The 72,089-nt window shown below is 40.0% G+C and overlaps 4 protein-coding genes across 4 annotated transcripts; 2 read left to right on the top strand and 2 right to left on the bottom strand.

Annotated features, from left to right (window-relative positions):
• Positions 1–16,368: 16,368 nt before the first annotated feature.
• kcnf1b (potassium voltage-gated channel, subfamily F, member 1b) lies at positions 16,369–19,510 on the bottom strand. Its single transcript, XM_079694534.1, has one exon. The coding sequence runs from the start codon at positions 19,406–19,408 to the stop codon at positions 18,089–18,091; it is 1,320 nt and encodes a 439-aa protein (XP_079550660.1). The 5' UTR covers positions 19,409–19,510; the 3' UTR covers positions 16,369–18,088.
• A 1,009-nt stretch (positions 19,511–20,519) lies between these two features.
• atp6v1c2 (ATPase H+ transporting V1 subunit C2) lies at positions 20,520–45,777 on the bottom strand. Its single transcript, XM_079640615.1, has 13 exons — positions 45,720–45,777; positions 45,287–45,486; positions 43,082–43,149; positions 42,459–42,544; positions 41,216–41,310; positions 40,629–40,720; positions 40,448–40,537; positions 39,905–39,973; positions 38,832–38,924; positions 38,653–38,740; positions 23,440–23,537; positions 23,205–23,334; positions 20,520–21,505 (listed from the first exon to the last, which is right to left on the bottom strand). The coding sequence occupies exons 2-13, from the start codon at positions 45,413–45,415 to the stop codon at positions 21,416–21,418; spliced, it is 1,128 nt and encodes a 375-aa protein (XP_079496741.1). The 5' UTR covers positions 45,416–45,486; positions 45,720–45,777; the 3' UTR covers positions 20,520–21,415.
• Positions 32,449–38,470, top strand: LOC307013449 (uncharacterized protein; the record flags this gene model as incomplete). The annotated part of the gene is made up of 5 exons (XM_079640848.1): positions 32,449–33,075; positions 33,792–33,894; positions 34,154–34,296; positions 34,695–34,794; positions 38,397–38,470. The coding sequence occupies exons 1-5, from the start codon at positions 32,989–32,991 to the stop codon at positions 38,468–38,470; spliced, it is 507 nt and encodes a 168-aa protein (XP_079496974.1). The 5' UTR covers positions 32,449–32,988.
• Positions 45,778–46,625: 848 nt separating the features above from the next.
• On the top strand, positions 46,626–68,808 carry nol10 (nucleolar protein 10). The gene is made up of 21 exons (XM_079694751.1): positions 46,626–46,840; positions 47,322–47,367; positions 47,450–47,548; positions 47,652–47,729; positions 47,816–47,853; positions 48,842–48,978; positions 49,147–49,212; positions 49,847–49,907; positions 50,466–50,551; positions 51,057–51,135; positions 52,053–52,202; positions 53,434–53,500; positions 56,098–56,150; positions 61,037–61,163; positions 63,583–63,662; positions 63,870–63,968; positions 65,105–65,197; positions 65,340–65,516; positions 66,487–66,800; positions 67,072–67,174; positions 68,123–68,808. Exons 1-21 carry the CDS (start codon positions 46,775–46,777, stop codon positions 68,342–68,344), a joined length of 2,241 nt encoding a protein of 746 aa, XP_079550877.1. The 5' UTR covers positions 46,626–46,774; the 3' UTR covers positions 68,345–68,808.
• The last annotated feature ends 3,281 nt before the right edge of the window (positions 68,809–72,089 follow it).

Below are 72,089 nucleotides of genomic sequence, written 5' to 3'. Positions count from 1 at the left end.
TAGAGGGAGAGAGAGAGAGGAAAAGAGATGCCTCGTTTATTTCCCCTGTGTTATTATCAGAAGTTACTGTAAACTTTTAAATAATGTAGTTCATCTACTTTTAGTAGTTTGTTTAAATGTTTTAATTATGTTGTTTTTGTTTGTAGAAGTGCATCATTCCTTGATTTATTGTAAAATGAATCTGAACCTTTTGATCTGTTATGATGATAAACTGAAGCAATTTCTAATTTAAACCAATTAAGTGAGTTTTGAATCGTCCTACTTTTTTTTATCAATATGTTTATTGATTTTCAGCTTACTAAACATAGGACGAAGACATAGAGCCAAAAGCAATACATATATACACAGGACAACTACTTTACTTTACATTAAAGAAAAATAACAACACTAAATTAAATTGGTACATACAACAAGGGCACTCTAATACATCGGCAACCATCCAGTTTTCCAGCAATAGGACCGTATTTCTACAAAGGATATCACAGTAATTTACATTTTAACATATTATAGCATATTGTAGCATTATCGCATTATCCTGCCCCAGGTTCGTTCAGAAATTGAGATAGGTCGTTGTTCTTGGTATACTCTATAAAACGTCCCCAGACCTTCTAGAACAGTTCTTGTTTGTCTTTGAGAATGTAAGTGATTTTTTCTAAAGGCAGACATAAAGAAAGTTCCCAAAACCACTGTGCAATACTAGCTTTGTCCAACTTTTTCCATGTTAAGGCAATCACTCTTTTTGCTTTTAATAAACATATATCTATAAAAACTTGTTTATAACGTTGTATGTTATGTCCCTCCAGATATAGGCCAAGTAGGAACATTTTTGGTTCCAGCTTTAAGCTGATCACTAAAATATTCTGTACTGTTACCCTAACCTCTTCCCAGAATTCCTTTATTCTTGGACATAACCATAGACAATGGAACAGTGTGCCTTTTCCTTCCCCACATCTGGTGCACATGTCTGGGATATTAGGGTTAAATTTATTCAGTTTTTCTGGTGTAATATACACTCTCATTAGCCACTTGTATTGCAGAAGCTTTAGACGCGTATTTCCCGTCTGTGTTTGGGCTGTCTTACAAGCTGTGCTCCACTGTTCCAATGTTAGATCTTCCTGTCAGTCATTTTTCCATAATGAGGATTCTGAGGAGAACGCCAGCAGGAGATCATAGAATTCAGATATGATGCCCTTCCCAAAGGGGTTTTTAATTAAAACTTTCTCCAATATAGACAGAGGAGGGGCCAGCATGAGTCGATCCTGGTTCGCTCCTACAAAGCTCCTGAGTTGCAAATATTTAAAAAAAAAATTACGAGGGATATCGTATTTACTGAAAAGTTCCTCAAATGATAAGAACTTCCCATTATCACTTCCAAACATGTCTTTTAACTGTCCCACCCCCTTTTCAGCCCATAGTCTAAAACCTCCATCGGCATTCCCTGGCGAAAAAGAGTATTTCCCCAGATCGGGCTAAACCAGGAGAGAGAAGAAGGTTCGTTCATATATTTTTTTACTTCCTGCCAGACACCAATCATATTTTTAACTATAGGGTTAGGTGTCGTTTTTTTAAGGTTTTTAGGGTTGTCAGAATATAGATAAGTGGGAAGTGGGAGCTTTAAGGAGCAAGACTCAACATCCCTCCACGCCGGAGGCCTCTCCTCTGTGTAATAAAACATCAATGTTCTCAGCTAAGCTGCCCAGTAGTACCACAACATGTTAGGGAATTGTGATCCTCCTCTATCATAAGGCAGGTACAAACAGAGAGACAAACGGAGCCTGGGGCGTCTGTTATTCCATATAAAATTACTAAATATTTTCTTCATTCTAGGAAAAAAATCTGGTGGGGGTGGCAGGGGGATGTTTTGAAATAAATATAACAGCTTGGGGAGAACATTCATCTTGAGTATATTAATTCTACCCATTAGAGAGATCGGAAGGTTTGACCATCTATCAACTGATTTGGAAATTGACGCTATAGTCGGATTATAGTTAGAGTTCACAATATCTTCCAATATGGGAACAATCTGAATACCCAAGTAAGTGAAAGTATTTATTGTTCTAAAATGGCCAACATGTTTGGGTGGGTTAGACCTTTCCTCCGAGTTAAGGAGCATGATGGAGGATTTTGAATTATTTACTTTGTAACCCGATATATGGTTAAACCCTTTAATCGGATCCATAAGAGCCGGTATAGAATTCTCCAGATTTCTAAGGAAGAGAATCACGTCATCAGCGTAAAGAGCTATTCGATGGTCAAACCCTCTCACATGTATGCCTGAAATCATTGTGTGCTCTCTCACAGCAATAGCAAATGGTTCAATTGCGATTAAGAAAAGAAGGGGGGATAGAGGACAACCTTGTCTACAGCCCCTACCGATCCTTATCGGCTTTGATATGATATTATTGGTAATTATTTCTGCATACGGGTCGTTGTATAAAAGTTTTACCCAATTACAAAAATTCTCCCCAAAGCCAAAGCAGTCAAGAAGTTCAAACAAATAGGACCATTCCACCCTGTCAAAAGCTTTCTCAGCATCTAATGCCAAGAGAGCTGTATCCGGCGCCCCCCTTTGGTCATGTAGAATGTTCAAAACCCGTCTCACATTGTGAAATCCCTGACGGCCAACCATGAACCCATTTTGATCCTCTTTTATAATTTCCGGCAGCAGGCCTTCCAGGCTTCTTGCCAAGATCTTACAAAGTATCTTCAAGTCTGAGTTTAGGAGGCTTATAGAGCGCATATTTTCGCACAGGTTTTGGCAGGAGTGGGATCAGCGCCCCTTTCAGGGTGGGAAGAAGTATGCCATTTTGAATAGATTCAATAAACATTTCCAAAAGGGGTGCCTTTAATTTTGCTTCAAATTTTTTATAGATATCAATGGGCAGGCCATCCGGTCCTGCTGCTTTCCCCGATTTCATGCTCTTCACTGCCTCAGAGATCTCCTCCAAAGACAATACATTCTCTAATTTCAAACTTTCCTCATCCGATAATTTGGGAATCGTGAGGCTATCTAAGAGTGGACTCTGGAGCAGTGTCCCCTCGTCTATTTCAGAGTGTATAATCTTTCATAATAATCCCTGAAAGCCCCATTTATTGCCACAGGGTCTGCAACGGTCTCCCCCTTGTCGTTATTCAGCAGAGTGATAGTTCTTTCAATTTGAAGTTGTTTTATACGCCATGCCAGGATTTTAGCTGACTTTTCCCCTTGATCAAAGATGGATTGTTTAAGCTTCAGTAAATTAGCTGCTGCTTTAGAGGCTGACATTTCATTATATTTAGCTCTTAATAGTAACAATTCTTGGTGTAATTTAGTACAGGTATTTCTAAAATAGGTGTTTTCCATGGCTTTAATTTTGGACTCTAATAATAGTATTTTTTGTTTGGCTTTTTTAGATTTGGAGCCCGTAAAGTTAATAATCTGACCCCTAATATAAGCCTTAAACGCTTCCCACCTGGTACTTGCAGAAGTTTCAGAGGTATTAAGCGTAAAATCTAGATCAATTTGTTTTCCCAGAAAGGCTATTAAGTCTGAGTCCTGTAACCATTTGTGCTGTAATTTCCATTTGGAGGGATCCCTCAACAGCCCTGGGTCTACATACACAATACTATTCGGGGCATGATCCGAAATCAGAATACTGTCATACATACAATCCTTAACTTCGCATACCAAACTTGCAGAAACTAAAAAGTAATCAATTCGGGAGTATGTTTTATGAGTGTTAGAAAAACAGGAATACATTGATAATCCAGGGTATCTATCCCTCCATATGTCCCTCAAATGTAGCTCTTTAATGGACTGGTAAATAATTTTCCTACTTTTGTTGTGAGTCTTGTCTATATGTGAAGCTCTATCTTTACCGGGGTCTAGAGTACAGTTAAAGTCTCCAGCTATAATGTATTGGCCTTCGGGAGATGCCAAGATAAAAAACAAGACATTGAAAAATTGTGTGTCGTCCTTACTTGGTGCATAAATATTAACCAGATTAAGACATTCTGTATAAAGAGTACCCTGAATTATCAAATACCTTCCCATTTTATCTGCGATTACCTTTGTGACATTTAATGGAATGGACCTATGTATAAGAGTCATGACCCCTCTCGCCTGGGTAGTAAAAGGAGCTGAAAATACCTCGCCCCGCCATCTCCTCCTTATTCTGATGTCTTCATTCAAGACCAGGTGTGTTTCTTGGAGAAAAATAATTTTGGATTGTAAATCCGTTAACCTTCCAATAACCTGCTTCACCTTTTTAATCTTTTGCATCCCTCTACAGTTCCAGGATGTAAATTTAAATTCTAGTCCGCTGGTCATAACTATCCACTCCAAATGGACCCTTGATGTAGCAACATATTAGAGTACCCCTAGACAACAATAACACAAATAATAACAACATATACAACATGGATGCTTCTAAGTGCATCAACCCCAAAACACATACCCCGAAGCCCATAACACAGGCTTCTTCCCCCCTCCTTACTGTACACTCCAGTATAGCTTGATACCACTCCACACTTGGTGAGGAGTAGTTAAAAACAACGCCATCCACCCCAACGTGTAATCTTTCCCTCCTGTATTTCAGGTATAACCAAACTCTTTTCTTTTTTTTTTCTTTATTCAAAACAGTGCACAATTGAGCAGAGATGTCAAGGCACATCCGGCTGTAGCTAAGATTGTCCTTAAACTAAATTATAAGTATTCATGTTTGTGCCTTAGAACACAGAGTAACGAGGTTTGTAAACGCCACTCTGAATCACACAACAACACTGTGCCATGATTGGACTATATATAATTGACCCTTCGGTCGTCAGACTGACCCGGAACTTAACAAAGGGATCTAGCGCGGAGTGCTTCATGGGGTACCGGTTTAAAACAAAACAAATAACCGATGTTCAGCTAGAACTTTACTAACGTAATGTTTTTCCCAATCATTCTAGTGATTATACCGTTGCAACGTGTGCATACCCCTTTAAACATAAGAAAATAAAGTTGTCACAATTATATGCCTAACGGCTAGCTGCATTGAGGTGAAGCAAAAACAAAGAGATAGCAAAGAGTAGCTTAGCCTTTAGCTATCTGTAGCGTTAGCCCCCAGCCTGGGAGCTCCGCTGGTGTCCTTTCCCACACGAACCATAGCATATCAATAAGTCCGTGTTATATATATATCAAGGCACAAGTTTGTAAAATAATATAGAAAGTATAGAAATATTCAGTATTTTAGCGATTACCTTGCTCAACTCAAATCAGAACGTAGCAGCAGAGAAAAGGTGGCCGTTTTTAAATGTTCCGTTCCTTATAGCCCGTACGCTAAGGGGAGCTATGCTGGCAAGCTAGCCATTTCTTTGGCCTCATAGCCCATTGTCCTACTTAGTTTATAAGGAAATTATGAAGAGGAACAAATTAAATGATTTGAAAATGATATCTATGTAGGTGCTGACGCTGTTGGCGGTTCTAGTGTTAACAGACATTTAAATTAAATATGTGTAATGGCAAATGCTATATTTGATTTTCTTACCTGGAATTCTGCCTTTTTGAAAATACTTTTTGATTGAGTCCGAGCTATATTGTCTGCAGTTCTAGGGTTAATATGAATCTAATATGATTGTCATCGGTCTAAATTAGATTTCAAATGATTAACTGTGTATGTAATGAAGGTCATAGTATGGGTTGAATCCATTTTCCTAACCACTGTCTTTTAACTGATTTAAATGCGGAAACTGGGCTTATTCATCAGAATTATGACTTGACTTGACTTGCTTGACCTGAGCAATGGCTTGACTTGACTTGACTTGCTTGACCTGAGCAATGACTTGACTTGACTTGCTTGACTCTCACCACAGTGACTTGGGACTTGCTTGATACTTGTACGTCAAGACTTGAGACTTGCTCATGACTTGCACATGTAGGACTTACTCACACCTCTGACAGTATTTACTCACCATTATGTGTACGTCCACTCGTTTCCCTGAAGCTATTCCGCTGCTTAGTATTACTTCCGCCGCTATAGTTAAGGCTTTGACAAAGTTATTTTCCACATTTGGAATCCCGCGTGTAATCCAGAGTGACCAAGGGACAAACTTTAAATCCAAGCTGTTCAAACAGGTCCTTCAAACACTGCAGGTGAAACATGTCATATTCAGTGCGTACCACCCCGAGTCGCAGGGTGCATTAGAACGGTGGCATCAGACACTAAAAAATATGCTGCGAAAGTATTGCATGGAAACGGAAAAAAACTGGGATGAGGGAATCCCCTTTTTTTTTTCGCAGCCCGTGAAGCTATTCAGGAATCGTTAGGATTCAGTCCCGCAGAGCTTGTTTTCGGCCACACGCCCCGCGGTCCCCTTAAATTCCTACACGATGACTTCCTCTCCGTTAATTCTTCGCCAGATGAAAATGTATTGGATTACGTTAGTCAGTTTCGTGAGCGTTTGCACCGGGCAAATTCACTCGCCAGAGAGTCGCTCTCCGCTTCTCAAGCCGTCATGAAGCGTAATTATGAACGTGCCGCTGTCCATAGGCACTTCGAAATAGGTGACAAGGTCCTCGCACTATTGCCTATCCCTGGCGCTGCGCTCTCCTTTAAATTCCTCGGTCCGTATGAAATCCACGATTGTCTCAGTGACACGGATTATGGTATTTGTACTCCAGAGAGACGGCGTTAAACGCGCGTCTGTCACGTCAATATGTTAAAGCGCTATCATTCACGCACCGCCGCTGATAGCCAGCCTGCAGGCTTGGAGAATCAAAGAGTTGCTGTTTCGGAGTTGATAGTTACAGATAGTTCTGGTCTATCTGACGACGGTTTGGTGATGCGTGCACATCACCAGCCGGGTGCCCGGTTATGTAACTCGGAAATGATAGAGACACTGCCGACTACGTTAAGTCATCTGCCGGAGGGGCAGCAGCATGACATAACCAAGTTATTGGCTCGTTTCCGTGCCTTTTCCATGATGTCCCGACCCAAACCAATGTGATAACACATGAAATCGATGTAAATGGTGCGAGGCCAATCAAACAACATCCGTACCGCGCAAATCCCACCAAGAGCGCACTTATGAAACAGGAGGCTGAGTATCTTGTAAATAATGACTTAGCTACAGAGAGCTCTAGCCCGTGGTGCTCTCTGTGCCTTGTAGAGGCTAAATCTGATGGTTCTCCGCGCTTTATCACTGACTACCGTAAAGTGAATGCGGTTACGGTGTCAGATTGCTATCCGTTGCCTCGAATGGAGGATTGCATCGATAACTTAGAGTCCACGAAATACGTTAGCAAGTTGGATCTGCTTAAAGGTTACTGGCAGGTACCTTTAACAGACCGTGCCTCCTGCCACTTTCCAGAGGTTGGTGAATACCGTCCTATCCGGCATAAGTAACTGTAACGCATACTTGGATGACCGCATCGTGTACACGCCCACCTGGGAGATGCACATGAAGATCCTGGGGCAAGTATTCACCCGCCTCGCACAGGCGTCACTTACGCTAAATCTGGCCAAATGTGAGTTTGGTAAAGCTACTGACACTTATTTAGGGAAGCAGGTTGGGCAAGGCCAAGTCCGACCAGTGGAAGCTAAGGTTGCTGCGGTGGCTGAATGTGCTATGACCGTCACCAGGAGTGATCTCCGCCGTTTCCTCGGAATGGCAAGCTATTATCGCAGTTTCTGCCGCAACTTTTCCACTGTCGCCCAACCTTTAACTAATCTGATAAGTCCCAAGGTGGATTACGTTTGGACCCGAGTACCAACATGCATTTGAGTGTGTGAAAACACTCCTAAGTCACGCTCCTGTGCTCGCCGCTCCCAATCTTGCTAAGCCCTTTACTTTCGAGGTGGATGCCAGTGCAGTGCTGTTCTACTGCAGGAGGATGCGGATGGAGTTGATCATCCTGTCTGTTATTTCTCCCGTAAGTTCAACAAACACCAGGTCCGGTACACTACTATTGAAAAGGAGACCCTTGCTTTGTTGTTAGCTCTCCAGCACTTTGAAGTTTATGTCGGATCCAGCTCTTTGCCAGTTGCAGTATTTACCGATCACAACCCCATCGTGTTTCTGCCACGCATGTACAATCACAATCAGCGTCTCATGCTGTGGGCTCTGATCGTCCAAGACTACAACTTGCAAATCCGACACAAAAAGGGTTCAGAGAACGTGTTCGCAGATGCTTTGTCCATACTGTAGTGATGTGTTCTGTGTTTTTTGTGTTGTTGTGTGTTATGGTTCACAAAAAACCTGTGGGGTTTTGTCTTAAGGGAGGGGGTGTTACAGCCGCTGGCTTCCTGGTGCTACTAACTCTGTTTGTGTGTGCATATGTAAATGAGCTGTGCAGTTCCCTCGATGTCATTGGCTGTCCCGCCCTCGTATCCGAAGGGGTGATTGGATCGACGTCCTCCAATCCCTGCCTGCATCCGGCCCATCTTCCGGGGGAGGAGTACAAAGGCCGTGGACTGAGATCATTCGGGAGGCTCTGTGATGTGGGACAGACGCCTCTAGCCTTGTGGTGTATTTGTTTGCTTGGTTTAGTGCTGTGGTGTTATGTGTTAAAGCTATACTGTTTAGCAGGGTGTTAAATCTGACCTTTGATTACTCACAGCTCGCTCCGCTTCTCCATTGCTCTGAGGGAAGTGGGGACTGGATGTCACATGACTGAAGTTCCAGTCCCGGGCAAACTTCCTGAACGGCTCGGATGCAAACTGTGGTCCATTGTCTGAGCGCACTATCTCTGGCACCCCATGTCGTGCAAAGATAGACTTGAAGTGTGTGATAACTGCCTCTGATGTTGTGGAAGTTAATTTTGCCACTTAAAAAAATCTTGAAAAATAGTCAACAATGACCAAATAATGTTTGTTGTCTAATTGAAACAGATCTGCTCCCACTGTAGACCATGGTCTCGATGGGAACTCAATAGGCATCAATGTCTCTCTGAGGTTTGTTCTCTCCCGGCTACATGTGTCACAGTTCTCTATCACCTTTGTTAACTCCTTGCTGAGATCCTGGCCACCCCACAGACTGTTTTGCTCTTTCTCTGCATTTGGTTATGCCAATGTGACCGCATGCAGCTTGGTGAGCATGTCAGCTCTGAGCGATGTAGGGATCACTATCCTGCTACCATAAAGTAGGAGACCATTTTGAACTGTGAGTTCACCAGAGAGTGGCAGATAGGGTTGAAACACTCTCTCAATAGAAAACTTGTCTGGCCATCCCTCTACACCAGAGGTGCCCAGTACGTTGATGCTGGTCGATCGCGAGTCATTCATAAAAAAAAAAAATCCAGCTCCGTTAAAATAAACATGATCCCTCCTCCCTTGGCCTCCCTGCCACTTAATTCAGGAGTTAATAACACGATAAACACGAAAAATCCAGAAGAGATCTCTCTCCCCCGTCTGTGTGCGAGGGGGCGGGGCAGTTTACACACAAGCAGCTGCTAAATGCAGCAACACACAGCGGGGATAACGGAGAGAAGCGCTCCAAGGTCTGGTTAAATGTTACCCGTCTTGAGGTGGACAATGCTCTTTGCCAAGAGTGCAATAAGAGTTTAGCATGTAAGTGCGGTAACACAAGCAATTTGTCTAAACATTTAGCAAAAGTGCACCACATTCAGACGGAGGAACGCACCGGGTTCGACTTTCTTTCTAGTAGCTCTCCCCATCCACGAGTAACGTTTCCACGTCAGGTGTTATGTATGCTAGCAGCAACACACAGAGTTAACTCAATTATACAAACATGGGTTAATGATTAGAGGTAACTGAGTTATTTATTTTGTTAAAGTTTCAGCTATTCTGTTTACAATTCTGTCATCACATTATTTAATACGATTTTTTAAAACATTGTTGTTTCTTTTGATGTGAAACATTATTTATTTAATTTAAATAAAAAGCAATGTTAATTTTGTTCACAATTTGTTAAGTTAATTGAATAATATATGTATTTTTGAATCAAGTATTCATCTTTATTGTCTTCATTGTTAGTTTCCACATGCCTAAAACAACCTCAAGCTAAATCTAAAAGTTGATGGCTAAATAAGAGCGTTTGAGAAATTTAGCAAGGCATACAGTAATAGTCCGAATAGTCGATTAATCGTTTCATTAATCGATAGATTAATCGATTATCAAATTAGTCGTTTGTTGCAGCCCTATTGTAGTTATGCCATGTATAAATAAAACGTGTTATTAAGCAACCCCTGCAATTTGGGATTTTATTTTTGGTTGGTAGACCTCGGTTAGAGCTGGTCATTTCAAAAGTAGCTCACCAGCCAAAAAAGTGTCGGCACCCCTGCTCTACACAGTACCTTTTTAACTGTTGGAGTATGGTGTTGTTGTCTTGGTGTGTCTGTATTTCCCTGAGTCTCTTTTATGTTGCTGACAGGATCCCTGGATAGTACATATAAAGTTGCGATGTGTTTGCTTGCCACATGTGATATGGTGTAGGAGAATCGCATCAGTCGCATGCGAAGACGCTGTATGCGTGGTGGGAGTTCATCCAAGCGCTTTGAGCCTAGCAGAGGAACTAAAGGCTTGTGATCAGTCTCAATGTGGAAACTTTTCCCGATGAGGAACTCTGCAAACCTCTCGCAGGCCCAAGTTGATGCCAGAGCCTCCTTTTCAATCTGGGCGTATCTTTGTTCAGTGCTGCTGAGAGCTCTTGAAGCATATGCTACAGGTCGCCATTCGATGCCTGTTTGTCGGCACCCATCCCGTAGGAAAATGAATCCGCAGAAACAAGAGTTTCAGCATTTGGGTCATACAGTGCTAGTCCCGGGGGTGTCGTCAGATCCTTTTTGCTGTCAAAGGCCTGTTGCTGTTGTGGCCCCCAGGCCGACATGTTTGTTTTCTTTAACAAGTCTCTGAGAGGATGTGTTTTTTCAGCCAGGTGGGGTAGGAATTTCCCAAGGTGATTTGTCATCCCCAGAAAGCGTCCCACCTCACTGACATTACTGGGCTCTGTCATGGCTTTCACAGCGTTAATCTTGTCTGGGTCTGCGCTGACTCCAGATGCCTCTATAACTTGCCCCAGAAACTTTATTCTGCTTTTTGAGAACTCACACTTGTCGTTAAGTGTCACTCCTGCTTCCTGCAGTCGTGATAGCGACCTCTTTAGCCTCTCATCGTGCTCTTTTTGTGTGGCTCCCCAGATGAGCACGTCGTCCATCTGACACACAACACCTTCCAGGCCCTCCAGGATATGTGACATTTGTTTTTGGAAGTTTTCTGGTGCTGATGATATTCCAAAACACAGACGGTTGTAGCAGTATCGCCCAGATGGTGTTATGAAAGTTGTTAGCAGAGATGATTCCTTGGACAGTGGAATCTGCCAAAATCCTGCATTTGCATCAAGCTTTGAAAACACCTTAGCTCCAGCGTTCTTTCCTAGGGTGTGCTCAACTGAGGGGAGGGGATGGTTCTCTCTCAACACTGATTTGTTCAGCTCAGTGAGGTCAGTGCATATTCTCACCCTGTCTGTGCGCTTGGGCACCACGACCATGGGTGCACACCATTCTGTGGGCTTCTCCACCTTTGAGACCCTGCTGCTCCATGCGGTCTAACTCCTCTTTAACCTTAGGAAAGAGTGGGAGAGAAATGCACCTAGGGGTTGCAAGGGAAAACGACTGTGCCCCCAGCTTCAGAACAATGTTGTATTCCCCCTCCATTTTTCCTAACCCTAAAGCTTTGGGTACATTTGTTGTACTGTTTCCTTGGATTCCAGGGAGACATTATCTAGTCTAGCAACCAAGTGTAGTGCTAGAGCAGCCGACCCGCTTAACAGTGCAAGGCCAGCCCTTCAACCACATATACATCTTCATTTATGCTTCTATCATTTTTACTCAGAGTGGCTTTAAACTTTCCTTTTACCTTTAAAAGCTCCTTTCCTGGCCCCTTCAGAACCCTTGTTGGGCTCATCAGCCTGTTGAACTGGCTCTGAGTGTAAAGTGTATGAGGAACTGCAGTAACATCTGCTCCAATGTCGATTTTAAACACTGCATTGTAGCTGTCCACATTGATGTCTGTCATCCAAGGATTGCTCCCTATATCATCTGATATTGAGCCCAGGAATACAACATCATCATCTGTTTCCCCAGTCACTGTTGCAACGTTCCACTCTTGCCTTTTTTTATTCCTGCACACTCTGGCGTAATGGCCTTGTTTTCTGCAGAGGTTGCACATTGCATCCTTTGCTGGACACTGCTGCAAACTGTGCCCTCTTGCATCTCCACATCTTCTGCATTGTGTTTGTTTATCCTGCGGTGCTCTTTTCTCTTTGTGTGTTTTAACGTGCTTCGGACGTGCGCCAAACTGTTGCCGCGCGTGCACGCTGTCGAGCTGTGTGCTGGCGATGTCTGTCCTGAAATTAACTTTGAGCATTTCTTGTTGCCTCTTTACCAGCTCACTTTGTCTAGCTTTATGTATTGCTCTCTCTAGCGTCAGTTCAGGATCCATTTGTAATTGTTCTGGTAGTCTTTTATCTTTAAAACCGACCACAATTCTGTCTCTCACCATTTCGTCATGAAGAGCGCCATATCCACAGTGCTCCGCAGGCAATGCAGCGCTGTATGGGAACTGTCAGCCGACTCGCAGAGCTCCTGCTGTCTCTGATTAAACTTTGCCCTCTCGAAAATGATTTTTCTTCGAGCCAGAAAGTGTCCAGTCTTCCAGTAACTGTTACGTACTCACTCGCTTCCTCTGGGCTTAAGTGCAGAGAAGTCAGTATGTCCTCTGCCTCCTCTCCCATAGTGTAGATGAGGGCATTCACCTGATTCTCGTTCGCTTGTGTCTCTAATCCAGACGCAATGCGGAATCTTTCAAAGCGTTTTATCCACTTAGTCCAGTCATCTGCCTTGAAAGTGAACTTTTCCGGTGGTGAGACTTGAAACTGGTTCATCGTGGCGCGCTAGCTAGCTTTAGCCTCTTCCTCGGCGCTCCACGGAAAAAATAATATTAGACGGCACTAAACCTGACGTACATTTTGGTCCGCTGGACACTAACATTGACTTGTTAATGTCTCGTTTTCACTTCTGACACCATGTTCTATTGTTATAAGTGTTCACTATAACTTGTCTAGAGGATCTTGCTCCTGCTAGCCGTTCAGAATAAGTTATCTAGCCCGCTAAAAAGTGAACAGCTTCGTAGTACCGGAAATCCCAGAAGTTATCTTGCTAAACGAAAATCCTGCTTCGTCTTATACCCCCCTGGTCCCGAGCAGGTTAGCCACACAGACACAGCATAAGTTACCATGGAAATCTAGCCTGCTAAAAAGAGAACCAGCTTCGTAGGACCCGAAAACCCCGAGTTTTCCCTGAAGTTAGCCGGCTAAGCGAAAATCCTGCTTCGTAGTATACCTCCCTGATCAATTCAGTTAACTATTCAAAACAAATCACACACCCTGTAGAAATGCTCAGCTTGACATAAAGTTGACTATTAACCTGACTGCTTCAATTTAAAGGTACCCTTTGAGCTTGTTGACCACTTGAGACCACTATGGCGCTATTGGGCATTGTCATGTTATAATGTTAAGCGGTTTGGAGAGTGGGTCCCTCTCTTATTTGTATCTTGTGCACATGCAAAAAGGACGCATATGCAGACGGAAGGCGCACAGATGGTGTAATTCACATTCCTGCCAATTGTTTCACACTTGGCCACTGATCTGCAGGTGGCCGCAATGTGTTAAGAAGAAAAGCAACGCACTAGAAATCACAAGGGAGAGAAACACGCCACAAACATGGATGTTAATTATTTTCAGAAATTCAGTGAATTTGCAATTGTCCTATCGAAAAGGAAATTCATTTCACACCTTTGTTATACATCAACGATACATGGTGTGTTTTGGTGGAAAAAACAACATGACTTGGTTATTTGAACTGAGGCCAGATAAGGGAATAAAGTTACGCAACCAACGCACAAACCTACAGATTTTAAAACATTTCTTAATAACTTTTCCTACAGGTAAATAAATTGCAAACCATCGAAAAATGCAAATTGGGAAGTACTGAACATTGAGGAGTTTAGAGTGTCTGCCTCGCACAATGAACATCGATTAAATCGAAACAAACAAGTCTTAAAATCTATCAATAATATAGATCATGAGACCACTGAGGACACTTATCAATCATATAGACATTTGTAATCTAATTTGTGTTTTTCAACAGTGGTATCAATTGATCTCTTCAGCACCAGGTGTCAAATATCATGAAAATGCATGTCCTTTCATGTAAAAGGAAGCAGTAAAGAACACACATTTTTGGATATATAGATATATACGTTATGTAAAGCACTTGACACCCAAAGAACAAAGGTGTTAGGGCCACCTAAAAACATATTTAATTATTCATTGTAATGAGGTTCATAAGATTGAAAAGTATTTTTAAATGTGTTACAATGACCCACAAAGTGCATTCTACATGCAAAAGGCTTCGGCGAGGCAGAATAACAAGAGCCAGACTGTTATTTAAAGACTGGAGCCATGACAACAGAAGACAACTGCTGCTGAGGGAAATTAGTTGTGCTTTTTTAAAAGAGAGAAAGAAAAGTGGAAGGAGGATATGTTGCTATACATTTCTGCAAATTGTATAAATGAAAGCTTTAGTTCGGTTTGGGGTGAAATGGGTTTGACTGACTGATGTTTCCCTTTGACATACAGTATATGCTGCCTGCACTGCAATTTGTTGCGAATACAAGAAATGCAGATGGTTATATTTTTAAATCACATTATACCATATGGTTTGGTGTTACAGGTTTGCCAAAGATCGAACACAGTAGGAAAGCAACAGTTGGGAGAAACTGTGCATTAGTAGCACAGATGTCTTTTGGACGAAGGTCAGTTTGTCTCACATTTATAAAGTGCTATGTTTCTGTTAAAGTCAATGTTTGGTGATGTCTACTAAAACTCCCGCTAGCACTCAATGGCTCAGTGCTAGCATGTCCTTTATATCTATCTATATATTAAGTGATAGCAGACTTGGATAATTCTATAGTCCAATCTTTTTATTTCTTTAAAAAAAAAAGTATTTAACACTTTCAATCTCTTTCCTGATAGGGACCCCATCACCTTGTTTTTAATTATCATTATTTATATTATTATTATTGTTATGTTTTAAATGTCTTCAATAAAAAATATTTATATTATTTTATTATTTCAATTTATTGTTATTGGTGTTTTCTTGTTTTTTCTTAATTTTGTTTGGTATGAACTATAAATAGTGTGTTTTGTTCTTCTTTTTAAACATTTTCAATATCTTTCCTGTGTCGGACCACCTCCTTTTCTATTTTGTATTTATTATTATTATTGTTATTATTATCGTTATTATTATTGTGTTTTTAAATTGTTTTCCTATATAATTATTGTTGTTTGCTTTGTTTGATTGTTGTATGTATAAACCTTCAATGCGTATTCACATTTAAATGCAGAAAGTATGGCTGGTTTTTATTTTCAATCCATGTATGCTTTTTATGTTTAAAAAAGGACATTTACTCCATAAACTGACATTGACATAAAAGCCTTGAATGTGTTTTAAATGTAAATTTCCCATCATCCTTGCATAAATGAATCAGTTATTCCTGCTATTTTTACCTTCAGAATTCAAAAGACTTTCCAAAGTGTGAAGTTTGGGATGTGTGCACGCCCTAAAAAGATGACAGCTCATCATCAGAGACGGTGGAAGAGGAGGTGGAGGCAGGACGAAGGAGTGAGATGCAGACACAGCGGGTGGGGTGGAGGAGGAGGAGGAGGAGGAGAGAGGGAGCGGAGTGTTTTTTAGAGTTCAGGGTGTGGGTGTGCATAGCCTTACTTTGAAGTGTTTTCCCGCTGGGAACAGCAGATTCTCACAGACCGCTGCCTTGCATCGTGTCACAGGCAATGCAAAGTAACTCATAGGCAACATGCTGATAAAGACACACTCTGAAAACATCTCCCAGCATCAGCAGTGGCATTCACCCGGACAGAAGACACTGACCCATTCATGCTTACAATACAAACTCTGCCTTTAAACCAGTTTTTAAAGCGACTTCTGTTATCATTCCTGCAAGATGGCTGCAGGAAGAAACAAACACACAATGACTGAATTAGTAGTACTAGAAGAAGCCTATTGAATATTTGAATTAATGTATAAATATGTGTGGTATTTTGTCCTGCACGGTCCTTTTAGTCTCCGAGTAACTCGTAAAATATAACTATGCACACTTACTGTACTTATGTACACATCTGAAATCTTTATGAGTGATTATTGAACTTTTTGTTCCACAAAATGTATTTGATAGTCGAGAGCTTACATTTTTTTATTTTACGATGCACTTACAGTATAGTAGTTACATAATAAATTACAGAGAATCAGATATATTTTTAAATAATTTCTACATAGGTATATAAGAATGTATTAATGGGAGAACCGTATGATGATGTATTTGTAATTGAACATACTTCTTTTTTTTTATTGTATTGCAGTTTTGAAATGTCAAACCGGTTCAAACAAGCATTGCATTACTTTTAATATTATTATAATTATCTTTTTGCAAGTGAATGCAACTTGTGAAAATGTATAAGGGCCTAGTTTTGACAGCCTGAATGAATATCAAATATGGATTGTTTTTTTTTTGTGACGAAACGTTTTCTTATTGCCTGGAATTATTCAAAAGCATAATTTGTTCCCACCAACATTCCCTATCGGTCCCAAGGGAATACAAAATCACACCTTCTTACTGGTCAGTGGGTTCAACCATTAAATAAGAACACCAAATATATCCCTTTAACAACAAACTTCAGCATAATCTGATGGGATTAATCACACGCTTGTTTTCCGGGGGCTGCCAAATATAACTCAGCTTTAGTCATATTTCTGCATAGATCAATCTTTCAACAGGCATTTCTTAAGATGTTATCAGCTATAAATCCACCCACAATGCTCCTTTCCAAGTCCGTGACTGATACATGTGTCACCAATGCACTGAAACCAAATATATAACATGTCAACAAGATCACACTCGATTTGTACTCCCCTCCAAAGAATTCTGTATTTCTTATCATACATTTGTGCAACCTTGCTCATAAGTATATGTTACAGGTGATGCTTGAATGATTGTCTATGCATCAGTGTATGTAAAGAGTTTATTCATGCACAATCTTTAACCCAATAATAACAACAACATTCGCAATAACAAAATTATGGATTGAAAAAGAAACAACAACAGAAACATCATAGGACCATAAAAAGTCTCAATGTCACAGTCTCTGCAAACCAAATACATTATGTCATGTGTGGTTTGAGGTGTTTTAAATGTGTTTTGCCCAATTACATTTGAACATGTGACCTTTGAATGTGAATAAATGTTAGCTTCCATAGAACAAGTGGTACTGCTCTGCATGATTGGGTTAATGACTCGCAGTATGTAAAGCGCTTTGAGGGGTCGAAAAGACCTGATAAAGCGCTATATAAGTAGTCCATTTACCATCTACTATTTATTCCTTCAGAAAGAAAACTTTAAAAGGTCTTGGAAAAGTATTTACTGCCCCCACAGTCTCTCAATCCTCTGGTTCCCAAAGTAAGGGTCCTCATTCCCACTAGGGGTCGCCAAAGCATCCCGGGGGTCACAACAACGCCTTCTTGAGTTTAAGAAGTGTACAGCAACTTGTATAAAACATTTTTCTAAATATATACAGTTGGCTTATAACTCATGATTGCATTGCCTTTTGTTAATGACATTTTATTAAATGGTTACTAAAATGGATAGACATAGACATGATACGGGCAAGTGAAAACCAGAACACAAATTATTCCCTCATGGTAAACAGCCTCGCTGTGAGTTAAAAGGTATACAGTTACAACAAGTTAACAATTTGTCCTAATAGTCATGAAAGTTTCTAAAATTAACAGGAAAACTCATCTCTGGTGCAACATTCACAGGAAATAATCAAACATTCTCAAAATCGCTAATTTTACACAAACTTCCTGCAGTTTTAGTTTCATTATTTGTACTAACTGTACATTCTATCCTTATTCTGCAATGTTGTTAAATATATCATGAAATATCCATTGTATATGTCACTTAGTCAGTGGTCATCAGTTTACCTAACGATGGAGAAAGGGCCCCCTTAGGAGAAAAACGTTTGGGAACCACTAATCACTGCATTTTCTGCGCATGCCCCTGCCATTCTTCAGCTCCATCAGCTCCACTTCGTGCTTTGCTGCAGTCTCCAACACCCTTTGCTTATTGTAAACCACCACAAAGTTATTGATGATTGGGTGGATGGGCAAGGCGATGGCTATAACTCCACATAGAAAGCTCACGGCTGCGTTGCACCTGCCAAGCGTGGTTTTGGGGTAGATGTCTCCGTAGCCCACCGTGGTCATGGTGATGATGGCCCACCAGAAAGACTGCGGGATGCTGCTGAAAAGCGTCTCCGGGTGGCTTTGCTCCATTGTGTAGGCCAGCGCTGAGAACACAAAAATGCCCACCCCCATGTACATGAGGAGCAGCCCCAGCTCCTTCAGGCTACTCTTGAGCGCGTAGGTCAGAGTCTGCAGCCCGGAGGAGTGGCGCGCCAGCTTGAAAATACGCGCGATACGCATGATGCGCAACGCCTGCACCGCCTGTTGGACGTTAGCCACCTCCATCATGGACGCGGTGCCGAGGGAGGTGAGGGTCAGGACCACGTAGAAAGGCATGATGGCCAAAAAGTCTATGACGTTCATGAAGGAGAGCGTGAAGTGCAGCTTGTTCGGAGAGGAGGCGAGACGCAGCAAGTACTCCGCGGTGAACCATAACATGCAGGCGGTGTCAACCCCCTCCAGTGTCGGGTGCTCCACCAGTTTGTCGTCAGCATTCTTCACCTGGAGCTCCGGGATGGTGCCTATGCACATCACAAACGCCGAGACCAGGACAGACAGGAAGGATATGATAGCAATCACGCGCGCCGGCAGAGAGGATCCCGGTTTCTCCATCAGTCTCCATAAAAACCTCTGGCACCGCTGGGTGCGCGTAATGCACCGATCCACCTCCAGGTCCTCCAGGATCACTTTGACTTTGTTTGCGATCTCTGTCAGCTCCTCCTCCTTCTCGCTGAGGTAACTTTTACAACATTCATCCAAAACGTATTGGTCTATTTTCCAGAACTCCATCTCCTTGATGAAGCAGATGGGGCAGATGCCGGGTTTGATGTGGATTTCGTCGAAGTAGTAAACGTCGATGATGCACTTGAAGGCATCGGGATCTCGGTCGAAGTAAAACTCCTTTCTGCCCGGATCAAAGTCATCACAAAGCGACGATATTACTTCGTGATCTTGGGTGGAGCAGTTCAACAACTCCGCCAGTCTGCTCTCCGGGTAGCGGTTTAAAACATCCCCGAAAAGCTCCACCTGGACTCCGCCAATGTTGACAGCAATCTCCCCTTCGTCGCACGAACCTCTTCTATACTTCGGTTTCGGAACTGTCCACATTTTATTATTGTTTTGAATGAACAAGTAGGTGGAATATCATGTTAAAGTAACGCGCAGTAACCAGGATTGATGTCCATTATATCTGCGCATAAAGGTTTCCTCTTCAGAGTGTTTCATGCACTGTGAGCACGGCTTGAGCGGCCAGCTTTCCCTAACACTTCCCACCTCTCTCTCTCTCTCTCTCTCTCTCTCTCTCTCTCTCTCTCATGTCACAGTAGAGGCAATAAACATAAACCTGAAAATGAGGAAAAATAAGGCCCTTTTAATACTGACAAAATGTTATCCCTTCCTTATAGTGGTAAGTATTTTTTTCATTTGAAAGTGCATTACCAATAGTGGAGGATTGGTAATATCCAAAGGACTCCTTCCAATATCGAACATATTAAGTCATCAAATATATTTTATGAGGCCAAACTCAAGCTGTGAACATGCACAGAACACGAACAGTGCTCTCTGGTGATCAGAGACAGTATAGCATTTAGTGGTGAAGTAACCAGTGATGGACAAAGTGCACAGATCGTTTACTGAATCAAAAGTAAAAACCACATTGTAGAAATACTCTGTTACAAGTCCTGCATTCAAAAAGTTAATGTACAAAAGTGTTAGCATTAAAATGTACTTAAAGTACAAAATGTCAAAGTCCTGATTCAACAGCCCATTTGAGAAATGTATATTGTATTATTTAATTAAAATTCAATAGCATAATGTAATGTTGCAGCTGATAAAATATGAGCGGTTTACTGTATTTACAGTAGGCCTACTAGATGTATAGAATATTTTTAGGACATGGAAATAATCAAGTAGCCTACAGTGAGTTGTAAGCCGTCACACCAAAGAGACATTTCTACTCTGACGTGATAACATTTAAAAGAGTTAGACTTCAAACTCTTATTTCATGATAAGATAATCAAAGGTTAGAGAAAAGAAAAACAAATGAAACAATTATGTGCAGCAAATATGTTTGGTTTTTTATGTGTTCCTACCTCAAAAATCATCTCGTGGTCCATAGTTAAAAGAATACTGCACATGTTTAGCTAACAGTGCTAATAATTGTTGAATCATCTTTTTTTTTTAAAGTAAAATCTTAAAAAACAATAGTCAATGCAGCGTAACCAGAGAAATATTATTTTATTTCATACATTCTTCTTTCCGACATAACCCACAATGCAACTCAACAAACGACAATTCCGTTGACAATGTGTTATGCTACTAGCGGCTTATGTAGCTACAAGCAGAGACGAGCAACGGGCTACAGAAGTTAGCTAACTTCTTTCTAACTCCACCTGCAATTGTATTAAATCTCAAGCCAATGCTGACTCAAGTGACATCATTATGAGGCAATTTATCGGACTTCACAGCTCCCTCTGGAGCTGCAAAAGGCTTTACTGTTTTTTCCAATAATGCAATGACAATGACAACTGACAATGAAAACTACCCTTGGGTTATTATATTTTCATTGAGTGACTATTGTGGTACTTAATTAACTGAGTTTTTCTTCCATCATTGAAAGCATTACATTAAAAACATTCAGATTAAATACATGTTAAAATAAAAGTGATATCTACATAGTCGTTGTTCAGTGTTATATAATGTGAAACCTTCATGAAAGAGAAACACTATACCCCACCGTGATGGCTTTTTGAGGTTACTAAGAAGATAAACTCAATTAAAATGCTTTAAGCTGTACATCAACATTCAAATAACAGTGTGTGTCATTGTATTATTAAATTATTCCGCAGTTCCATGTGCACAAAAAGTAGTCCATGTGCAGCTGATTTTGTATTGAAAAGAAACTCAAAATGCATCCACTGTTCAATGAGTATTTACACTTGTAAGCTGGACTGTTATTTCTGCGTCCAAAGAAAGATCTTCTCGTGGATCACTGGATGTGTTTTATTCTATAGTTGAGGGTCTTTGTCTCCCCGGCTCTGATTGGCCCACTCCACCAGATGATCGACAGGACTCTCATTGCTTGGTCTTTGTGTGGCTCATCTTTTTTGATTAATGCTAGCTGAGCTCCAGCAGGTTGGTGTTGATGTGGAAGCAGATGTAGGAGAGGTACTCAGGCTGACAGAGTCCTGGGATGTCAAAGCTCACCTGCTCGGCAGAGAGAGGAGACCTCAGAAAACAGCATGTGACAAACACTTTGACCCAGAGCTGCAGGAGTATGTTCATAGTTCAAATCAGGCAGTTTTTCTTTTCTATATAATTTTTAAATTGTGCAAATATTGGCCTTATTTGAATGTGTACATGTTTTTGCTGTAAATAGACCTTTTTTGCCCAAGTGAATAAAATAAATACATTTGGACAATATTTTACTAAATTCAGAATCTGATTGATTCTTATCCATTACCGTTGAAGAGAAAAAACAACAACATAGAAATACTTTTTTAATGGACTGCTTTTTATCAATAACCTTGGTTTAAAAAAAACAAGGTTAAAAATAAAATAATGTATTGTCCGATCAAAGACTATAGTAGTTTGTATCTGAACATTCATTATTTTCTTGCCCAGAAAACCACCAAAACTACAATACTTTCTAAATGTTACTATTTCTGCCGTTACTGCTCTCTGCCTTTGCCCACATTTCACTGGCAAGACAGATGTCATTTAAAGTCAGTAGATGGTTGACATTCTCATCTCACATCAACATTTAGTCTGATTTGACAAGTACTGTGACTTACTCTTGGGTCTTGGTGAACAATTATCAAAAGTGTGTAATTACTACTCACCACATTTAGCTTCATTCTCACAAAACTAGATTTAACAGTGATAACACACTGTTCTTTTTACTCCACTACATGTATCTGATAACCTGGACATTACGTTGCATGTTCGGATCATTTATACATAATACATTTAACAAACAAATGATGATGTTGTATTGGAGAACAAAATGAACCCCACCTCTACCAGGTGCAACTTTAATGTGACGAGTCCTAAAAGCCAGAAGTGAGTTAGCATTTTACCACTATTGGTTCCCTCGTCTCAGAATCAATGGGATTTCTCCATAGGAATTTGGAAAAAATCTGGAAATAAGGTCTGTGGTTGACACAAATTTAAGAGACGGATCACTTTTTGTTCTACGACATTAAATAGATCAGCAGTGACCCCACTGGAGATTTTTGAAGAGTTTACGTGTCTGAAAAACGATGGTTGTTAACAAGTGGCTGAATAGGACCACAGAAGTTGTCGAGGGCGTTGTACTTCATTACGCCAAACTCCTCTGAGTTTGTTTGCCCCTGTTCTGCTTGAAAGCAAGTACCTGCGCTCTTGCAAACTGTTAAAACAAACGCTTCAACTTGGATCTTAAGTTGGCGTAACGTTGAAGTCGTGCGACCCTGCTTATTCGGCTGTAGTTCGTTTATAGCATAACATTAGCCTTTTGCTTCTGGCGATTAGATTTATGATTCGAAATTATAAAAGTAGGGTAGACATGTGGATATTATCCAGCTGAACAAAACGTGCATTTATCAAACAGGTTTGTTTTCCACAGACCTTATTTCGAGCTATTTTCCAAAATCCTATGGAGAGATCTCATTGCTTTTAAATTATCCCTGCACCACTCTATTTCTGGGGCATAATGAGTCATTATTTTTACATTTTTTCTATTTAAAATCTATTTAAATGCCAATTTATCTGCACTTTTACTAAAGTAAAAATCTGAATGCAGGACTTTTACTCCATACAGGTCTGAATACTTAGTCCACCATGACATTTCAACATTACATGAGCTGAAGGCTACATGAACAAGCTTAAATGAGCTTGGTTTGCGAAGATGTATTTGGCCTCTTACATCAGTCTTGCTGTTAGAGGCAGTGGGGTCCAGATGTTTGAACAGTGATGCGAGATCCTCTCTGAGTTTCTTTGAACGCTTCTTGTCCGTGTGCAGCAGAAGAGCCTGATAGTTCACCGGTAGTCCATACCTAGCAGGAGACATCATCATGAGCGTACTCATAGTAAAATGATTCAAATTAAATGTTTCAAGAAGGTTAAAAGAGAAAATGAAAGTACATCTCATCAGCGCTGACCTGAGGACTGACTCCGCAAACACTCGCAGTGCTTTCAAGTGAATCCAGGCAATAAACACCTGGCTGAAATTCACCTTCAGCCAACGCACAAAGATTCCCTATAGACAGGAAGCAATGACATTTTAAAATATATATTTTACACACATCAAGTATCTAAACTAAAATTGCAGTGGTATGCCACCATCTAGCAGTCAGGTCGCAGGTTACATCCATCCCCTGTCCAAAATGTCATCACTTGTCCTAATTCTATCCTATTAGTCATGCGGGTAGTGTTGTCACTATAAGCAAATTAAAGCCAACAATTTGTCTTGCGAGGTCACAGTAACTTTGACCTTTGACCATATTCTAATCAGTTCATCCTCAAGTGCAAGGCGAAGTTTGTGCCAACTTCTGATTACATTTCCTTTACCTTGTTCTAGTGCGTTCAAAAGAGTGTTAAAAGGTAAATGGATTGCATTTTATATTTTGCTTTTCCAGTCTTTGCGACCAGAGCACTTTTAATACACGAGTCAGCATACACCTATACATTCATATTGAGGCAGAGGCTATACGATGGGCCACCTGCTCAGGAATGATAAATATTCACAGACAATCAGACACCCATTGGCCTTGCCTTCGGAAGCCAATTGAGTATTTTGACCAATACATTTTTATTACATGACAATGTATTTAAAATTTCCTTTTTTTATTTTATTTTTATTTTATTTTATTTAGCGATATGGAGTTACAAGTGCATACACGAGTGTCACATATACACAGAAGACGATAAGGAGCATTTACAAGTATACAAGACCAATAACAAAATATACATGGAGACAAAAAAATAAAAATAAAACAGTGCGTTTGTGCGCTTAGAGAATCAGACAAAAAGAGAGTAATAAACGACGATGTATTTAAAATGTCTTAACGTTAGCTTAGCTCTTTCAATTATTTGTTTTCACAATTTTTTTGGGGGGGGCAACCAGTGCCTTTATTGAGCAACATACTTGAAAGGGGGAAACAGAGGGGATAACAGACAGTATTCTGAGATACGTGAATTTAGAGACCGAAGCCTCCACAGTCACATGCATTCCGGGGGCCAGAGCGGGCGACGTTGAGGCGCATCTTAAACTGATGGCTAAAAATAAACGTAAATACAGTAGGATTGTTATTCACGTCGGTGGTTGGCTAATGATGTTCGTTTACGCCAACGGTGTCGCGTGCCAATGATGGCACAGTAGGAATAAGTGGAATAAGTGTGCAAAATATTAAAATGTTATTTTCAGATCCTGAACGGGACCACCGCCAGAGCGCGTCTCCCCGTTACCTGCAGAAGGAAGCCATGCACGCAACGCAGCCCAACTCTCTTTAACTCCAGTTGACTTGCTGCTGCTTTCCTCCGGGGTGAAACGATCAGGGGTGTAGTGCTGCCGGAGATGCTGCTCATCTCTCATTGAAAATAATATGCTACACAGGGACTGGCCATCTGTGTGTTCTGGAGAATCACAGAACGGACGGTCGTCCTTATTATTATGCCGTTTAAACCAATTATTTAAATTTTGTTTTTAACCACATCATGTAAATTGCGCTGACAGGTGAATGAGGTCCACACACTACTTCCCAGTAGCGAGGCTCCCCCCGCCCTCCTGTTGACAGTTCACGATCGTCGGCACACTGATCACACATTTCTTTTTAAATGGCACTTCATATCAGAAAGGTTGCCGACCCCTGGTTTACGCCAATCAGAATGCATCAAAGTTCATGTGGCGTCGGTGTGTAGATATGCCAAAACAATTTCGGACACCGTAATTTTCTCTGGTCCCCTCCCCAATCTGATCAATGACGACATGTATAGCCGCATGTCATCATTTCAGCGCTGGTTGTCTTGGTGGTGCCCAGCAAACGATGTGGGCTTCGTAAATAACTGGACAGCCTTCTGGGGAAAACCTGGTCTGATTAAGAGAGACGGCATTCATACTCTGGAAGGTGCAGATCTTATTTCGGCAAACATGTCAGAGCTTTGTGGACTTAATCCATGACAAACTGGAGTTGAGACTATGGCGGAGTCGCATTCTACACGCTTCTCTGCGCTCTCTCCAATACAATACCCAATATTAACGGTGTGTGTGTCTGCCCAAGGACAATTTAAAGTAAAACCTAATAGAGGTGTCATACATAATAAGTAACCTAATAAAAGTAAATGCAACAACTACTACAACACACTCTCACTCCATAATCGTCCAGGAGCGACGTTTGGTCAGGGTCCCGTGGCGTGCAGTTGTGACGCTCCTAGGCTCCTTCAGCTTCATAAAGGGACGCAAATAGCTTTCAACTGATTGCAATGTATTCCCATCTGTGGCGGGATTTGAAGCTCATGGAAGCACGGCATTCGTTTTTGTCGGCTGCCCTTAAAGGCAATGTGAGCGTCCATTCCCATTGGATAACGGATAATTGTACACCCGGAAGTAAGTATTCCCCTTACTGTCGATTGATTTTCCAGTGATATCTGCACTACTCATCGACTAAAAAACAACAGATTATCCTTGTTAATTACACAACATTGATTGGTTTAAATTGTGTGCAATTCATTTGAATTTTTCCCCTTCGATTCGGAGAAACAAATATTTAAAGGATGGAGTAAAGGATGGCAGAAGACACTACACTACCCAGAATCCCCAGCTATCGTTTAGGAATACACCATGTGCTCTGTTTGACAAATCCCGTGATTAGTTCTCAAGCTCTGTGATTGGTTGACCTCCAAATGCATTCCATATGAAAAAAAACGTTTCGTAAAAGATAAAATCATACTTTATTCAGCAGTGCTTGCTTTACTCTTTGAAATTCATCACATGAATGCATTGTAATAAATAGTTCGACTGCATTAAATATTACACATCTGTCCTAGTTCTTTATTTTTATTTATCTACAGAGATCGGGCTCAGAATAGACCGGAAACTATTCTTTTACCGTTCAGTTTGAATTTCACAATAAAGTTAGTAGTAAGATTTTGTTTTGATATTATTGTTTTTTATTAACTACTAGACCGCTGGGTCATGTTAAGACCATCTTTTCTGTGTTGCTGTGGGTTTTTTCCATCGCTTTTGTGTTACAAATATCAAAACAATAACTAAATATATCAGTCGTAAACTAAACCAGAAACAGCAGTATATTTTATTTTGTTAACACTGTAAACTTGACAGCTTTTTAACCTTTTTAACCCAAACCACCTACTGGTTAAAGCACGTTATTAGACGTTTAGAGTAATGCAATGCAGGTAGATTGTGTTGCTTTTTAATGACTGTTTAAAATGGCTTTTTCTTAATGTCTTTTATTATTATTAACTACTTGTTACTTGTTGCTAGGGACGCTGCTATCGATATTGTGTTTCGCAACATGTTCTCTATCTATGGCACGTCGACTGGGAGTTGTAGTTTTAAAAGACGTTTTCGTATTTCCCATAATAAGAAGTTGCTAGTATACTGTGCACATCCCTGGAGGTTTAGGGGATAGGAAACACTCAAATTTAAAACATATAATTCATAAATGGGTTAAAAATATTAATGCTTGTGCCCATAATGGGCACAAGCATTAATATATATACCCACATGCCAGCTAAGGTCAGAAGAGCTTTATTTAACAGCTGGTCTTATGTTTTTGTTCCTGTTGTTAATTGATAACATTACATTACATTAATTGATAAGCCTAAAACATGCACTTGTCAAGGTTCAGAGGCAAATTTTGCAAATATGGCAGTAGTAGTATCTTAAGATAAGATATACTTTATTGATCCCAAGTTGGAAACATTTGCGTTACATCAGCATGTGTAACAGTTGTAAATATGCAGTGGTGTTTATTTGTAAATCATTTAGTATAATCACAGAAATTCTGTGTTTTATATTTAATAATTCTGTGTTCTTTATTTATTGATTGTTCAATACCTGACAAGGCCGGAGATGAAATATCTATATACATCCTATACGAGTATAATACATATGTATAATATCAGTTAAAATAAGTGCTTCAACATAGTTAACATTGCTGGAGGTATGCACAAATATTGATAGATGTCTCGTAATGCACTATTGAGGAACCTGCGACCCATCCGATCAATTTTTTTTGAAAACCGTGGATCTTTGGATCTTCAAAGAGCTCGATTACGATGGCCAGTCAGGCAAACAATTACATTCGATCATTGGTAATCGACAATCAGTCTTGATATATGGTTAAATTAAAATCAGTAGGCGAGGCTGTAATTTCTCCAGCTGTTACTCTCATGAGTGAGGCGGAACATAATAGTTTTATCATGCCAAAAAGCTGCTGTGTCGTTTATTGCACCTCAAACATTAAAACAAATCCAGAGTTACGTGTTTGTACTTCCTCTAAGAAGAAATGACAGTAACAGAAGATCTCTGTGGCTTCAGGCCCTTCAGGCTCGATCGCCATTCAAATGACAGCCGTTGTTTCCCCCAAAAGTGGGCGGGGCCGTAAAGTAACGTAGATGTTACTCTCATCTATGAAAATAAATAGCCTACTGCTATATTTAACCATGTATCGAGCCCGATCGTCGATTTCTAATGGCTTAATGCAATTGTTTGCCTGTCAGGCCATTGGAATCGGGCTCTTTGAAGATCCGAAAATCTCCGGTTTTCTTACATTTCTGATCGGATTGGCAAAAACTTCAGAATTTGTATTGACCGCCGTTCAACTGACAGCATTGTTTTCCCCCAAAAGTGGGCGGAGCCGTTATTTTTGCCCGGAAGTGACGCGTTTGTTACTCTCATCTATTGATGTGTGTAGTGAGTTTGGTAGAAATATACAGGGTTCGTACGGGTGCTTGAAATCCTTGAAAATGCTTGAATTTTTACGAGGTGTTTTCATGACTTGAAAAGTGCTTGCATTTTGGGAATGGTGCTTGGATTTGAGATAAAGTGCTTGAAATTGTAAATGCTTTACAATAAATTGCTGTCTGACTGAATAGTTCGCTTTTTAGATTAAAAGAAAATAAAGAAGTCGGAGCGAGCTTAGTTGCTTCGCTTCTACATAAAACAGCTCCGCTCCGGCCTTCCCGCGCTATGCGCGCGACCTGCAAGTGTTTTATTTTGTGTGACCTGGGCATTCTAATGAGAGAATGACAGTATGCCAGGAGTTTGCTGTTTTAACGAGCGTTGGCTATCCGAAAAGAAATACAAGCTGTGGCTAAAACGAGGATCAACCCAACGATTCGCCTTCTGCACAGTTTGCCACAAAGAATTTCAATTATTCGCGATGGGAGAGTCTGCGCTGACGAGCCATATGAAAGGTAAGCCGTAGTAGAGCATTTTGGATTAGGCTAACGTTGCATGTTACGTTTGTTTAAGCTAGTAACGTTAGCGAACTCGATGTGGGATAATTGCTTATGCAGGTGACAATAATAAAAAGGAGCGTACCTATGTCAGTATGTGCGACAGTCGCCATCCTGTGGTTTTCAGAGGATGAAGCACATAAAAGCAATGTATTTCTACTGGTTGTATTTTTCGTGCCTAAACTTGCTCCATCGAAATCAGTCACATTGACCCGAAGACACATTTTGAGTTATACACTGTTGGAAAGAGGATATTCCTAGCTTTCTAACGGAGGAAACATATTTTTGTTTGTATTACTGGTCTGGGGGAAGCTCGCGAGTGTGTGTGTGTGTTTGTGTATTTTTGCGTTTGTGTGTATTGTGTTAGTTTCCCGGGGAAAACACTCACGAGAAACACTGGCTGTTGTTATGCCTGCTTTGACGTAAAGTTACTCCGTTCTCCGCTTGTAATTATGCCGTTACAAGCTTCAAAGTTGTATTTATCATATGAATTTGCCGAAACAAGTTTAATATTCTGAAAGCCAAGACTTTGTTTATTTGAAATCAGATGAAAACAAACTGTAACGGACCCTGCCGTGTTATCTATGATTACTATACGCCATACATTCATAATGTTAGCGGGAGGGAGGGGGGAGCATCGCTACGTAAAAGCATTAGTGCGAGGGAGAGCTGTCATCTTCCCTTTACAAGCTTCAAACATGTATTTATCGGGAGATTTTGGCAATAAAAGTTTCATATTCTGAAAAAAATTCCCTAGAAACCTCCAAAACTCTTACACAGAAAGAGGATCTCTGCACACGCTTTTTTTTTATATCAGCTTTGTGTTTCAATGGTTTTGTCCTAACCTTGGAGAGCCGTATGTTTACTGCCACCCTAAAAGGACCTCAACATTTAAAAAAATGTTAATAAAGAATTTATTGAAAAGTTAGTTGGCTGATTGTTTTATATTGGCTCAGCCAGGTTATACTGTATGGGATGCCCAGTCTACTATATATGATATGGGTCACTCATTTTACAATATTAAACTTTGTTTTCTTATCTTTAATTTTTCATCCTTATGTAGAATGCTATTACGAAACACACATTTGGTTGTTTATAGCATAAAGAACATCTGATTTAATGTGAGGTAGGGAAATAATCATTTGAGTATAAGTATGTGCATATAAATATGTAATTTACAACAGCTGTAGGCCTACGCTGCTTGAAAATGCACCTTGAAAATGCTTGAAAAGTGCTTGAATTTGACTTTGGAAAGGTGTAAGAACCCTGAATATACTGTATAAATATGAAATGATTGAATATTATTGTATTCTCTTTTTTCTGAGTTGCACTTTGCAGACGGTCCCTGAGCACTCGTTTCTTCTCCGGCTGCGGTAAGAGACCAATGTAATGTGTCCAGTTTGGAGGACAACACGTATTGCCTTTTTTTTAATCAAAATATGATTGTAGTTCGTTGTCAACCTTACCACGGTACTTAGGAGACGTACTTTGTGTCTTATTGATCCGTGAAATCTGAATCTGACAATATCGTTCCAACTTTGCTCAACTCGGTGAGGAGCTGTCAAACTCGACCCTAACGCCGCTTACAGCAGGCCAACTAAAAGTTGTTTTCCGTTCACGTTGTCATTTTTAGACTCCTTCGCTTCTTTGATTGTGAATCCAAAAGCTGCGAGGCATGGCTGTTTTCGTTTTGCCATATTTTTTATCACAAAGCCAGAGTTAAAAAAATATCAATATGAACATTTTAAATACCGCGCCGGCATCGCCACCGTAACCATAGCAACGTAAGTAGCGTAAAGAATGCAGCGCCGCCACGTACAGATGGCAACACCCAGAAATATTCACAAATATAAAACAAATATTCAGAAACTGTAATGAACAATAACTATTATTTATTTCAAAAACAATTATTTACAGAAACTCAACTTTTCTAAAATGTGTGACACAAATATGCACGATTGTTTTGGGCTCCCCCTATTTATCTCAAAGTCGGCCTTGAGGGGAGCTCCCTCCCTCTTCGGGGGATCCAAGCTCCCCCTGGCTCCCCCCCATTTCGAACAGTGATAGTGCTACAGATGCCCTGCGAATACAATTAGACTCTGTTGCTCCAATTGAAAAAGAAGAAAATAAAACAACATAGACTAGCTCCATGGCATAATGCCGAAACCCCCAAAATAAAGCAAAAGTCGAGACAACTTGAAAGGATGGCGTTCCACTAAACTTGAAGAATCTTGTTTAATTTGGCATATTACTCTTAATGAATATAAGAAAGCACTGCGTAAAGCGAGAGCAGCCTACTACTCTTCATTAATAGATGAGAATAAGAATAATGCAAGATTTATTTTCAGCACTGTAGCCAGCCTTCTATTCCCATAGCACTCAGTAGCAATGATTTTATGTGCTTTTTTAATGATAAAATTGTTACTCTTAGAAACAAAACGAAGGACCTCTTGCCTTTGACCAGTATAGTGTTATCAACAGCTCCCGGAAACGTAAGTTCTAATATTACACTAGACAGTAAATTAGAATGCTTTTCAGCCATAAACCTTAAACAATTAAATTCAATGATTCTTAAACCCAATTTGTTACTTCAAGGCTGGAATATTGTAACTCTTTATTATCAGGGTGTACCAAAAAGTCAGTTAAGTCGCTTCAGCTAATTCAAAATGCTGCAGCACGCGTACTAACCAGAGTCCGGAAAGAGACCACATCACTCCAGTTTTGGCTGCCTTACACTGGCTCCCTATAGAACACAGGATATCATTTAAAATTCTTCTTCTCGTCTACAAAGCCCTTAATGGGCAGGCGCCATCTTACCTTAAATAACGTATTGTACCCTACTTTCCTACTAGGGCATTGCGTTCCAAGAATGCACAGTTATTGGTTGTTCCTAGAGTCTCTAAAAGTACAATGGGAGCCAGAGCATTTTCTTATCAAGCTCCACTTTTGTGGAATCAGCTTCCAGTTTGTGTTTGGGCGGCAGACAGCCTATCCGTTTTTAAGAGTACGCTTAAGACCTTCCTTTTTGATAAAGCTTATAGGTGATAAAATAATCTAATAAGAGTGCATTAAGACACGTTGTGCCTCTTCACCTATACATTTTAGTTCTTAACCAAATTACATACCATCAGTAAGGAAAAAGAGTTTGTGTGTAGACGGTGGAAGCAGGGAGAGGCATATACAGTACGTGCCTTGATACAGTACGTGCCTTGAACAGTTGAGTCGACGCACAACTGTTGATTGGTGTCAGTGCCAAAAAAAACTTTTGGGAGCGATGCTCTCATGGTATAGATGTGGCGCATACATCTTAGTTCCTACTCTTTTCCCTCAACCTATCCTAAGGGAGTGCATGTACGTACAGTGGCGAAACTACCAGGGTGGCATGGGGTGGCAGCCGCCACCCCTGAAAAGGGGTCTGCCACCCCACCTGCCACCCCAGTCAAAAAATACCAACTGATGATTTATTGGATAATTATTATTAATATCGTTTTAAGATCAAAACAAATTCAAAACAATCCAAAATCGGTGTCAAACTGCAGAATGTCAAATTTGAAAAAGAAACTTGTTGGTGCACACCCCCCCCCTCCCCCCATCACGAATGGTTGCATCCATATCGCAGAATCTCTTTGCCTTGACGTGGAGTCAGCGCAGACACAAGCTGTCAGATGGAGTCTGTTCACAGGTGGGTAACGTCAAAGTGTAATGTGATTTCGAAACGTTTATAATTCCTCATAGATGGAAGGCGCTGTACAAAATAAACTATTATTATTATTATTAGAGATATGGTACTAGTAACTGGTAGTTTCTGGATGAATATGCTGTGTTGTTATCGATTTCAGAATTAACTACCGAGTGATGAGGCTAGATAGCTATTATGTGGCTAACCCCTAGCTACGTTTTACCTCATGTCACGGTTAGCCACAAGATAGCTTTTGAAGCCAGTTCGGTAACTAGCTAGCTGGCGCTAGCTAACTGAATAACGTTGATAACTAGCCAGCTACTGGCAAGCCTTTGACATTTTGAACTGAAACCAAGTGATGTTGTGGCATTTCATATCATTGTAGTTCTATGAAACGTTCTTAACAAGTTTGCTATTTGGCGTTAGCTAGTATGCTAGTGGTGGCTAAGGCTAGCAGAATTTCTGTGTGTAGCATCAGAAAGGCGAACCTTAACGTTACATGTAAACTTTAATGTATGTTTAACATAAAAACTTTAATTTATGTTTGAATATGACTTGTTTCAATTATAGGAAGGCCATGTCGTCAACCACAAAGAGGAAGGGTGACATCAGGAGCTTCATCCTCACAAAGAAGCAGGTTAGTGATGTGAGGGAGCATGAGGGTCCAAGTGCAGACAGCCTCTGCCACTCGAAGCTTGAGGCTAGAGCGGGAAGGTTAGTTAGCTAGTTCAGCTGGTCCTCGTGGTATTGTAGCCCAGTGCTATATTTTCCTTTTATTTTCTTTATGTTACAAAAAAGCTGGCTAACTATTAAGGTGGCATAGCAGAGGTTGCTTATTTAAAGGAGTAAAGCATTTCGGTAATGCAAAATATGCATTAGGTAGGTAATTTCATTGATGCAGAGAGAAACCTTTTATTTGAAATATTTTATTTGACTGTAATCTCATTTAATATTTACATAGTAAACACTTTCTACTTTTATATAAAAGGGGGATATTTGTGATTTCATTGCATTTACTATAAGAGTAATGAAAGGTATTTTAAATTTGCTTAATTTAGGTTAAAATAAGGGATACACTACTACACTACAAAACTTAACATAAAATCGTATAGATTACCACATAGTTTGTGTGGTCAGTTAAAAGAACTTAGGAAGTGTCCCAGTTAACAATTTAGTTAATTACATTGCTACAGTATTTCTATTTTCAGGATTTCCACTTTTTGTCACAGCCCAGTAAATGTGATCTTATATTTCAATATACCACCACAAGTAGTGATATTTTAAACGAAGCTACAGTGCAGTAACATTAGGGCTAATGTATTATGTTAATGGCCTACTTTTTGTGTAAAATAGGCTACAGATCAGAAAAGAGCAGGAGAGAGCGAGCCCGAGGCAGAATCTGCCAATGCAGAGAGCCAGTTCATTGAGATGGAGGTGGAAAAGATCTGCGTAGCTGGTCAGTATGTTTTTGTTGTTGTGTTATGGTCCAGTTGTGTTCACTCCTTACGTTTGAGAAACTCCACTGCCGTTGGTGTGTGAATGGGTAAATGAGAAGCCATTGTAAAGTGATTTGGGTACTGTTAAATGCAAATAAAGTGCTATAAGTGTGACATTGACCATCAGGGTTATTATTATTATTATTATTATTATTATTATTATTATTATTATTGCTACCTATAGTATCTTATTTTATTTTATTTTTCTCCTACACAAAGAAAAAATACCCCAACAGAGACCTTGGAGTGCCTTGATCCAGAGCCAGAGCCTGAGCCAGAGCCAGAAAGTGTCAATGATGACTGTGCAGAGAGACAGTCTGAGACAGAAGTGGAAGATTGTGCAGCTACAGCTGGTCCTCATGGTATGTTTTTTGGTGGGTGGGGGGTTCCATTCAAGTGTTAGCTCCTTACGTTTGAAAAAAAGCTACCACAATTGGTGTGAATGTGTGTGAGAATGGCTTAATGAGAGGCCATTGTAAAGTGTGTTGGGTACCGTTAGTTGCAAATGAAGTCCCATATGTGCAGTCCATTTACCATTTGGATCAAATACATATATCAGCACAGAATTAGTGACATTTTATCAAAGCCACAGTACAGTAAATGCCATGTATGATTTGAATCAATGTAGATCAATCAATGTATCAATGAATCAATGTAGTTAATCAATGTATCAATGAATCAATGTAGTTAAATACATCTTGGGGCTTATCAGGGTAGTTATTATAGAGTAACTTTCCCTCCTTATTTTATCTTTTTCCAGACATTTCCAAACACAGAGGGGATGGGCCGACACAACCATCGCTGGAGAGCTTTCCCAAGACGATGCAAGGTTGTGCAAGGAGAAGTTTCCATGCTGACTGGTACAAAATGCATAACTGGGTGGAATACTCACAGTCAAAAGACGCAGCATATTGCTTTGCTTGTAGACACTTTTCTTTACCTAATGCCTCTAGGACTGTGTTTACCTCTATGAATGGTTATTCTAACTGGAAGAAAGCTACATTTAAGGACAGTGGATTTTGTTCACATGCTAAATCAGAGAGCCATGTTAATGCTATGTTTGCATGGACAGAGAATAAGAAAATGCTAGACAGAAACTCATCAATGTTAGGAATGATGGAAGAGGAGTCAAGTAAAAAAGTAATCGAAAACCAGAAATATATACGCACACTTGGTGAAGTCCTGTTGTTAACTGCCACTCAAAACATTTCCCAGCGTGGTCACCGGGAATCATCCGAGGCGGACAATAGAGGAAATTTCCTAGAATTGTTGGATCTCCTGAGCAAGCATGATCCGTTTTTAAAAAAACGAATGGAAAATCAAGCAAAAAATGCAAAATACACAAGTAGCCTGATACAAAATGAAATACTGCAGTGTTTAGCAGATATGGTTAAAGAGGAGATTATCAAAGAGGTTAAAGAGAGTGCACAATTTTCTGTTCTTGTTGATGAAACAAAAGATGTAAAGAAAATGGAGCAGATGTCTTTTGTTCTTCGGTACTATTATAATGGTGTAGTTCAGGAGAGTTTTCTAGAGTTTCAAGAGGCAGATAAACTGGATGCTGCCAGTTTAACAGAGAAGATCATTGGCTGTTTAGAGAAGTATGGGCTGGAATATAAAAAAAACCTAGTTGGGCAAGGCTATGATGGTGCTTCAACTATGAGTGGGAAGCATGCTTGTGTCCAAGCCAGAATAAGAGAAGTAGCCAAGCATGCATTCTACGTTCATTGCAGTGCCCACTGCTTAAACCTAGTGATGGTAGACAGTGTGAAATCTGTTCCTGATGCAAGAAATTTATTTTCATTGTTAGAGCGACTGTATATTTTTATGTCAGGATCTTATGTCCATCCTAAATGGTTGGATGTGCAGAGAGAGATGTATGATGGTCAAGTAAGGGAACTCTCACGTCTCAGCGAGACTCGATGGGCCAGCAGACATACAGCTTGTCGCAATGTCATGGATAGGTTGCCTGCTGTAATGCAAGTACTGGAAGATATTTCAGAGGAGGACAATCCGGACAGAGCGGTTGAAGCAAGAGGTCTACTAGTTCAGATCGATCTACATTTTATTGGATGTCTTGTACTATTTAGAAAGGTACTAAAGGACACACACTTTTTGTCAGAGATGCTTCAGTCAACACAGGTTGACCTTACTAAAGCTGTAGAGTTAATTGCGACCCTCAGACAGACTCTGGAAGACTATCGCAGTGAGACATACTTTGATGAGCTGTGGAATGAGGTACTAGCCACCTGTGAAAAGTCTGACATTTCAACGACTCACACCTTTAAAAGGGCAAGGCAAATAACACAAAGACTTCAAGGTAGTGTTATCATGTCAACATTAGGACAACACACAGAATCGGACAGTAAGAGGTCTTTTATCACCAAGGTATTTTATCCCATCATTGATTGTATGGTTGGTGAAATGAGAAGACGATTCTCTAGCGTAAACTGTGACATCATGCAGGGTGTCCAGGCCCTAAATCCATCCAGCAGCAGCTTTTTAAATGAGGAGGCAGTTTTTCTATTAGCAAATGCATATGGGTCAAATGTAGAGGATCTGAAACATGAACTGCACCAGACTAGAAGGTTGTTAGATCGACAAGCAACACATGGAAAAAGTCCGTCTAGTTTAATAGAATTTGTTAATTTTTTGGAACCATACAAGGAGGTATTCTTTGAGATGTTCAGGTTATGTAAAATAGCTGTGGTATTGCCTGTTACCAGTGCAGCATGTGAGAGGAGTTTTTCAGCTCTTAAACTGATCAAGAATAACCTGCGTTCTACCATGACTGAGAACAGACTAGCAAGTATAGCAATTCTCAGTATTGAGTCTAAACGTGCGAAAGATTTAAATTTGGATGAGTTTGTGAAGAGATTTGCTGCACAGCATAGCAATCGTCGCATACAGCTTCTGTAGCAATCAGATGATATATGTAACGGAGTCAAAAAACATTCTAATCTGCTTTGTATTTTTTTGGTTGCATTTACAATGTGAAATTTCATCAATAACTGATAATGTAAATACTTGTATATATTTTGTGACTTTAACACACACAGAAATTGTTCTCACAAACCTGTCTAACCTATTCTGTACACATGCACTCACAAAACACTTTGGCAGGCAGGCCTTTGAGGGAGGGCTTTGCTTCTAGGATAATGCTGGAATTTTGTAAAGTGCTGGGAAGTCCTCAAATTTCTAAATCATTCCTATGGCTTGATTTTGCTTTCAAAGTGCCTCAGATTGATTAGATTGAATTAACAATGTTCAACATTTTTGACCCGGGGGATATGCCCCGGATACCCCCCCAGAAGGCTTGCTTGGGATGAGCAACATTTCTGATGCTACAATAATCCCAAGGGAAACACTGTTTTAATGTACTAAAAAGTGGAATGCTCATGTATGTAGACCAAATATTGAATTTATCACACTTGGGTGTTGAAAACACTGTTGTATATGGGTGCATATAAAGTACAAAGTAAGGTGGGCTTCCTAAAAAAATTGCCACCCTACAATATATGCCTGCCACCCCTCTGCCACCCCATGTATAAATCTCTAGAATCGCCACTGTGTACGTAGACACGTTGTGCCTCTCCACCTCTGTTCCTTACTTCTTACTTGCTACCCTTTCCCTCAACCTATCCTAAGGGAGTTCATGCACACGTTAGTTTTGCTGCTATAGGCTAAGACTGTCGGGGGACACCTTACTTCTTCCTTCTGTCTGTCTGTATCTGTGTACTCTCATGTTCCGAATAACCCAGCTACCCCCAAATGTATTTTTAGTGTCTATCTACGCCGGGATCCTGAGTCGTGGCTGATCCTGTTGCTGCGGTCCTGTGTCCTGGATCCTGAATCATGTGTCCTGGATCCGGAGTCCTGGATCCTCTATCCTGATTTCTGGATTTGAGTCCTGGACTTCGAGTTGTGGCTGAACCAGTCACTGTGGTCCTTCCTGACTCTCATCATACTACTTCCCTGATGGCTCCCACAGGATTGTTGACATCCTCGTGGATTCATCTTCTTAGACACATGCATTTCCAAACATTTGGTCTACCTACGCTGAAAAATGTATTATCTCTTCGATTTACACACGGAATCTATTGCACGTCTGTCCGTCCTGGGAGAGGGATCCCTCCTCTATTGCTCTCCCTGAGGTTTCTCCCATTTTCCCCTTTAAACTGTGGGTTTTTTCTCTGGAACTTTTTCCTTGTACGATGTGAGGGTCAAAGGACAGAGGGTGTTGTAATGTCGTATTGTCATACTGATATTCTGTACAAACTGTGAAGTCCACTGAGACAAATGTAACATTTGTGATATTGGGCTATATAAATAAATTGATTGATTGATTATCTTTTTTTGTCTGCCTTTTATCTGCACTACCTTTGCTGCTGTAACACCATCAATGTCCTAGCTGCTGGACAAATAAAAAGAATTTTGATTCTGAATAACTCCTTTTGTCCAGGGCTTGAACACCCGGACCTTCGTATGGTGGACGACCACTCTTCATACTGCGCCCCAGCCGCTCTCACGTCCTGAGGTTAAGTTACAGTGGTCTAGACCTTTGACCACCAAAATCTAGGTTGTTACCTCTTGAGCCAAAGTGGGCGTTTTTGCTAAATTTGAAAAAGATACCTCAAGAAGGTTCCTGAGATAACTTGTTCAAAGGAATGGTACAGACGGCCTGATAAAAACTCTTCAGAGTATGATGTTGTACTCACGTATTGTTCCTTTTTGTGAACACTACGCTGCTGCCTCTCCTGCTGCTGCTTCGCCTCCAGATCAAAGCTGTACTCGCGGACGGTGAACCTGTGTGGATCATAGGCTACACCATGGTAAGTGACACCTACAACACAGCTTTGACATGATGCAATATTATCTGGCTATCCATCCTGCTTACTTGCTCTCCTGGGCTTTGGCTTTGAATTCACACACAGCTCTTTTGAAGAGTGTAACGGAGAAAACGCCTCCCTCTTCATCCTCGTGCAGCTTCCTGATGTTCACACAAAATAAATAAACCCTGCTTTACTGTGCATCTTATTCTAAATAAGATCATACAATATAAAATAACATTATTCTGTATTCGAGAAGACTTAATAGAAGCAATTGAGAACATAAACTTGTCGAGAACATGTTAACTTCGCAATTAATAAAGAAAGTGATACATTGGGAAATGTTCTCATAGACTTCTACAAAACTTCTTTTTGTGAAGTCGCCCCCTGCTAGTTATTAGAGAATGCAGGTTTACAGCACTTCCTCATACGCTCATATATTTTCAAAGCAACTATTATAGAAATAGCATAATATCACAAAATCAATGTACCCATACGTTTTTAAAGGAAAAAAACTTTACAGAATAAAAGTATAGGTTTAAGTAATAAAATAAATGACGGCCGAGTTCCATTTAACTATGTTCAAGCACCGATGAAAAGTTGTTTGAGTAAATCAGTTGTTTTTTTTTGCCATAGAAGAGTTGAAATATGAAATAGTAAATAATGATATGAAATCAGTTGCTTCACCAAAGCAAAGCAGCCACAACCTTCAAAAATCTATATAATAAGATATTCTTATATTCACTAACCAGTATTTCCTAATTGGTAGTATTAATTGTGAAGTTATACAAACAAACGGACAACACTTGATCTGTGGATAAGGAGAGCTTGTTAGATCTTGGTATACTTGAACTGTCAGTTTACAAATAACTTTTTCTTGTAAGGCATGTCTTTCAAGTTTTGGCATTATGTCAAAAAGCATTCAACCCCAATTGAATACATTTTTTTCTCTGAAAAAAACCCCCACTTTCTTCCCTGCAACCGATCCAAGCCATGACTCTTACTTTCTGCCGGTAATGGAACACCCGTGGTTACTTAGCCTGACCTTTTGAGAACAGGTACTTAGAACTTTGCTGGTGCACTTACTGAGAACGAGTAGAATGGCTTATCCCAAAGCTAAGAGTGAATAGAGACCACTCACCTGCTAGACCTTGGAACCACGAATTGTGAAAAAGATTCATATGTCCTCTCCCACTGCAAGTAGCTCCCTCTGTGATCAGAAAGACATTTACAAATGAAGAACCACACATGAGTTTTACCATACAATGAAGGTAGAACTTTGCCAACTGTCACTGTCGGTAGAAACATACTTAAAATATACGTTTTATTGGCTTATCAATGTGATCGCATGATTCCTTCTGATATTATTGCAGATCTACAGTAAGCTAGCTAATTAACCTAGCTTATCTAGTCATTTTAAATATACTGAGAAAACAGTTAGAATTATGAGACTAACTCTGCAAGAGTAAACGCTGCGCATGTTTTGTCAAATAGGTGAATATTTTCTAAATGCTACGCATGTGTTGCCAAGTTGGTGAATATAATTCTTCATTGCATTGTGTTTGGGATCAAATGTGTTTTTTCATTTGCATTGTTTTTGAATATGCGGTGCCATTCTCCTTATAAAAGTGTTTTCTCGGGCCCTTGTAAAGTGTTTGCCCATGTTGGCCACTGTATCACCCACCTGGTCACCACTACCAGAAGAGTAGTGAGGTGCTCCGAGGTCACAAGGTCTTCCTTCGTCACTATGTCATTCAGACTGCAAGTTTGCAAACTCCCACAGGAAAGATAGACATTCAAGTTGAACATTTAATTGACAATAGAGTGATATAATTCTAACTTAATACGTCACTGAAGTCACTCACTGTAGTTTGTACCCCATGCTTTGAAGGCTCGTTTTCACGCTGCTGTACGCTGCAGCTCGGGATTTTAATTCCGTCTCCATCTGGGAAACTTCCTGACACGCATGCAAGTGTTAACAAGACATGTCAACATCAGAACAACATGTGCTGAGCTCAAAACAAGAAAAATCCATAAGCAAATGAACATTTCTCAAATTTGCTAAATTTGAAAAAGTACCTAAACTCCTTTTTTTTATACACAATGATTAATTTATGTATCAACTTGGCTTTTAGCCAATGTGCCCACTCACACAAAGGATATTAGGATACAATTCCACAGGAAGTTAGCATTACTGCAGCATATGTGCATACAGTCCATCCAAAATGTGTTTCTAAAGCTCAAATGTGTTCAAAATCTCTGTCTAGAGGTAAATATTAGACAGAAAAAAAACGAAAGAGGGGGACTTTCACAAACAAATTTTGGATCATGGATGTTCCCATAGGAATGAATGGACATCCGGTTGACTCCCACACATAAACGGAGCATTTCTGTCTGTGTTCATAAATGGAAGGTTCATGGGAATATCCTTCTCATTTCCATTGGGTAGTACCATGGTGATGATGTCTGCAAGGCTGGAGAGAGGCAGAGCTGTGGGGTACTTGGCTTTGTCCCACTGAAACTTTGTCATGTAGCTCATCAGGTCCACTGAGAAACACACACACACACACACACACACACACACACACACACACACACACACACACACACACACACACACACACACACACACACACACACACACACACACACACACACACACACACACACACACACACACACACACACAGGTAAGAAAATCACCAGAAAACAACAATCGAACAACTGTAAACACACCACACAGTGGAAAACAAGCTTCATTCACACAACTCAGTGTCAATACATTACTGTAGAAATGCACACTTTGTATCACACAGCACTGCACTCCAGGCAGATCAAATACCCCTCAGAGAGTTGAGGTAAGCTTTCAGGGGCGACACGGCGGCAGTCTGATTCATGCTGTGGTCTGCTTGAGGAAAGTGATCAGAGACAGGGGTTAGCCTTGTTTGTGATAGGTTGTAGTTGCTTTATCTGTCTGCCTTTATGTAGGACACTAACGCATTCCCTCGTTTACACACAGTTTTGTTTCGTTTCCGTAGTTCCCCAGTGTTCAACACAAGGAAACACAGAGATTTCAATTAAGTTGATTTGTCACTTTTTCACCAACAGAAACAGGATAATTATGCAACATTTATCCAAATAAATCATTGTATATGAATGTTATAATGTAGTCTTCCACTTGTATTTACTTCGATTCATATGTAGCTGATAACCATGTAAGAACATTTTACTCAAATTTAGAAATGTGTTTAACTAGCTGAAAAGTTTAACTTTTTTTATAAACAAAAAGCGTAATAAAATAAATTTCACTTTTTGGCTTTTACATGAAATTAACATGTTAAACAAATGAGCATTTTATGGATTCTTCCTGCATCTGCAACAAAAACCTAATTGAGATACATTTTGGAGAAAAAATAAATAACTCAGCAGAGATCAGGTTTCCATAGTAATGAAAAACTTCCGGTTGACTCCGATGTTCACAGAGATAAGTGGAAACAAGGTGAAAGGGATCTCTGAATGTGTGAGTGGGAGTGGATATCATGTGTAGACATGCATATGGAGCTTGGTTTAAGTAGTTATATGTCTCATCTGCAGTGTGCATGTAGTCTGCTGGCTTCTAAGCACTTACTTATGAGTTCCTACTATGTAACAAACACCCTATGCATGTTGAGTGTGTGTGTTTGTGTGTGAATCACCTCCATTGGCTAAGGCGTTTTCCAGCACTTTGTCATCAGACTGCTCCATCACCTCCCTCATACACTGATGTGTTTTTTTAATCACACTGACCGGGCAACAGGAAAACACAGCATTAAATAAAGACTTGTTTGGTCATTGTTTGGTTTCGTTATATGTTGCTCATTCGGTTCAAATTTTGGAAATCTATTTTTGTCTAAATGCTGTTAAGGAAGTCCACAAAGTACTATACATGTCTAACAAGGGTTTTCCTATCCAACTGTAGGTAAGATCTATAAAGAGAGATGTAAAAAAAACTAAGGGATAATAAATAAAATACCACGCTAAATTACAAGTAGAAATCTGTGTCGTTTGAACTTGCCAGGCCAAATTTGTATGCTCATTATTGGCTATACTGGCTCTCAACCCTCAACAATGAATTTAAAATCAGGAGGGAAACTAAACATCAGCATGCCCCTGACCATCAATTAATCTTGGCGCAAACCGCACACAAGCTCAGAGTTACACCACGTCTTAACTCAAGACACATTAAGCTACAAACGTGCACGTGACCATGGAGACAAACAGGTTTTGTGTAAATAGACATATTCTGTTTGTTTAAGCATGCTTGGAATTATCTTTTTACCTTTCAGTCAGTGTGTCAAGCTTGGAGAGGTCATCTGATACGCTGAGCAGACTGTCAAGTATTCCCACCTGTTCACAGCATAGACAGAACAGTCAGTTTTACCGTGGCTCAAACAGTTTTGCATGTATAATGACTTATGAACATGCTGGCTTTTGAGGCGAGCCCCCTCCCCCCTGAGGCGAGCCCCCCCCCTGAGGGTATTGGCTTTAATAACATGTCTTCCATCAGACTATAAAAATACTTTGTACTACACTTTGCAAATGTTCTCCTAAATGTACCGGCTAGCATGGGATAATGCATTATTTGTACATTTAAACTAATGATAAGTAATAGAAAAAATCATTGAATTAATTTTAGTAATCAACAGAGGAATTTTCTTTTTTTTATATATTTATTTTTTATTTGCACAAAAAAAATTAACAGTTACAGACCATCTTACATTTTTTGAAATAATACAAAGCAAATAATGTGAATCACGCATACAGACAAACGAACATAAAAAGACAGAGACACAAACAAAAAAAACAACAAAAAAACAATTGTGTGTAGCAGAGAACCACAGGGTTACATTACAAATAGAGTTTTTAGTTGAAGTCTGATCTATACGGGTTGACAAACTCAATCCATCCCTTCCAACACTTGTCAAATGTGTCTTTCTTGAGTCTTAGAGCAAATGTTAATTTTTCCATAACAAAAATGTCGTGCATCACATTAAACCAGTCTGCTAGTAGGTGGTACTTGGCTTAACCATTTTTTCATTATGGCTTTTTTACTGGCAACTAGCATTATTTTAAACATGTACATTGTTGAGAAGCCAAGAAGCTGTTGTGGCATCTTACCCAGGTACGGTACTTGAAAGCAGAGATCAATCTCAATTTTTAAAGCTCTTTCCATTCCATCTCTTATTGATTCCCAATAGTGAACCATCCCAGGGCATTCCCAAAACACATGATGGTGATTGGCCCTCACAGATCCACAGCCCCTCCAGCACACCATCTGCCCCTTCCTTGACTGCACTGGTGTTATAAAGTATCTGACCAGATTTTTCCAGTTAAACTCTCTCCATGTTAGTGAGTTGGTTGATTTCCATTGCCTTTCAATTAAGTTGTCCCACTCTTCTATTGATAAGACAAAGTTTCCTTCACGTTCCCACTTTTCCTTTATGTAGGACGTGTTCAACCCACTTAGCTCCTGGAGGCCCTTATACAGCTTAGAAATAGTCTTCCCCCAGGTGGTGCCTCAATTCACTGTCGCCAATAACTGCCTGTAGTGGGACCTTGGTTGAGTTTTGACACACAATTGATTTCCATATTGCTGAATAGGCGGGATTACATATATTTATCAACTGAGGAATTTTCATGGTGATATTTATTAGTTATTTTTTTAAGTATCAGGGCCTTGTAGTATATTTTTTTAATTTTGAAACACATATTATGCTTAAAAGCCGACCTTTATAAACATGATTTTTCTTCTTGTGCTCTGCACCAGAAATCTACACTTCATATCTATATTCCGAGGGTTTCTGCAGATTTTATTTTATTCATTTCTGATTCATGGAGTGTCAAAAACAAGAATCCAAACGACCTGAGTAAAACCTTTGACTGTTATATGTCAACAAAATAAAACCACTTTGCTTTATCCAATCTTTGCACATATTTCATAAGATAAAGCGTCATTTGCATATTTCATCTTAGATTATCAGAAAACTTGTAAAATAATGGCCTCAATGTTAGTAATTTACTGGGGTTATGGTGATATCTCTTAGTTTTTTCTTTCTATCTTGTTCACCTGGGGTGTCTCCACTTAAGATTCAACCAGGAGATGGGCACGTATAATTGTTTTCATGCTTTTCAGGTTAGAACTCTTGATAGAAATTAAAAACTGCAGTTACAATATGACTCCTGGTAGCCAAGGTGAACATGGATGACATTAAGTGAATTGGGTTGGATGGAAATGTTGCCTCAAACTGTAGAGAGCAACCTGAGCCTTTAACCCCTCACCAGAGAAGGACACCAAACACCGTCATCCTCCTCACCGCACTCTACTGTACTGGGATAAACACAGAGCTAAAATACAGTTCTTCTTATTTGTTTAACAATGCTATACTCAGACTCCCTTAGCTTGTCATAATGTTTGTATTAGATGTTGTTTACTTTCCTAAACTCCACCGGGCTCATCATTAGGAGAGACGATACACAGCCTCACCTTGAGTTCTGGAATGGAGAACCTGCAGCAGGAGGCCAGGTTGGTTTTGGCAAGATTGCGCTTCAATTTCTCCACACTGGTTAAACTGGTCTTGTCCAAAGGGACCGAAATCAGCCAAAAGTCTGTCATGACTCCCAGTGTGTCACATAGAGACCTCCAGTCCAAATCCTCCAAAAATATAGGCTTTGGCACCAAAAACACTGTGACCCAGGGCAAAACACAAAGAATGAGAGGAACTCCATCATAGAGACATGTATAGGCTTTCAAACTAAGCTGACTTCTTAAAATCATATTTCCGTGATATAATTATTATTCTGTTTTCATTATTCGTTGAGTAATCTTGGATTATATCAACAAGTTTCCTTTGTTATTATGGCTACTAATAAAATAAACTACTAAATAGAATAGAACATTTCAAAGCAATGTTTCTTACCGTCAGGTTACCTTCATGACAGTGCTGTGTCAGTCCAACTGTGAGTGTAGGAAAGTCTGAGCAGCAGCTCCACCTAAGACTCACTGACATCCAGACAGCCCACAAGAGGCTGTGACATCACTCTGGGTACAGCTGTCACTCTTCATGGACTCTTGGAAAAAAATATATTTCTTTTTATTAATATACGTATGTGTGCTGGGTTTTTGTAACAAACATATACCACATGGGATTTGCATTTATGTATGGGAACAATATAAATAGAAAAGCCCTAGCCTGTAGCCAAAATACAACATTGTGTTTAAAAAATACAATATGGAGCTGTGTGTGGCATATATATATATATATATATATATATATATATATATATATATATATATATATATATATATATATATTGGCGCAGTTTATGTTACCTTTCTTCGTATGTATTTCTGGTTTTACCACAGGTGTCGGCTTAAAAACTATTGTAATGTCATCCTTATTAATAAATAATAAATAAAAGCAGATACAGCTAGCTAACCAACCGTATGTCTAGATAAATGTTATGCTAAACAAGTGTGCAACATAAAGATACCCCTTTTGTGGAGTTGTAGACATTTTATAAATAATATTTGTAAACTGAGTCCCAACATTCTTGTATGGATATCATTTTGTATTATTTATTTTATCACAAGGAATTTTAATTGAATACTTGAATGCGCCATAGTGTGTATGAAATAGTTTCGCACACTCAAGAAAACATCAAATAGAAAGGTGACTTTTAGGGCTGGATGCTACTAAAGAATTGACGTGAATTCACAAGATTTCAAATACACCAATTTTGGATTTTAATCCAAAGACTCCATTGTTTTTGTATTTATTATTCAAACCCAGACTAAGTTTGGAGAGGAGGGGGAACATGCTCAGTCACAGTAGTTTCTAGTCGGACCTATTTCGGAAAACTCACCCTCGCTTCCTGTTTTTGCCCCGGCCGCAGCAACAACGTGGATTCAATGCTGCTTGCCGGTGTGCAGTAACAGTGTTATGTGTGATCAGAGTCTTATTCACTTTCTACAATGCAGATATCTAGTGTGAATGACGTGAAAATTTATAATTTAAGTCATGGAAAATCTCTGCCTGAGGTAAGAAGCACGAAACGCTCGAGCGCACTTAGAGGGATGAAGTTACTGCTTGGCGTTCAATTCAGGAGCTAACTGTTAGCTAACACAGGTAGCCCTGACAACTATAGCTCTGACAATGTTCATGGAAAACGTTTCACTAACGAACAATATTCAAGATAACACTCACTTAATATAATGTGTCATATAAATAAACTGACAGTTCTTGGTTTTAAAAAAAACAAACATTAGGGAGCACTCATTTTAGTTTTCATATCCTATAATGAACAGCTCATTTCAGTAAATGCTCTAACAGTGATATAGGCTTAAATTAACCCAGAACAGAGTCATAAAAAACATAGTTATAAGGTTTGAAAGCTGAAATAAAACCGGAAGAAATTCATATGAAACATAGCTATAAAGTTTGAGCCAAGTGTTCCTGTAAGTATTGTTTTATTGGTTATTTTTATGACAATTCCTAATCACATATACCTTTTTAATGCAGTGGCTGTCAGATCGGAAGAAAAGGCAGTTACAGAAGAAAGATGTTGGTGAGTTGACCCATTCAATTTAATTATTGCAGACAGGTTAATTGTATGTCTACTAATGTAAGAATAATCAATTTTTTTCCAGACATTCAGCGCAGGATTGAGCTCATCCAGGACTTTGAGATGCCCACAGTGTGCACCTCCATCAAAGTGTCCAAGGATGGGCAGTTCATCCTGGCAACAGGTAAGACAAACTGTGGATTATAAAGCAAGAGTTAATGTCATGATAACATGTCATGGTGGATACGAAATAAAAAATAAACACATCTGTTTTCCTTTACTTTTAGGTACTTACAAACCCAGGATTCGCTGCTATGACACATACCAGCTGTCCCTAAAGTTTGAGCGCTGTCTGGATTCAGATGGTAAGTCAGTGGACACACCTTCTTGACTTAAGGCATTCATGTCATCTCCGTCTTAATTAATTAACTTCTTTCTCTGTTTCTCACAGTTGTGGCTTTTGACATCCTGTCTGATGACTACTCAAAGGTAAGACACTCCCCCAACGCTTTATAGACGCTGTTGTAAACGTTTGATTTTATGCATGTTTTGTGTCGTGTGTCATTGTTTATGGTTTGTAAATGCATAACATTGTCTTTTGTAAGGTTATCAGAAACTAGTATTCACGCCATGCGTTGAAATTGCCAACTACCAAATATATACAGCTCTGGAAAAAATAAGAGACCACTCTCATCTCTGCATGTATGGCAGCCATTCCATTCCAATGTCTGTTGAATTCCCACACAGAGAAATGTTGTCAGTAGTTTATGAATACAATAAAAACATTTTTTTTTTAAAATCACTCCAACACACACCTATAAATAGTCAAAGCAGAGGAACTGATAAGTTGCAGTGGGCTCTTAAAGGTGGGGTAGGTAATTTTGGAGAAACCAGCTCGAGTGCGCTAGCATTTGAAAATAGACTACCGGAAAAAATCTGCCACTTCCTTACAGAGCCCCTACTCCAGCACACACGAACGCGCACATGATCAATGAGGGCGCGAGATAAGTTTGTGCACAGATGGAAGGCTGACAGGCAGGTAGGCCATCCAGTTATTTTAGCCGGGCCGGCTCAGATGATTGGTCGTGCTTTTTCAGTACCACGGCTTCCACAGATGACATTTTTTAATGGATTTTTTTGTCAAAGCACTTAAGATATTCATTGCTATCGGGATGTTGTGTATCTCGAGCCGGTTTCTCAAACTTACCTACCCCACCTTTAATTTTCTCCGGAGCTGTATATAATTTCCCAGAACCACTCATTTTCAAAAATGTATCTGATCAAATGTAAAGTGATTTGCTGACATATTCTTACATGAGGGGGTATTTAAGGAAAACATTTGTTATATCTCTGTGGTAAACAGCTGGTTATGGTTTGTATACCCTGCCTAACTTTTCTTTTGAAATGAAAATGCAATGAATAATTCTGTATTTTTGACACTTCTACCTTTTTAATTTCCTACCTGCTTTCTGTACAGTTGGTGTTTTTGCACTGCGACCGCTTCGTAGAGTTCCACTCGCAGCATGGAAGCTACTACAAGACACGTATTCCAAAGTTTGGACGGGACTTCTCTTACCACTACCCCTCCTGTGACCTCTTCTTTGTGGGGACGAGGTGAGAGAGAGTTGTTGACTGTTCATACAGCTGCATAACTTCTGTGGCGTGAGATACGCAGTATTCTAATCCTGGCATGTTGTTGTATTCCTCCTGTTCGTGCCAGAGAAATAAGCTGTTTTGGCAATACTGCTAATGTTTTTTGTTTTTGTATTTTTTCCTCTTCAGTTCTGAAGTGTTCAGACTGAATTTGGAACAAGGGCGCTTCCTTAACTCACTTCAGACCGATGCTGTGTGAGTATAACAATGTTGTTTATATGTGCATGATTCAGTAACACTTGCAGATCTCATAAACCCTTAAATGTTTTCGTAATGTGTTTATCCAATAAAAAGCCTGACCTTGACTGTTCTCAGTACAAAGTTTGTCACCAGAGGTGTTTTCACATTCCTCTTGGACTGAGGGAGCAGATGTCTGTGCTCTTCTCTAAAATGATCATACTTAGTGTTCAGTTTTTGATGTGCAGTTATTGTATATTTGACATCAGGAACTGCCAGTTACAAAAGCTCACCAAAGAAAAGCTAACTACCCTTACTATTCTGTTGTGACGATTAGTCACAGATTTTGGTGCAAAACAGACTCCTCATCAGTCAATCGCGTACAGCTGAATGTCTCTGAAGTTTCCTCTCACAAAAGGAAATAGCTGCTGCTGAAACTCATTGTGAGCAACATCAGATGCAGGATTTCTAAATGAGACAAAAAGAGTAGAAAAAAAACACACTTAACATATTGTTAAATGTATTCCAGATGGTGGGCTTTAACTCTAGTTGTACCGAGAGGAAAACATGTGTGATCTGTTATTAACTGACTAGCACTATGGTGATTGCTGTTAGCTGATGTTCATGTTGCCTGTTTTTCTGGACTCCTCAGGGAAAACAATGTGTGTGACATCAACCCTGTCCATCATTTGTTCGCCACAGGATCCTCTGAGGTAAGCACCATAGCAGACAGTTTGGGAATGAGCCACCGGTTACGAGCAGACACAAGTAGAACTGTGCGTGTGTGGCCGTGCATTGATTTCTTATAGCATTATAAAATATACAAAGACATAAACTACATAATAAAAAACGAATAGAAACCCCTAGTAAAGCTTGAAATCTTTGGATTAAGACTTTTTATTTTTTATTTTATCGGAGTGTTCTGTCTGCTTTAAGTCAAACAGTCTCACATGTTCAAATAGAGAGTTCAGTTACACTGAAACAAGAAGTATCAATTCCATTGGCTATGTTTAATAATCAAGTGGTTTTTGAACTGTTGTTTAACTTATTTGTACGATTGTTCTGAAATGGGCCTGGTTAGATATTGTTCCTCTTTTTTTAAGATATTGTGTATTACAAACTATCTTGGCTGATGAACATAAGTGTCTGAAGTCCTTTCTGTGTGTTAAAATTCAAGTTTTTCAAATCGTTCTATCTCACTTCCAAGGATCTAGAAACATGGGAATTGCATTTATCTGACTATCTCTGTCCTCTCTTCTGTTGATGACCAGGGGAGGGTGGAGTGCTGGGACCCTCGTGTTCGGACCAGAGTGGGCAAGCTGGACTGCGCTCTGAGCAGCCTGGCTGAGGGAGCAGAGTATGTACCATGTGTGCCACACCCAGAACACATTTCTATTCAACTAACAATGCACATGTAGCCACATTTCACTTTTCTCCCCCACCTGTTCCTCTGCAGCACAAAAACAAGCTGCTCATTATTACAGTACACTTTGAGATGTCCAGCTTGTATAGGATTCACAGTTTAACCCTGTGTCATATCACCAACTGTGAAGATTACCAAGTGACTTTTTACCTTTTTAGGTCAACTCCATTATATACAACCAATTGTTTAGGATTAAATTAAGCACAACATGATTAATCACAAATAATTTACATGAGCACGGCATTGTAAACATATATTGCATTTCAAATGCCTCTCAAAGTACCATAATGATTCATTTGCCTTAAAACGATATGCAATTGTATGTAAGATGGTGAATACACCCTCCACGGTGTGTTTTAAAACACTGCAGTGTTTACCATTATTTCATTTTTTAGTATTTGGCTGACTAGTGTTATTCTCATTGTGTTTTTGTTGACAGAGTTCAAAGTTTGCCCTCCATTACCGCTCTGAAGTTTAACGGCTCCCTCACCATGGCAGTAGGCACCAGCACAGGACAGGTGAGCTAAAAATGTAGCATTTCTTCTTTGAAATGTCTATAAACCTACCCCATTTTATTTATTGTGTTGAGTTTTGTACTTGCATTATCGCAATGTTTTCACCAATTTTCCAACCTAGACAAATCTCAAATTTTAATCAACAGAACGGTCAGTTTCATTTATGCCAACAACAAATCTTGGTTGTTTTTAACTTTATATTTTTCCCAGTTGAAGGATTTAAGTCATCACATGTCTGGATGTTAAGTTACCAAAGAAAAAAGCTGAAGAATCATTTGCAGCATGGTAAATGATAAATGGGCTGTATGTATACAGCCCATTTCCAGTCTGTATGACCCCTTAAAGCTCTTTCACATATTCCTACAGACACTAACATTCACACACCCTTGTCCCTGCCCAGGGATACATCAATGTGTTGACTAGATTGGAAGACGAACACACTACTTCATAGCCACAGTCGTACCCTAACAGAATTTGAGAAACACACATTTTTACCATTAAACGTCTTTATTCAGTATTTTTACCAACTCTAAACACTGTTTATAATATTGCTCATGGTATAACCTCCTTAACAAGATGATCCAACATGATCGCACACTACTTCACAACCAACCTCTAACTTTGGTTTTTGGTTTATATAAGATACCCCATAGTAGCAGAACATTTTATATTGTGTGTTTCCTGAGATTAGTTTTCTAATAAAGTTGTGGCTGATGTCACTCAGTCTCTAAAAAGCCACACTGTTCTCAAAACAAACTCTATTTTGACTAAAAAGGTCAGGAGCAGCAAGTGCCCTGTGATGTGGCCTCTGTTAATACATGTAGCCATTTGCTGTTGGTTTGAATGACGGTAGCATTTTTCAGAATGAAATAGATACGTGAACTACAGCAGCGTTATGAGCCCTTTGCTTTGTCTTGAAGGTGCTGATCTATGACCTGCGCTCCAACCAGCCGCTGCTGGTTAAAGATCACTTCTACAACCTGCCAATCAAATCAATCAACTTCCACGACCCACTGGACCTGGTAGTGTCTGCCGACTCCAAGATTATAAAAGTCTGGAGCAAAGACACTGTAAGATTCAACAACAGCCACTACAGCAGTGGTTCCCAACCTTTTTTTTTACAAAGGCACACCTGAAAATATTTCTCGACCCCAAGGCACACCAACTTCTCGTAGATTTAAAAACCACTTCAGAGCTTAAAATACAAACAATAAATACATCATCAATTGGTTTCCAAATGTGTATTTAATTTAATAGAACATTTTATAGAACAAATAATCAAATATAAGTCATCCTAAAAACCATAGAATCCATCATATGGAACCAGACTAATAACCACTCTTGAGTTATTATTTTACATTTTGATTTCAAAAGAGGTAGGCCTATGATAACTTACAATTAATAATAACTTAATAATAATTATAACAGACTAATCAGTTTAAACAGCAAAACTAAAATAAAACTATGATAGGCACATGTTAGTGCGGCACCTGTGCCTGCTTTTGGGAGCAGAGTCTCTTTATGCGTGGGGGGGATAGTGGACAGCGCAACGCGGAGGTCCTGCTCCACTGACAGCCGGGGGCGGGTCTTGTTTTTGACATGATATATGCGAGTGAGTAAACCGCCAGCTCGCACAACTACGAGGTTGGAAACGGTAAAAGCACGTTGATAAAACTCTCTGAGAGGGATGGATACTTGTGTCCCACAAGCAGCCAAAGGATATCCAGAAGTAGTTCACCCTGCTTCAGTTTCAGGGAGCGGTCCATAGCTCTGCGAGTGCATCCTGAGCTCTGCTATTTAAACTAGTGGCTGATATTAATGAGGATTAAACGGATCCCGCATCCAATCAAATTCTTCGTTCATAGGAGGGAAATATGACTCAAACCTCTCCTCCAGCACTCTCACTCTCATTACTCTTGTAATATTTTGGCGTGAGGATAAAAAGCTGCTCTGCACGCGGTAAACAATGACGGCTGATGCAAGTCATGAGAATTTAAGCAGTCGGTATTTAATATTTCTAAATCTGAGCAATATATTTTTTATTAGCTTATCAGCTCCATTGTACATGTAAAAAAATTAAGTTTATATGGAGTGAAGTTTAATAAGTGAGAACAAAATGTGGAAAGTAAAAAGATCCTACGGCACACAAGTTGGGAACCACGGCACTACAGAACCTGACCTTTGCTTTAGGTGGATGATGATGTGTTTTCATATTTGTATATTAGCTTTTTTGAAACAACCTTATCAGGACTGGACTGTCTAGATTGCTGTTTAACTTGTATTTGTTGAATCTATTCACAGGGCAAGGCTTTCTCCTCCATACAACCTCAGACCAACATCAATGATGTTTGCATCTACCCTAATTCAGGTGAGAACAGTCCGTCCAAGGAGAATAAAACATAAGATAATGTTTATATCTCTATCTTATTTATTCTCTATTTGATCATGCTGGACAACACAAGTGTCGTTGTAGCAGTTGGATTAAATGCTTTGAAAAGTAATTTTTCAAAAAAAAAACGATAGTAGCAGTTCTATTTTATTGTGGTTCTTCTAGTTGTACAAAAAATAATGCAAATAAAACATAAAACAAGGCTTTGAAGGGCAAACGAAAGACTAAAAAGGTGCATGCCGTTGCCTAAGCTTATTTTATGTTTACCCGTTATACACTTTCTACCTAATATGCATCATTTAAAGTACTACATATAGGCTATACAAACACGAAGCAGGAAACCGAAAGACATTTAGAGTTTTAAGAGTTGAATCAAAACATAATAGTCATATTTCTGTGCTATTTGTGTTAACCTTATTATTTATTTTTAATATTTAGGGATCTACATGTTCCTTATTCCTTATCACAACCATTCCATAAGTTAACAGATACATCTATTCTTTGTTTTTGTCCTTTTTAAAGTTTTTAAATACATACGGACTATCTCTAATTTCTACAACCTCTCCATACAGTAAGGAAACAACATTTTGGTGCTTGAAAAACTATCTGTGTGGTTTAAAGTTCACTAGATCCTTTTCAAGCATGCAGGGTATTAAAAATTACATTGGTGATTGATTTACACTACTCAAAGTTCTCCTTTCAAGCATGAAAATTGGATTCCTAAATACCTTTCCCTTTATAAAATTGAAGAATGGAAAAAAAACACGATTCAAACCAACATAAATAGTGACTTCAGTGCATGACATTAAGGATTTTGTGGGCCATCTAAGCTAATTTACAGATGGCCCTGAGCCCAATAGAGATTGCCCTGAAAAATGCGCGCGGACGAAATGACGCACGAAGGGTTTGGGGGGCCTCCCCCTAGAACATTTAGATTTTTGCAGGTCTTAGATGCTGTCTGGTGCATTCTCTAGACTGAATTATAAGATGAACCACCACAATATTACAATTTCAATTGTATTCTTCATTTCACTTGTTTGTGTTTGCTCGCTTGCATGCCCTGCATAGCTATAGTAAATATTTAAGTTGTTTGTCAAGACACTTTCCATCTGATAAAGGCAAATGCCTTCCCAGATGTAAAAAAGTAGAAAACATTACATGCAGCTATAACTGCCAAAACAAACATTATTTACGCTATTATGGCCCCTGTTAAAAATGTTTGTAATGTTATCTACTGTAAGTTGGTTGAAGGAATGCCTCCTCATCCAGAAGCTGACCGAGCAGACCCGAGCAGCCGAGTGCATCCGCGAAGCACACACAATGGCGACGTCAGAGTTCCCGTTAGCCGGCAAATCTAAATCTCTTCGGTCAAAATGTCCGGTCAAAATAATTTCCCTTTAGCGCAATACCGCTTCAGTTGCGCCACTTATGTGACAGACAAGAAGAGTATCTGACAGACAAGAGTAGTCCATTCTAATGTGTAACACTTAATGTGGAGAAAGAGATGTGCTGTGTGGGTTGATTTTGCGTTGATCTGTTGCTAATGCCTCGGGGTTCCGGTAGGCATGTAAACAAATGCATAATGCTGCGCTATACTTTGTGGCCTCACCCGGTTGCATAGCGACACTTATTGTTTAGGTCACGGTGTCTTTTAATAAGCAGGTAGTCATATCATTAGCTAGAACTAGCTGGATCTGATCGATATGGACATAAACGCGAGTGAAGTCTAATCTGACGGGAGAGAGAGATCAGCTGCTGCTGACGAGTCGGCACGCAGCTCTGCATGATCACATGCAGCGGTGAGCGGACAAAACACACACTTCAGGTTAGAATATCACACGTAGCTATTTTAATTACCTCTCAAACTACCTAAACTAGTTATAGATATGTTTAGTTTTACTGTCGGGTCACTCATTACTGGATCCGCGAGCTGCATGATAATTGTATAATAGATTGCCCGATCGGGCAACCAACAGGTGAGGCTTCATGGCCCGAGCTAAATACTAGATGGCCCCGGGCCATCGGGCAGCCCTTAATGTCGAGCCCTGGACTTTTAAGTTTTTTTTCGGGTTGATATGGCCCCTTTTATAAATGAGGAGTGGTCAGGAGGAATAGAATCAGTCTTTCACCTCCAGGGAGCGCCATCTTCCAGTAAAGTTCATACTGTTGGGAGTTTTGTCCGTCATTGAAATCCTAAATGTGTTTTTTTATATTGTTTTCATGAGGTTTCATTATACAAACTGTTAAAAAGCAGAGAGCTAAAGACCCCTTCCTACATTTTATTTCACACAAATTCTTATATATTTTTCCTTTCAGCTGCCTAACAGGTTTAACAGCTTTATGGTAGGCAACATTTGCACAAAGTCATTCTGCCCTCAGGATATGCAGATAAAAGTCCCATTTACTACTCGGCATACCAGTAGCATCCCAAGGCTAATGGGACATTCCGAGTGTTATTGGACCTTCAAATATTCCCGAGCGGAACTAAATTCAGTGTTTACACCACAGATGGCACTCTATTAATATCTTCCCACATCCTCACATTGTTTTGCCTGCATCCTGTGTCCCCTCGTCAGGTATGCTCTTCACTGCCAATGAGGATCCCAAGATGAACACATTCTACATGCCGGTGAGTCAAGAGGCATCTGCACTGTTTACTTAACAGCACGCAGGTCACACTCACATACTGTTGTTTTTTCATACAAATACCCAATTGTGCAACAATAATTGCTCTAAGCAGAACAGGACTGTTTGTATTAAGCTTATTCAGGTGTGTAAAAAGGACATGTGTGCCGGAATTAAGCAATAGATTGTTGGCAGTTTGTTTTCACACTCAAGATTGTGGTGCTCACAAGGACGCAATATCACGAGTAAAGCTGCTGAAGCCCGTTGTTGTCAACAGACCATCCTGTGACTCTGATATGATCTGACAGCGAGGTTATTATAAAGTAGGTGTGTGTTTACACTACACTACAGTTTGCTTTGTGTAAATGGGTTCATTCCAGGAATGATGGACATGGTCGTTCTGCATTTATGCACATGATATCCTGCATTAAAAGGGTCACAGGAATCCTCTTCTGGCCCATGCTTGTATTTTTGGGAATATGGCTGATTGCTTTAATTGTATTGTATGTCTGATTCTACCTGTTTACACCCTCTGCGTTTAAGCACATGTCTCTTTGTGGCTTTGGGTTACAAATTCAGTTTGCCACAGTTCTATACAATACTGTCTTTATAGTTATTTGTTGAACTGGTCATTTGGTTTCATCAAGGGCTGGGCGATATATTGAGTAAACTAAATGTATCGCAACCTTTTCTACGTACGATGTATGAAATTACTATATCGCGAACAATCGAGTATAAATTGTCCCGTCATTTTTTTAAGCTGCTGGCATGAGACACACAGACAGAAAAAGCTCAGGTAAACGTTACACAAACTCAAGTTCAATTAGGCTATTTATATAAATGTGTTGGAAATGCATGCTCCACTCACGGAAACGCTGCTGCATATCGAATCAAACGTTATCTGAACTTACAGCCAGACTTCAGCCAGCATTGAAGAGGGTTTAAAAAAAAAAAAAGAAAAAGGTTTATTTGAGATCCAGAATTAAAACCAGCTCTCACCACCGAGTTATCTGGCAGCCCGAGGGCTTTTGACTTTTAGCGAGCCGTCATTTCACCTCCTTGACCGGAAACAGTTTCTCGTTTGGTGAAACTGGGGTTGTGGTCGTATTGTAAAAAAAAGAGCCTTTTCCTAACCTCAATGTGAAACCTCATGGGGTCAAAGAAAGAATAGGAGAATTCATTAGGACTTCCGGGCTTTATAAACGTAAAACAACAGTGTAAAATATTTTTTTCTTTACTAAGGTTGGAATTGAAATAAAAAAGTAAAGTGAAACCTATGGTTGCTTGTAGGGCTGCTCGATTATGGCAAAACTCATAATCTCGATTATTTGGGTCAATAATTGATATCACGATTATTAAAAACAATTATCCATTTACTTTGAAAACATCCATTTATTGAAAAAAAAAATGTGAACAGTATGTTTTTAACAGTTGATTACCCTGAACTTTAAGTATAATTCAACTGAAAAACCAATAATAAAAAATAAAATAAAATAAATAATCGTTTTATTTCGATGTTGTTTTCATAATCGTTGCAAGCCAAAATTGTAATTGCGATTAAAATACGATTAATTGAGCAGCCCTAGTTGCTTGCACACACCTTCCGGTCCACGCGTATGATTCAACATGAATCCCAATCCGGATATTTAAAAAGATGTGTGTATGATAACTTGATATTGTAAGACGTAAATTAATTCCAGTTAAATGTAACTATTCTATAATTCTTATATTTGATACAGATGCATATGAGTGGTAAGGTTAGGCAGGGGTATCATGATTCATGAATAGCTCTAAATGTCTTAAAGGTGACCTATCATGCAAAATGCACTTTTGTACGTCTTTTATACATGAATATGTGTCCCCGGTGTTCCAGGGAACTCACCAAGTGTCAGAAACACAACCCTCTCTATTTTCCTCCATACCCAAATCTCTTAAAAAGGGGCTGCAACGGATCTGAAACAGACTGATCCAGATTTGAACACTTCTGTGACGTCACAGAAGTGGCGCTACGGTTATTGGGCCAACTCCACCAATCAGGAGGAGACAGCCACAGACATTTCCGTTCGTAGGCGCTGGAGACGCTGTAGTACATATGCCAGGCCTGTAGATGGTGCTGTTCTCACAGAATCAGCCCATGAAAAGACAGTGTTAAATTGAGCGAAATGAGGAATGGCTAAAATGCATGATCTGTTTGGTATTTTGAAAAATAAAAAGTATAAATATGCCTTATATAGGTATGGTCCTACACTATATTATTCAAATATAGCATGATAGGTCCACTTTAATATAAAAACCCTCTTACTGGTGTGATAGGTATGGAAAGGGATTATAAAATATCGCCATATCATGTACTGTGATAATATTTTTAGAGAATGTCACCCAGCTCTAGTTTCAACATAACCTTATAAACCTTCGAAAATCAAATGTTTCAAAATCCTTTATCAATTAGGAAATGCTGTTAACAATATGTGGAATAGGCCGTTTGGCTTGGGCAAGATACAACATATTACTGCATTCTCTGAGAAATTAAGCATATGTGTAGCTATGAGATGAGTCGAGACATTTTGTAATTTGCCAAGTGCTTCATGTCCTGAGGGAACTTTTATGTTATTGTTTATAATCTCAGATATCAATTTTCTTGGAAAAAGCCAGGACTAGACAAGCCTGTGCATTTAGGCGTGTGAACAACCTGACATCTTGCTTCTGTAATGTTTCTACGTAGAAGAACTGCTCTCACTCACAGCTCTGATTGTGTCTGTTGCACAGCTTATCAGCTGGAAGCAAAGCAGTGATTAAACTAAAGAATGACCAGGTGCTGGAGGCTAGACTTTGTCCCCAATGTTTGACTTCACATGACGTCAGCATGGTAAAGCATGACTACTCAACTTGACTCTCTCTTTTTGGTTTTCTGTAAGCAAAAGTAAGGAAAGTGGCTGGTTTGGTATAAATAGCTAAATACTTATGGTGTAGCTATTTTCAGCCGGGTGCAAAAAAACAGATTTTATTAAATGGCAGCCTCCAAAGCTACGATGGAATGCCAGAAAAAAAAAAAAATCAGGCCTTACTTTGTTTGACTGCCAACTAAGTTATTAAACAAGTGTCCTGTTGATCCTAGAACTACAGCGCATCTGCTCAGATCCCGCCTACATTGAGGTGGTGCTATAATGACGGTATTCTGAATGTATCTGAGTTTTGATTATCTCATCAACCCTCAAACCAATCTACTTTAAATTTCACGAGATTGTTGCTGAGGACCAGTTTAAATACACTGCAACGCGGGAAGTTATTTAAATCAGCAGTTCTGTAGAAAGCATGGTCAGGTCAGGTCAGCCCAGCCGGAATTTGGTTCACGAAAAATGCAACATGGCCCTGTCCACTGCAGCACGTTTCAGTGTGTTTTCTTTCGCAAAAAATAAATGCCATTGTGTTACCGGGGATAGAAACATAACACACTATTAAGGTTGTGATTTTTGGGTGAAATGTAGTGTCTTTCATGCCATTGTGAGACACTCGCACTTAACCTGAGTGTCCAGTTAATGTCAAATCCAAAAAGAAACGGGAGTAGTGCCCCTTTTTAAAGGATAAGATCAAAACCTTTTGAAGTCCATTTTAATTCAACAATGATTCGTTTTTGCACATTGAAAAGGTTATGGCGCACTGTAATCCTCCTTTTTAAAGTGACCCCATAATAAGGGTTCTAATGTAGGAGATCGGACACAAAACCATTTTTTCTCCCTGAACAGCATTTCCTTGGTGAGACACAAGTCTCATGTATGTCTGCTGCCGGGACAAAAACTCTCGATCTCAATCGTTAAACCTACGAACAACTGATTGACCAAGGTAGCCATTGATTGTAGCTTACTCAGACTTCCCAAGCAGCATAAAAGCTGGACTTTAGCATGCATTTTTACACAGAACAAAGGTGAAGGATTTTACACACTCATTTATGGATATGAGGGATAACTAGAGCGACAAGTGATTCACATTTTCATCTTAAGTGAACATTAACAGCCATTATTTAAAATTGCAGCAACTGTAAGGTGCACGTTTTATCCTGATAAAAGTGTTTACATTAAAAGTAAAACCCATGTCCCGATGATGACGATGATTAGCATTTGGAGGCAGAGGCCAAGTTTGGTACTAGCCAGCGGATATCTGGGCCAAGACTACCTTTTCTGTGAAGCACTCGTTGTGTACAGTCCGATGAAGATGTGTGGCATTTGAGTTGCAAGACGACAGATCAACAAATAGATTTTTTAACAAGCTAATTTTAGGTAACTAAAACTAAATCATGGCCAGAAGTTGGCCAATGGGTTCTCATTCTGATTCTGAAATGGAGTTCCTTCTTGATTTGCTCGGCCTGAGTGACACTCTGCTGTGCCAGTGCTTTTGCTCTATTAGTTTCGGGTCACGTCAGCACAATTCCAAGCTTCTTTGAAAATAGCTCTGTAATACCTAACTGGAATGGAAACCAGAGCTTGTACAGTGAGTCTATTTCTGTTTCAACAAATACACAACAGATTTCGTACTTACTCAACAGTCTAAATCGGAACCAGTGGTGTGTGTGTGTGTGTGTGTGTGTGTGTGTGTGTGTGTGTGTGTGTGTGTGTGTGTGTGTGTGTGTGTGTGTGTGTGTGTGTGTGTGTGTGTGTGTGTGTGTGTGTGTGTGTGTGTGTGTGTGTGTGTGTGTGTGTGTGTGTGTGTGTGTGTGTGTGTGTGTGTGTGTGTGTGTGTGTGTGTGTGTGTGTGTGTGTGTGTGTGTGTGTGTGTGTGTGTGTGTGTGTGTGTGTGTGTGTGTGTGTGTGTGTGTGTGTGTGTGTGTGTGTGTGTGTGTGTGTGTGTGTGTGTGTGTGTGTGTGTGTGTGTGTGTGTGTGTGTGTGTGTGTTTAGGCGCTTGGCCCTGCACCTCGGTGGTGCTCCTTCCTGGACAACTTGACAGAGGAGCTGGAGGAGAGTCCGGAGAGCACAGTGTACGATGACTACAAGTTTGTGACCAGGAAGGACCTGGAAAATCTTGGTGAGACCTTGCTGCCTTAATTTCTCCTGAAAAGCTCACTGCTTGTGGAAACAAAACTCAAAGTTGTGCACCTAATTCCCAACGTTCCGAAACCAAGCAACCCCAATTGGTTCCTTTAACTTTTCCTTTTGTATTTTAAAAGAGGGTAAAAATATAAACAGATTCCTGCATAAAAAGGGCCCTCAAAGTCAAACGCAAAAGCTATAAATCAATCTACCACCTTAGGTTTCCACAGTCGGCCCGTCTACCTAACTATAGGCCTAAAGAGAGATTGAGAGGTTAAGAAGTGTGTGGGGATGGGAGGAAGGAGGGTCGGGGGAGATACTGAAAGGGTTGAATGAACATTGGAATGCAGGCTCAGCAGTAAAGAGATCAAATGACAAGAAGGAGAAAGGTGGTTGGCTGCTGTGGAATAAAAGGAGATGAGGGGGCAGGGAGGCGAGCAGCAATGTTGATTTACAGAAACTGTGTGATGTGGCCCTGTTATGTAACCTGGAGGCAGCCGGCGCAGAACTCACTGACAGGAGATCTTAGGGAAGAGCAATAAGTCAGCATTCTCTGTGACACTCTACAGCAGTGGTCACCAACCTTTTTAAGCCCAAGATCACCGACCTCGGCCTAGGGGAAAGGCGAGATCTACCTATTGCAGAATTGAGTGAAAAAGACGGCCCAGACAGTGCTTCCAATTTGAGGCCTTTTATATAGGCTAATTGCATCTGAATTACTGTTACAATGAAGGCTCCATAATCAGCTCACGGCATATAGGCAGGGGTAAAGTGCTATTTTTTATGAGTGGGGGGCAGACCTCAACTCCTCTAGGTGGGTCCTCACCTCCTCTAGGGGGGTCCGGGGGGATGCTCCCCCGAGAAGATTATTTTTTAAATATTGAAGTTGAAAGCATCAATCTGGTGCACTTTGAGAGCAACATGAAGAGATCTATGGATACATCTCTCAACACCCAGATGAAACAGAACTGTAAACAGATTTTCTTTTTCTTTATTGATATTTTACAAATCACTCTTTAAACTGTATTCTTGTTTTACTGCCATATAGTATTTCATACCTGTTGTTCATGTATTCTCTTATTGTTTGTATAACTATAATGAGCATATGAAGAAGGTGAGCCGCGGAAATAATCTTTTGAATAATTTGTGACAAACCCGTTCTAAACACTCAAGAGAGTCCGTTTAGCTCACCTGAGCCCCTCAGTCTGACAGGGGAGGACTCTCCTCCAGCTTGTTGTGGAGACAGCTCTTTAAGTCCGTTAGTGCAGCTAGCTAACCAGATGCTAACATCACGGTCCCCGCTAGCACCGGTCCCTCTCTCCCTCGAGCGAGGGACCGAGCTTGAATGACACAAGCACACGTGTATTTCCATGCAACTCTCTGATTGGTCTGGTGACTTGCCTCTGTTGCATTCACTGAACACGGGAAATTGCAGTCCTGCCGTCCTCTCTTGTGTCATGACTCTTGATGAGGTTCACGTAAAGCACGGTTAATGTATTATATTATTGAGGTGTCTCAAATATATGTCAATCAAGTGGCACCTGCTAACGGGGTGGTGGATGATAGGTTTACATCTAAACACGTATTTTTCAAACATTATTATTTTTATTTTATTTGTCTTTCTTTTGTTACTTTTTTTGTTAACGGTCCGCGATCTACCCGCACCACACTCACGATCGACCGGTCGATCGCGATCGACTGGTTGGCGACCACTGCTCTACAGGCTCTCACATGCGTCAGGCTTTTAAGCTATCAGAATGCTTTCTAACAATCACCTGGTTGTGCGACTGCTCCCATTCATACCTGGGGGAACGATATGAGGCAATGCATTTACTCATACTGTACAATCAGAAAGAAAAAAAAAATCTCCCCAAAGTTTTTTTTGTTTTCTTCTTTTTTTGAATATAATAATTCTTAGCTAAAGCCTTAAAACAACAAGACTTAAGCTTGGTGAATAAATGACAAAGAAATGTCAAATAAAATGTCTTTTACGGTGAAAGGCAACAGCTAAAAGAGTGTATTCGACATGTGCTGCCTTTGGCTAATGCTAAAAAGGTTGGCCATCTTAGTTCAGAATATGAAGTGTCCATGCTTTTTGTAGTGTTTATGTATCGTGACACTCCCATGTAACGTGATTGGTTGATGCATTCATTCGCTGCTTGTAGCTGACTAAAAATTATCCTTGTTTTGTCAATTATGCAGTTATGTCGCCTCGTAAAATATCATGTTCTATATGAAAGTATTTGTGACAAAGGATACGTTCATATTTTTTTTATACAAAATACCAGAATTTCTGATTAAATTGAATTGTTTTCCTTTAATAGCTTTATTGAATAACTTTGTTATTTTGTATTAATCTATTTAGCCAACTAAATATAATCATGCTGATCTTGTGTTGTCTTTATGTGCGTCAGGTTTGTCTCACCTGGTGGGATCCTCTCTCCTGAGAGCCTACATGCACGGCTACTTCATGGACATCAGGCTTTATCACAAGGTAAGGTGCCATTCTTGCTTGCTGCCATGTTGGACAGGTCTCCCTTGAAAAAAAGATCGATGATCTCAATGGGACCTGGTTAAATAAAGGTTTGAATGAATTCATAGTTTGTGTTAACGTATCTTAAATGGTGTTGAATATGCATCGATGATACATCAGATGAAACATTCTGTTTAAGTGTCTGTTTGCTGTTTGTCTTGGCCGCAGGTGAAAACTATGGCAAATCCTTTCGCATACGACGAGTATCGCAAGGATAAGATCCGCCAGAAGATCGAGGAGTCCAGGACGCAGAGAGTGCAGGTTAAGGTGAGCGGTCCTGACATAAAGTCTCTACTTTCCACTAGTGGATTTAGCTAGTGACATAAGTTGGTGTAAGGGAGAAAATCCTGCAGATCACAATCTTTCTAGTATTGTCTTTCATATACATTTTCGTGGCAACATACATTCATGATGTGAACATTCATCAGATCCACTTTTCTTTTTAAACTGGTTTGGCCTACCTGGTTAATTGATTAAGTCTTTTCCCATGTTAACACTTTGCACGTTTGGCTTTGCTTGTCATTTCACGCTATGGCAATATAAACCTAAAGCCCTGGACTTTCACTTTTTTACGATGACTACCTAATTTAGTTACATAACTTAAAGGGGCCCTATTATGCTTTTCGGGGGTTTCACTTTCCTGTAGTGCGTTATATAGGTTTTTGTGCATGCTAAGGCTCAAATCTTAAAGTTCTCGCCAGAGAGCGTTTCTATATACAGCTCTGGAAATAATTAAGACACTCTACATTTGTGGCAGCCATTCCATTCCGGTGTCTGTTGAATTCCAACACAGAGAAATGCTGTCAGTAGTTTATAGAATAAAATAATAAAAAATTAATTTGACTCAAACACATACCTATGAATAGTAAAACCAGAGAAATTGATAATTTTGTGTAATTCTGTATAAATATAAATACAAATATGAATCTAAAAAAAAATTGCCCCTTATTTGTCTAATGGCGCATTTCGCACGGCTTAGTACGGTACAGTTAGGCCTTGGTAGGCCAGGCTCACTTTTTGGCACGGCACGCTTAAACCGTGCTACGTGCTGCAGTGGAAATGTGCCATATGACTCTTTTTCCGACCCTGACCAAGTTTTTATAAAATAAAAAATGTTAAACAAACATAAAACTGTGACTCCACGTCTGTTTGTGAAGAGTTGGACATGAGAACATGCGTTAAGTGACACAGGAAATATTGCCAAAGGTGGCGTGATATTATTAAGTCTTCCATGGGTTCGACACCTGAATGCAAAGCACACTCTGTCACACTCTTCTTCAAGCGAATAAAACCAATAACCTTAAGCTTACTAGAAATGTATTTGACTCAAGGATTAAGCGGATTATACTGCCTGTTTTTTCATTTGTCTGTAATCAAATGCCCAATATGTTTTTCTGAGACAGAAGTTACCCAAGGTGAACAAGGAGCTGGCTCTCAAGCTGATGGAGGAGGGTGATGACGAAGCAGAGCTGACTAATAGGAAAAAGAAGGGCAAGGTAGGAGGACATATATTTCAACATGTCACCATGAGCACTTCCCAAGTCTTTGAATGTATTTACTCTTAATATACTGTATGCAAGAGAAAAAACACCAACTCTAATCTCTTCCCCCTCCCCATGTCAACTATCGAACTTGCAGGCTCTCCCCAGCGTCTTGGGAGACGACCGCTTCAAGGTGATGTTCGAGAACCCCGAGTACCAGGTGGACGAGCGGAGCGAAGAGTTCCGCCTCCTCAACCCCATCGTCTCCAAGGTGGGACAGAAGAGGAAGAAGAAGCTGCGTCTGATGGCTCAGCAGGCTGCCGACGCCCAACAGGTAACGCTGAACCTGGCTCTCACTCACATTTCTTGCACAGGTAGGAAACATACAGCTACTGCAGCAGAGTGGGGCAATGTGGTTTCCACCAGGGAAGGTATTGTTGCGTTGTCTTGTGATTCTTAGGTGATGTAGAAAATCTAGCTGCCTTGCAAAGTATCGTGTAGGAATAGTTGAGAATGGTGAAATTATTGAAAAGGACGAGGGAGAACTGTTGCACCTTATTTTGATAGTGTTTTGTCCGTTTTTGAACCGACAGATAAGCAAATCCTGCTGGAAAAGTCAAGTCCTTTTTGTTTTGCTATACTCTAAAATACGCATGTGAGTATTTTGTTGCGCTAACTATAGTCAGGCACGTATTTCATTGTTAACCTTTTGAAATTGTTCTCAGGAACATTGAAACTTCCATTTAAAAAATAATTCTTAAAATAAAAGGGGATAACAGCAGGGTATAGTTATTTCAACCCATTTCTTAATTTAATCTACAGACTGAATAAGGTATTGTTATACCGTTACCATGATATTAAAAAAATATTTTCCATGATAGAAGAATTTCGCCATATCAACCACACAGTCTCCAGACATTTAGAGTACAATTTCTTGTCTTTGACCATGTTATATACTTATATATAATATTGAATATTGCCCAGCCCTAATTTACAAATGCAAGTGTCTGAGCGTAGGACATCCGGCTTTCTAAGTTTGGAGCTGCTCCCACATGAGGGGAAGTAGGGATATGAATTGGTTCTTGCCAGAAGGGCGCGTAATAAATATATAAAAATAAATACCATGTACTGGATTAAAATATTAGATATTATCTTGCGGCACTCCTCAATCCCCCAAGACACAGTCATCTGTTTTTCTCTTGTTTGCAATCACAAACTGTATATTTAGACATGGTATCAGAAGAGGCTTCAGGCGTATTTTGGTGCCAAAAAATAATATCACATGAATGGCTTTCTCCATCCAGGCGGGTGAGGACGACGAGGAGCCCGAGGGTCGGGCCAGCTCCGAGGAGGAGAGCTCCGACGACGACGACAAGAGCTGGGTGGCGGAGGTGCGGGAGCAGCGGAGGTTGCTCTGGGAGGAGGGCCGGGACCGCCGGCGGCTGGAGAGGAAGGAAGCGGACCGTAACACTGTGCTGCAGAAGGAGCAAAACGGAGGAGAGGAAACATCCAACACGGCCGAGAGCAAGAAGGCACGCCAGCCTCAGTATTATCAGATCAAAGCCGGGGAGGAGTTCAGAAGCTTTAACGACATGGCCCGCAAGCAGAAACTACAGAAGTATGTGGAAATGTATCAAATGGGAAGTGTTGGAGGCTTATTGTGCAGGACATTTTTGAAACCCAGACTAGTATTCAGGCTCTTGCTTCAGAGTTTTCAGCTGTTTATAATGAGGGATAACCTTACCTGTCCAGTTGTCAATTAATTAGAATATTAATTATAACAAATAAAACGGTGCTCGAGTTTGGTGTGGAATTAATAACTTGTACCCTGACTGCGCTGTGATATTGTTTGGTTCATCGTTTCTGAGGAATTTGTGTTTTTCTGCCAGGGCTTCTTTGGAGGACCGCCTGAAGTTAGAGGAGCACTCTGGAACCGGCACTATGGCCGACACAGCAGTAGGCAGCAAGCAGCTGACCTTCAGTCTCAAAAAGGTAAACCAACCTGGTGCACCATCCTCCGTCTGTCCTGTAACTCGCTCCCGTCACTCTGTTCAACTTCTTCAATGCAACCAATTGTCTAAGGTGGAGAGGATGCATTGGCCTGGAGAAGTTTAAACTTCATACAGTCACTCAAGAAACATTCTTTCCAGCGCTTGCATACTGTAGACACTCATGGTAGAATTTTTGGTTAAATAAAAGGCGTTTCACATAAAGCCAGCTTCACTTACCACTAACATGCTTAAAACTGTTTGAAAATGATAAACTAAGAGAAATGTTGTCGTAACCCAAACAAGAACTAAATATGAACAACCGCGAGCATAATAATGTATAAGAAAATACATTTAAATTAATCACAGGCTGTGTGAAAATAGTAAGTTATATACAATAAGGTATAAGATATAACATTTGCACAATAACGCTAGATCTTTGTTAAATCTTTTTTTATGTGAACTTATATCAGCCAACATTATTAATAATAAAAGAAAAATCTCTTTTATTCAAGGTAACAGTCCATTTGTTCTTTGGTCTTCTGTAATGACGTTTCCTCTCTGTGCATACGTTCGAGTTACCAACGTCTGCCAGAAGCTATGATAATATTTTTAGCCACATTTTTACAATATACCGTTACATCTTGTTGTTACTACTACTTATTTTAACCGAATAAAGGATTTTAGTCATCGGATGGCTGGGTTTTCAGAAAAAGTTATCAGAGAAACAAGCTGAGCAAGTTTTGCTTATGCTTTTGTGTATTTAACACAAAATTGTGTATTTAACCGAGTTGACATTAAAATATAACCTGGAAATGAGTAGTGGTTCACTCTGCTCTTTCCCCAAAGTATAAATGTACAATTTGTTCACTCCATGAAGGCACAGGTGGTGGAAATACACAGCAGGATACTTTTATTTATTTAACGTGCCTTTTCCTTTTCTCATTTGCAGTCAGATCAGCAGAGGAAGCAGCAGCAGGCAGAGAGGGATCACCACGAGGAGAGGAGGAAGCTGAGGCGCTCGGCCGGACACCTAAGCAGCGACCGCGGCAGAGGCTGGGGGGGTGGTAGGGGGAGAGGTGGAGAGAGGGGGAGAGGAGGAAGGGGGAGAGGAGGAGGAGGGGGAGAAAGGGGGAGAGGGGGAGGAAGGGGGAGAGCAAGAGGCCAGTACTGAGTAGGAAAGCCTACTTGGCTCACATCAAGGTTTTGAGGCAGCTTTAATTAACTCAACTTCAAGTGTTGAAGATTTTAAGCTCTAGAGACATACTGGAGACTGGGGATTGTGCACAAGTGGCAAAGACTGACATTGATGAAGAGACATGCCTCGCCCCACCCTGCTCCTGGGTGGTCTGTGCCACGTGTTTTACGTGCTTTCTGCCAATTTAAAAGATTACCCTTGTCTCTGCCTGACTGTATGCATATCATTTTTATGCCATTATCTAAAGTACCTTGTCTTCATACTTTTTAAGCAGGCAGACGGAGTTAAACTACTGCTCCTCAGCCTACTACTTGCAGTAAATTGTGGGGTAGAAAATGTAAAAAGATATGTATTTTTAATGCCTTTTTGTTATTACTGAATATTGTTAAGCCAACACTGGGTTAACAACTCTTGTGCTGTATATTATATTTGGTACAACACTGTGTCTACATTGTTTTTATTGCTCAAAATGTGCAAATGCTCAAACTACGCCATGCTTCCAGCTCATTACCTTCATGCGTCACAGCTAAGAGGAGGGGAGGAGAAAATGTTAGTTTTTTTCTCATTCCCCGCCAACAACTGCAGTTCTTGGAAAATAGAAGGTCTGTCTGGGTGTCCTACCCATCCCCCCAGTGTGCTGATGGTGCTGCTCCAGCATTGGTCAAATTCAAATGTGAGGGAGGTACATTCCAGCCCCCAGCGTGCCAACTCTGGCCCCCAGGCTTATTTGAACTCATTTGATGTCACCATGCTTTTTCACCGTGACCCATCTGTGAAGTTTTGTGACAACATTAACAACACCTCATTGAGGAGGACTCCAATAAATCAGCATGTTAGACAAGACAAAACACATTTCACCCTCGACATTTGCGCCGAGAGCCACAATTTTACATTTGTAACCTTTAGAAGAATAGTTTGACGGTTTGGAGAAAAACAGTTATTTGGCTTTCTTGCTGAGAGTTACATGAGAGGATTGATAGCAAACATGCTTGTCCAGTCAATAACAAAGTTAAGCTAGCAACTAGCGAAGTTAGCTTAGCATGAAGACTTGAAAGGGCTAGCCTGACTATCTGTAACCTGTAGGGAATTTAAAGGTGTTTTTTTGGCACATTTTGTTAGCTTTTTACCTAGCCAGACAAGCTTTTTTCCCTTAGTTTTTAGTCTTTGTGCTAAAGGTTGCTGGCTCCAGCAACATATTCAACATGTAGACAGAGTGGTATCGATTTTCTAATGTGACTCAGAATCAACAAGAACAAAAGTTTTTCCCAAACCCTTTAATTTAATTGTGTGTCAGCCAGTTATTCAGAATTGATCTTTTTCTGAAGCCAAGGTGTGGCTGGTAATGAAGACTAAAGAAGCTAAGCTTTCCCTAAATGATTGTTCCCTTTACTATTGTGAACACAGATCTTCCCTAAACGTTTCTTATACAGGCTATCGCTATGATATATTCAGCAACTCCAAATGTCAGCCTGTAGGATAAGGCTACGTTGTTTTTTTTAATAGTCAATGACTACATTTGATTATCAGATAACTATAAAGAACTTGGATTTATGTTCTGTTTGAGCCTCAACCACTGCCTACGTGACAGGGCTCCAGCTTAGTTCACTCCTTTGTGTTGGGACCCACCATTAACTTTTTAACTGTAGAACAAATAAACACCATTTAGCAAAATGTCATCAGGTAAAGTTCGTTAATCTGTGTTCCAGGCAAATCACCCCCATTTTCTTTCAGTATGCTTTGGCTTCACCATGACAACTGAAAATCAGGCCACAGGAAATGGGTCAACCAAAGCTGGCACAAAGAGTAAGGAAACTGAATCCCCACAAAGGCAAGCAAGTGCTATTTGATATATTTAACCTTTCATGCCAAACCATTACGTAGAACTGCAGGACACCTGTGGTTTGAGATTTCTGAGGATTTCTATTAAATCAATAAAGTATGCGAAGTCATCTTTCTTCTCTCATCCATTTATTCAGGGACATGAACCAGCATGGCTGTGCTGCGTAATCAACATGAGACAAGCTCGGCGCTTATCATGCTTATGACGTCACAAACGGGACTTACTATTAAACATAGAGTTAGGGTGCTATTACAAAGTAATAATACTTAACACAACATAACAAGGCTTCTCTTTTGCCTTAACAATGTGAATACACTCGTGCAGTTTTAAGTGCAAAACATGTCTTGAGCAAACCTCTTTAGTTGTAGCTTTGTAGCTGACTTGGTCATGGCATCAGCAATCATTAACTCTAGGGCAGTACTCCAAAGTTAACTTTCCGTTATTTACAGTTTCCCTAATGAAATGGTAATTAATATCAATGTGTTTGCTCCTTTGCCTGTTTACTCCGTTTTTGGCAAGGGCTATAGTCAGTGGCGGCCGGCCCATAGGGGCGCTAGGGGCGCCGCCCCACCTCTTCCCACATACAATTTTTTTTATTAAAAACAATATTAAATTTAAAAAATATATATATATATTTTATATTTTTAATTTTTAATGAACAAGGTAAATATCATACAATTGGTATCAATTAGGGATGTAACGATATACCGAATATCGCGGTATCGCGGTAAATAAATTTCCCAATACCGTCGTGAGACTGACAAAATCTACCGCGATTTTTAAAAAATAATAATTTTTAAAAAATATTTTTTTTTTTTTAAACACTTTTTTTTTTTTAAACCTTTATTTAACCAGGTGGTCCCATTGAGATCATCGATCTCTTTTTCAAGAGAGACCTGTCCAACATGGCAGCAAGTAGGTTACAACATGAAAATAAAACAACAGATAACACAAAAGGACATCGTATTTACAGGGCTACATTTACACACCTAGAGACATTGACAAGTACCAACCATATAGTTATATCTCGCCATGTCAATAAGCCTGGCGTTAGACTTTTTCGCTGTCCGTCATTTTGACAGACAGGATCGTAAAATATCCGTCATAATCCCTTATTACCCGTCGGGTCTGAACAGTTCACGATAGAGCATGCTCGTGAACTGTCAACGGGGGGTGGGGGGGGGGCGGTGTTATGCCGTGTGTGCATGCACCTCGCGGGACGCGCACAGCGTGAAGCAAAACCTCCCAGACATGTATTGATCTGTACGGCAAAGTACGGTTTGGGAACTATATCATTTCCTTTTGGAGGGCATGCATAACACGGCATAACACCAGAGCCTCGCTGCGGGGAAACGTTGGCGCTGTTCCGAGTTTGTTCTAATCTGTCAAAATGACAGACTGCTTTCAGATTTTTCCGTCATTGTTAAATAAAATATTCGGTTAACGCGACCACTGGTGTCCCAGCAACATCAGTACCAAGCGAGAGAGTTGTTTCCAGAGCAGGGGATATTGTAAATGCCCAAACACCCCAGCTTATAAATACCTGGAAATGTGGACATTCTCATATTCCTAAAAACCTGTCTGATGATGCTGAGTGAGTGACTAGTGAGTTTGAGTTGAGTTACTTGAAAAACTAAAGTGAAACTTGATTTATTTTTATTGCAGGGTCTGATTATTAAATGTCCTTGTTTATTTGTGAGATGCAGTGGCATAAAGAAAATGCTTACTTTGTTGGGTAGTACCAGTAGGTACAAAAACACTGGTTTTCTTGTTCCAGTCTGTTACTGTCACTTTGTTTTTGACACTTTAAAATACTGCTATCCTACAAAAAGGCTGTAAAAATCAGATTTATTATGTAATAAAGAAATATTTTCCGAATAA

The sequence above is a fragment of the Notothenia rossii genome (assembly GCF_949606895.1).
Source record: "Notothenia rossii genome assembly, chromosome: 7".
In the NCBI taxonomy this organism is placed as follows: domain Eukaryota; kingdom Metazoa; phylum Chordata; class Actinopteri; order Perciformes; family Nototheniidae; genus Notothenia; species Notothenia rossii.
The sequence above is the reverse complement of the archived record's forward strand: the minus strand, read 5'-3'. Positions and strand labels throughout refer to the sequence as shown.

Excerpts from the sequence above, each read along its gene's own strand:
- kcnf1b (XM_079694534.1), bottom strand. The coding sequence starts at position 19,408 with ATGTGGACAGTTCCGAAACCGAAGTATAGAAGAGGTTCGTGCGACGAA.
- atp6v1c2 (XM_079640615.1), bottom strand. The coding sequence starts at position 45,415 with ATGACAGACTTTTGGCTGATTTCGGTCCCTTTGGACAAGACCAGTTTA. Across the intron at positions 41,311-42,458 it reads AAACGCCTTAGCCAATGGAG|TGGACCTGATGAGCTACATG; the intron begins GTGATTCACACA and ends TGTGTTTCTCAG. Across the intron at positions 40,538-40,628 it reads AGCATGGGGTACAAACTACA|TTTGCAAACTTGCAGTCTGA; the intron begins GTGAGTGACTTC and ends TTCCTGTGGGAG.
- nol10 (XM_079694751.1), top strand. The coding sequence starts at position 46,775 with ATGCAGATATCTAGTGTGAATGACGTGAAAATTTATAATTTAAGTCAT. Across the intron at positions 50,552-51,056 it reads AGCCTGGCTGAGGGAGCAGA|AGTTCAAAGTTTGCCCTCCA; the intron begins GTATGTACCATG and ends TTTTGTTGACAG. Across the intron at positions 65,198-65,339 it reads ATAGGAAAAAGAAGGGCAAG|GCTCTCCCCAGCGTCTTGGG; the intron begins GTAGGAGGACAT and ends TCGAACTTGCAG.